This window comes from Gymnoscopelus braueri (genome assembly GCF_963280865.1).
Source record: "Gymnoscopelus braueri genome assembly, chromosome: 8".
Lineage (NCBI taxonomy): Eukaryota > Metazoa > Chordata > Actinopteri > Myctophiformes > Myctophidae > Gymnoscopelus > Gymnoscopelus braueri.
The window spans coordinates 18,489,470-18,561,558 of record NC_137609.1 but is presented as its reverse complement, the minus strand read 5'-3'; the positions used below and the strand labels follow the sequence as shown (position 1 = coordinate 18,561,558).

The window sequence follows — 72,089 nt, the reverse complement described above, 5'->3', positions numbered from 1 at the left end:
GTTAGGATAACGGCTCTCCCTGAGTGTGCGGGCTACGGGGGTGGCTTATTTATCCAGTGTGCATCGGCTAGCTCAATGCACAACAGGTGTGTAATCCAATGAAAGCTCTACTTTCATTGCGACGACACTTGAGTGCCATTAGCAAAAGGACAGGGGTGATTCTGCCCTCAGCTCAACCCCCAAAACAAGCATTTCGGTAAAATGTCCCCTGAGTAACTCAGCTATACAACTCAACTGTATTATACAATTGCCTTGACTATGAAGATATCTTCCAACTACCAGTGCACTGTCTCTATAAAAACGTTTTCACAGTTCAAAACACCCAAGCGGTGGATTCATATACATGGGACAGTGTAGAGTACCAAATGATTTACCATTATAGTCTTTTGGCTGGACCACAACATTAGACAGTGTATCATATTATTAGGGGTTCAAGCCCGTAGTGCTGAAACCCTTTTGTTTTTGTGTGAGGGTTGGCACGGTTTGGCAGAGACATTGGGCAACCTGATAGCTGAATGGTTAGGGCGCATACCACATGGGCACAAAATGCTTTCTTCAGCATGTCCACGGTTCGACTCCCGACTATTTGCTGCGTGTCATTCTCTCCGCCTTTCCGGTCTCTCACTATCACTATTGAAATAAAGCAGTAATGCAAAATAAAAAAACAAACAAAATAAAAATATACTTTTTTTGGGGGGGGGGTGTGGCATGACATTTTCTCTAATGATTGCACAACAAATATGGCTCCAGGGGGCCTGATGAGGGCATTAAAATTAAAGGTCAACTTTTGAACTTTTTACACAGAAATTGCTACAGATGCATCTATCCTTACGCTACAAAGTTGCCTCACAAAATACTTAAGTATGTCTGACTAGATTCGTCACCATTTTGCAACAATGAACATTTTTTGAGAGTCTCACATAAACTGTGCAATGCTACCATATTTGCTGTGGATCATTATTGTACCAAAATTATGAAAACATAAGCTTGGTTATAATCTTATTTGGAGATATTGACCTATGAACTTCAAAGGGTGCGGCTTAGCTCATGTTGGGCAAATCACCACGAAACATACTGGATACAAGTACCTGAAACGTTGTTCAACCGACAACTATTATGTTATTTTTGTGAATGTATTACCTCAGACACACCCTCCGGGCTATGGGATATGTGTCCACAATGCTATGGACTGAGGCTAGCCAATCAGGTGCAAGCTATCCGCCCAGCCTATGGGATCTATACAACACTAAAATGTGCTTGTTGGCTGCAGTCGTGCAACTCCATTACATCGTACAGTAGTTTATAATTTGTGGATGTAAAAAATATCTTTAGTGAATCTGTCAATTACACCAACGTTGATCTTGTGCAGTAGATTTGAGTAGTACTCGGGGTTCTCTCTCTCACACACACACACACACACACACACACAAACAATATATGTTTTCATAGACATGATGACAGCCAGTTAAAAAAAATAAAAATAAAGAAAAAACACGATGAGTTTGTAATAGAATGGCTGTGTTGACACAAGTGCAGCAGCTATTGTGTAAAAGCTGCTGCACTTGTGTCAACACAGCCATTCTATTACAAATTGGGACCTCGAATTTCTGTTGCTCCACCGTCATGGCTTACTGTAGGTTTATCTTCCTTGGTGACCCCACATTTTCCATTGCATCAGTGATGTAACGATGTAGGCAGAAGACGAAGCCTTCCAAACAATTTCTCAGCTTCCTCTTTAGAAATCTTCATCTATATAATGTATCACCCCTGCTCTATATTCAGTGTTCGGGGCAAATAGACCATTACAGTATTTGTCATGGCTGTTAGCAAAGTGCCTGTATGATAGCTCAGTGGAATGGAACATTTCTTGTGTTTTCCTTTTTCTTTTCTTCATTTCAACCCTACCAAAGTCTATAGCAGATGTATAGTTATGTCTTTGGATATTGGAGGACTTCAAACAGCAATAATGACAAGAATAAATGACATATTCATACGTTTTAGCCATGACTTCTGCACAGTTGATGAGAAACTGTATCGCATGCAGCTCTGTGTCCCTACACTGAATTGGTTAAGAAATCTACTAGGATTAATGAGCCACCACAGCAGCTTTTTCGCTTCTTTGTAAACTCTCAAACCATTAAAAAACATTTTGTTCAACCCGACTACACCATTTGTTCCATGTGTTTGAGACTGTGGCTGCCTTCTGTCCTTCAAGGCTGGTACACTGAGCATTCACATACACATTCCTTAGTAATGCTGTCATTGATGAATAGCTTCCAAGCATCCTTTGAAGGGATGGTAAAAGGTAAAGGTCTTGAGGGCCTCTTCATTATGTTATGGATTGCAAGCTTCAGAGTTGTTGTTTGTTCCAATTGCTGGGGTTGTGCAATAAAATGTTTGCACTCCTGAATCTGGCAGGGACAATAAATGTGGCCCTCAAGTTTAGATACTTTTCAGACGGCCAGAGTTTCTGTTGCACTTAATATGAGGAAGGTAGTGCTCCCCCTTGTGTAATGTCTTCGCCAGGCCAGGAGGGTGAAGGTCACGTTTTTGCCCCTGTCCTGTGTGTGTGTGTGTGTGTGTTGAAGTGTCAGGCATAGAAGCCCTGAACGTAAAGATTGATATGAAGTCATTTTGGAGTTGTTTATCCCGTACACATTTCTTTACATGTTATAATAAGTGTGCAGCATAGCTACTTCTACCACAATCAAACTGTACCAGTTTGATCGTGATAAACCGTGATAAATGTATGGGGACTATGGATGGAAATTAACATTCTTGCTAAATGCGGTGTATTTACACAGCATTTCATGTGTGGTGTTAATTAATATGTGCTGTCCCGTCCAAATAATCATTTTTATTATTTTTAAATCCGAATGGTTTATTGATTTGAAGATTATCAAGCTAGAAAGCTTTTACTACTACAACTACTCTGACACAAATTATATTTCATTTATCTGCCCTACACGCACTCACCAATAGTGTCTATCACTTCATTTGAGACACCATCACTTTATTGATGCACTATTATCAATATTTGCATCATTTGCATGATCAATATTTGCTTTAAAAAACAGGGCCATCTGGGTAGATAAATATGCAAAGGGAAAAAATCATTAAGCAGCCTTGCCAAGCGTTGCAGCCATCAAGTTCAGTAAAGTGCAACATCAGTCAAGCTCATGTGTCTATGAAATCCCTTAGATCAATTGCAGCAATAAGAGACAAATCCCAATAGGACTGGCAATGCTGTCTAGCAGAAAGTGAGGCAGTGGCCCAAAATTGATTATTTGACCATCCTGCTTAGCTCTACACGCCAAGGCAAGCCATATGGATTATCATTACATTTGTGGACAATCAGTGTGGAGGGTCTCAGTAACAGTTATTTCTAGGGCACAAGAGATGTGGGCAACTGGCAGTCAATATAAGAAAACACCAGTAACCAACGTAATCTACAATTTCAGGAACCGATCAAATTTGCCTAGCGTATGCTATCATTAAAGACTACAGTTCATACCCGTTAACCACAGAAGGACACTCTTTAGGCTAAGACTGTACCGTTTAGATATAACCCTTCCATATAGTTTAACTCGTCTATCCTCAACTAAACCATTCCTCCTGGGAATTAGTCCGACCTTTAAGAATGTCAGACAAAAACTCAAACTGTAACAAATCATCAGTCTGAGAAGGATTTTAAATGTTAAGCCAATGATGTTATCCTCATAGAGAATAGGGAAATGTTTTGATCCTTACCACCAGCCACGTAACCCCTTTCCATTTGTTAGACGAGGGGAGATAAAAGGAGGCGAGGAGGTAGTGCAGGTTCAATGTGATATAGTCAGCCTTAGAAGTGAAGTGAAAGGTGTCAGAATGAGGCTCGTGAGGAGAGGCCCTCCCAAGAGTCATCGTCTCCGTTCACTGATCCCCTCATTTCATCTCTGACTCCACCAATTTCAGCTTCCCCCCTCACCCCGTCCCCGCAAGTGTGTGAACATTGTAAAGGCTAAGCTCAGCATGCATATTTGATGTGTCTTCGCCAATGTTGCGTTCCTGAACTCACATTCACCCGCCACAAGCAGCAGGCAAATAGTAAAATAGTGTCACATATTAGATTACACCTGTACGGAAAACTGTAAAAAAATAAAAATAAATGAAATGACAGAGTGCAATACTACCTATGGGCATCTCAGAAAAGGCAGTCATGATTTGCATATGCCAGAAAATGGAAGGCATCTAGCCATGGGGGTAACTTTCAACATATCTATTGGGGGGGGGGCTGGTAATTGTATAGAAAACTAACTTTTAGCAAAAAGGAAAGAAAAAAAGAACTGAATTTTCAACAAACAAGTTTTGTTGTGAGTAGTAAGAGAGAGCAGAATTAATATATCAAGGGTCTTCATTCTCCAGCATTTTCTTCCATTTTTATTCACCAGCAGTGTTCCTTGTTTTGCATACAAAAGGCCCTCTGGTCACATTAATCGACTTCCAAATTTCAATGTCAGTTCCCTTTCATAGGGCCTGCCCTGCACAGTGCACACACAGGGATTTGCAATGACTCCAGGAAGAGAATGTGAGATGAGAGGGCGGGGAACACTGGAACTGGGGGGGGGGGGTGCGGGTGGGGGTGAAATCCCATAACACAGAGTTGGATAGAATGGTGCACTCCTGCTTAGGATGTGAGATACACCTGCACGTAAGGTGTTAGATGGAGAAGGATTTGATGGGATTGAGGGGGGCAGGCTATGTGGGTGTTGCAGGGGAAATGCAAGCTTGTTGAATGCTAATGAGGCCTGCATTCCTGTTTGATGAGTTGATGGGTTCTTCAGTCTGCATTCTCTAACTTTCTCCAGTCGTAATTAATAATTTTCATGGTAAAACATGCTTTTGTGTGAGAAAGACAGATGAATGGCCTGACTTTTTCTGACATTTATTTGTCTTGGCATTATAATCGTAATGGACTATCTGAGGCCAGCACTCCAACCCGACCTCCTCATACATACAGCAAGGTCAAAAGGAAAGTTTTAATCCATCATTTTGCCCAGCTGTATTTTGGTCAAAGCTACAACTTCATGTCTAATTAGGTGGTAAATAATATGAATACAAGCACTGACAGTAAGTGTCCAATATGCAAAACGAAGTGTACAAGTGTCAGTTGGAATAAAGTGGTGATGCTGCCTGCGGTGATGCATGTCATGAGTAATAATTCGTCAACAAGAAGTTGCATTGATAAACTGATTGGATGAAACTGTATGAATGTGGTTTTAATGACTTGAAAAGGCTTACTCTTATGTCAGGCAAGATGCTCCAACTAGGTTATGGTTTGTTTAAGGCATTTAAGGTTTTGCAAAGTAGGTTCAGGCCAAGGCAAGCAATGCCTTACTTTGAAATGTATGAAAATATTAACTTGATCTCCTTTTGAGATCTTGTTCACAGGCTTGTTTCTGCAATTATAACAAGTTCAGGTTGAGAAACAACTCAAACATAGAGATACAATAAATAGACCTGAATTTAAATTTACTGTACGTTTCTCATCAAAACTTACCGAACAACTCTTGGCTCGAACAGGAATTTTACATTAGTTTCCAAATATATATATATATTTTTTATCACATTTAGAGAACCAATTATACTGTATTAGCCTTGCATACTGTATTGTCATTACACTGAACAAGGCATCATAAATGTCAACTCTACAAGACAAGCTGTATTTAATAGGTTATCAAAATGTGTCATATCAATCACTGGCTTTTACAGCTAAACGATTTTGACTTTAGTTTAGCAATGAGAAGCAACAGTATGCCTACAAATTATGGGGACAAATAACAACACGTACAGCAACTAAAATAAAGTAAAATTGGTGCCAAAATGTATCATTTGATCACTCCAAAGCTAGTTTGTGCTGAGCAAGATAAAAATAAATAGTGTGGTTAGAGCCAGAGTACTGATAGACAACATAGCAAATTACAAAATGAAGAAAAAAGAAAAGGACAGAAAAGATTCCAGGGTCGAATGAAGAGAAGGAAGATTGGATGGAAATGAACAGCATAGAAACTATTCATTATAGAGCATGAATATGATTAAGCCCTGGGTGAGGAAGTATTTTGAATGAGGTGAATAAAATGGTGGACGGCTGGGTGTCAAATTAAATGTCAAATGCTTTGACAGATACTAGTGTTTGCTTGCCTGCATGGTGTGTGCATGCACCTTTCAACTACAGTAATCTTGTTGTTTGGGATACCTGACACAGCTGATCTCTGCGTTTCAATACAGTATTCATAAAGTCAAGTGATATTGTACCACTCTATACAGACTGTTGCAAAGTGCATAATGGTCCGACTAATGCAGGGACAATACAGATACAGTACTGTACTGAAGGATGAAGGATATAAGTATTGTAGGCTGCAATAATAATCTTGACTAGTGTATTAGAGAGAAATGTGGAGATGTTCCAGTTGAACATTCAGCGTTATGAAGTGTCTATGGCTAATATAGTACCACAAAATGTGAATACAATTTGAAATGCTGTCAATGTTGCCAGCCTGCAGCAGGATATTCTCTGTTCAGTCAGGACTCAGCAGCAGCACTTATCTACCGCCACAAGACAATTGCCAAAGAGGCAAATATCCCGCTGTCAAAGGAAATACATTCATTTAGAAATTTAGAACACATCTTCCCAAAATATAAGTAGCTGAGGCTGTGGTTGAGAGTTTGTGATTTGTCATGACAGTTAAAAGTACTATAGCCTCGGACCAAAACAGAGAAAGACATGACTCAAAAACCAACATACTCTATACATTGGTGACACATAACCTTGGGTATGTAATGTGTGTGCAATGGTTTCAAGAGGTAGGTCTCAGCATCAACAATTGATAGCAGTTAGCTGACATCACTGAGAAACAATTAGCAAAGGCTATCAAAAACTCAGCAGCACCTTTCTGTTGTCTTAAGCCACAATAATCATTGTATCGTTCTAGCAGCTCTTTGTTGTCTTATTGTCTATGGGCTGTCAGAGTGTTTATGCTTATGTCATACTTAAGTTTGCTATTTCTAGTGACAAGAATGCCTGAGGAAGAGATTTTTAAGCTTCAAACACGCTGCCTGTGTAGACTGCATCAGAACCCTATTTATGTTCTATGCCCAAAAGCGTTTTCTATCTATACACTATATAGCATACTGTATATCTATCCTCACACTCATTGTTGATAGACTGTACTATCCATTCACATATTCATTGGCAATAGATTGGCATTTATCTATTTACTGTGAGTTGATAAGACTGTACGTGTGTGTGTGTGTGTGTGTGTGTGTGTGTGTGTGTGTGTGTGTGTATATATCCTTATGTATGTATGTATGTATTTGTATCTATATATTATACACACACACACACACACACACACACACACACACACACACATTTGAAATATTTATTTATGTCCACATAATAAGAAGTACGGGTGTACAAAGGACATAAACACTGCCAGTGCAGTCAGATGAAGGGAAAACAGTTAGTTACAAAGCGCATGTAAAGCAGAGCATTGTTACATACAAAACAAAAGATGGCATACTTGTCGAACACAGCGGACAACAATCATGGGTAAAGGAAGCAACGCCTCCTCCAAATTGAGCGGCTTCCTATAATAGCTGATATTGAGCAGTACCTTGCTAATTGTTTAGCCCTCCTTTTGGAGAGGCCGGCCATTTGCAGGCCCCTCACAACCAACTTGTGCACGTGTCCTAGACTACCAAAGATAAAAAACAAAAGTTTACATCTGTAGCCTAGCTGAGAGATGGTCTGCTCTAGCTGATGATATTTTAGCACTTTGGTTAGGAAGGCTTCCTCTAAGCTGTAATCAAAAGTACAGCCGACCTCGAGAATGAACACCTCCCTATGGTTTTCATTAACAACAATGACATCAGGGGTGTTACCTGAAATGTTAGAGAACACAGAATCATCGTTACACAGGTTAAACATGCTCGGCTTCACATTAGAATGCTTATACAGCGTGATGGAGGACCTGAAAATAGAAGTGATATCTTTAGATATCAAATCCACTATTCTGTCATGCCTACATATGTAAAGTCCCCTGTATACATGGCACCCATTTAAGATGTGGGACATGGTTTCAGCTATTTGTTCATGACCATGATGTATACAGTGAGGAGCATGGTTGCCTGGAAACCAGATGGAGAGGTTAAGTTTGGATGGTAAAACCTGCAACCTCGCTTTCAGAGTAAAGACAACAATGCATTCGTCTAAAGCAAAAAAAAATTGCACAGAGTGCGAGACAGAATGGTCCGCAGCGGGGAGACATGCAGTCTTCCCTTGCAACCTCAGTTCAGTCCAATGCTGCCGCTGCCTTTGCTGTTGTGCCCATAAGAGGCGACCTCGGGCATTAGTCAGTGGGAGTTGGTGTTCTGTTCCACACACAGTCATAGATGCACTGACAGAGATACTGGGGTCAGATATAAAGTCCTCCGAGACAGCCATCGCCTCTGAGTTAGACCCTACCCACTTCAAGGTAACATCAGCACAGATCGTTTAAGTCCGGCCAGTCTGACCACACACCGAAGCCGGGAGAGCGACTGTCTAGCTTTCCACTAGGTTTCCTAGGATCCGAGCCCCCCCCCCACACACACACACACACACACACACACACACACACACACACACACACACACACACACACACACACACACACACACACACACACACACACACACACACACACACACACACACACACACACACACACACACGGGTGACAAATTCAACGAAAAACCTGAATAAATGAGTGGAGAAACATGCAACTGCTTCAATACAATGAAGCAATTAACATCGTATTGTTATACTTTTCTGGGGAAAGTATAACAATACTGGGCAGACCCAGTTGACCTCGATTTTGGATCAAGATGGCAAGAGAAATAGATCTAAGTGACTATGAAAGACAGTTCATTAGGGCAGGGTGGCAGGAGCTTCAGTCACAACAACTACTCAATGGCTAGTGTTTCAACCGGAAACGTAATTAAACTGACATTTGCATTTCGATCTATGGGAAAGACATCAGTAAATAGGGCCAGAAAATGTGGTTGTAAGCACACATTCAATGACCGTGATGCTTGTGCATTAGTGTGCGTAAGGAGAATAAGTATTCCTCATGTGACTGAGAATGTCAATGCAGGACGTGATTATCAGCAAGAACAGTCAGTTCTTAGAGAGGGATATTCAAGTAGTAAACCCCTCATTACAAAGAAGAATGCCAATTGAAGAGTTTAGTGGGGTGAAAACGTAGGCACTGGTCTACAGAGGATGTGGGGGAAAAAATGATATGGTCAGATGAGTCATTCACCATTTTCTCCACAAGTGAACGAGTGAGTGCATGTGTGGCATACACCAAGAGAACAAAACAGGCCTGAATGCTTGACCCCTAGAGTCAGGTTATGCTGTGGGGGGGGCATTTTCCTAGCATAGTTTGGGTCTTTCCTAGCATAGTTTGGGTCGGCTTGTCAGGGAAGAGCCACTTGAAACTTTTACCAAAAATGACACTTTTATCCTGATGGGAGTGTTCTCTTCCACAATGACAATGCCACCATGGGCATGAAGGGTCACTGAAGGGTTTGATCATTATTAAAATGATGTGAATCATAAGCTATGGCCTTCGCAGTCACAAGCTAATTGACAACATTTTCGGAACCAAACGTGTATCTTTTGGAAGAATAGTGTTTCATACCTCAAGTAAAGTTCAAGAGACTTGTGCAATATGCCAAGGTGCATTGAAGTCGTTCTGGCAGCTCGTGGTGGCCTAACTCCTTTTTAAGAAATGTTATGTTGGCTTTTCCTTTAATTTGTCTCCCCTTTGTATATTCATTCATTAAGAGACCCTGTGCAGATATCTAATGCCAGAATCTAAGCTCATTATATAATTGTATTTCTTTTTATTTATCATGGTTAGGTTCTTGACCCTTACCTGTACCTCTCCTGTGTTCCATTCTTACTGTTACTACTCTATAACACCTGCAGGACTCACAGCATCCATAAAGGTTTATCTTATCTTATATTGTAAGCAACAAACCCTAGTTTTGTTCAGATTTAGTATATAAAAATCTATTTCCATTTGCTTGTGAAGCAACGCAACAACTGGCTTGGGGTTCAACTTCGTAATAATCATCAATTAAACATAACAGCAACAGTAATGAAACCCAGTAGAGGTAGGGTCAAGATCTAAAGAATGATAAATAAATAATAAAATAATCAAGGGAGACAAATCAAAATGGCTTGCTGGATTGCATATTTTCTGAAACATCCAGCCCACAAAAAAATTACTGGGGTATTGACTTTTTGATGTTATGGGTTCAGCATGAGTTCTTTTCAGGCTAGTCTTTACAAAACGTTTTCCATAATAAATTACTAAACTAAAAGTATGTGTTTGTGTTGCATTAGTTAGTTGTGTGTTCTTGTGTGCGTGGTGAAATGAATGGATGGAGAGCATGTCGGCACTCTTTGCAGCTAAACCAATAGAAATCACCAGAGAAACAATCAACTAGAACAACAAGGAGGTGCTCAATATCACCCCTGACTTAAAGGTGACCAGAGACTTGTGACTGTACATGTATTCGTGAAGCTATTTACTGCCATCTCTTGGCCTAGGGAAGCAACAGCAAATAAAATAAAATAAAAAGTATATAGATCAAATATAATATCTATGTAGTATGATTTTCTTTACATCATGCACTTAAGGTTTTCATCCCAAACAGTGCATATAGTATATATAGTATAATATACTATTGCATGCCTCAATGCATTCCTAAGCCATAAATGCTTTCCCCCATTAACACAGTACACTTATCTGGTGCACACATAGAGTACTAAGCCCTGCTTAATCATTTTAAGAGTCATGAACTGAGCAATTGACTTAACCACAAATAAGTCCAATGTTATTTTATCCATCCGAACTCACTCTAACACAAAACCGTGTTCTCTGCCAGGTGCCTGCAGGAACAGTCGATGGGGCTGATTAGAAATCCGTCTGATGAGGGTTAAAGATGAGCTTCCAGACCTCCATCATCTGGATACAGCCTGCAGAGGAATCCACTGAACTCCATAAACAAACTCAATCAATTGTAATGATATGTCCCTCTGAGTGAGTGTTTTTTTTCTTCTTCACAGCACACAGCAGGAGAATGCAGTATGGCTGCCTGTTCTCATACACTGTAGTGTGTGTTCATGTGTAAGCTACAATGCAGTGAGGCCATTGTAATTCCAAACAAGGGTGAAGAGTGAAGACAAAAACAAGCTGTTTGATGTTTCATTTGTGTCTACTCCAATACACTACACAAAACTTCAGATTTGATGTAGTTGAGGTGTCAAAATGATTGTAATGAGGTTTTAACAGCCCAACCAGTCTGGCTACTGCATGGAATATAAGCTGTAAAATATGGATGACATGAAGCTTTTGCCAAAGGGGGAAGTGACTGAGTGAGCAGCATTCTGACCTGAAAATCTAACATCACCCCTCAACTGTTTAAGCATACTGTAGCTTTGTATACAGTGATATACAATCATATTTATGTGTTAATGTGGGGAGCAAGATACCTGGCCAAAATGAAACGAACAGAGTATCAAATGCAGAGACAATGTAAGTCGGTGTGTGTGTGTGTGTGTGTGTGTGTGTGTGTGTGTGTGTGTGTGTGTGTGTGTGTGTGTGTGTGTGTGTGTGTGTGTGCATTTATAGGTCGAAACTACACCAGAGTATTGCATTCACAGCAAGATGAAGTGAATGATGTTACATTGCCAAAAGGCGCCTTTTATGTCAGAGAGAGATGGATGTTGTTCTGAAAGTTGGCTGCCGCCTCAATAGAATTTGTTTTGTTCCATTATTAATAAACCGTCTTTACAACAATGTAGGCCATTGCGTTCATATGTTATATATTTATCTCACTCTAGATGTCTTTAAAGGTGCATTTAACTGATGTCAAACATTTGATTTATAATATTTGAGATCACATTGTTATCTTCTGTGAATGATGGATTTCATGTAGAATCTTTGCTTCACCCTACCTATTTGAGACAGTACTCTTGATGTTATGGAAAGGCTTTCCTCCTGGTAAATGGGATATTCTATTCTAATTTAACAGAAGGCAACAGGCAAAACAATAATTGTATTTTATTTTATTTTATTTGACTGGTCAGCTTGGTTAGATTTATTTTTATTTTTTTGCCTTTATGCACCTGTAGTGCAATATAAAGGAAATAAGTAATCTATGATAACTTTGCCAATGTAACATTTTCACAGCAGTCTCATGCACAAAATCATCATTATGCTATGACAATAAAATAGATCTATGTCATCAGTCTTACAACATGTGCCAGCCAAATGACCATTCACAATTCTTGATTTGAACACAAAAAGCTCTCTATTTTCACAAGTTTTTGGATTTTACACTTGGATTAAGAATTGATCATGAGTGACACTTTGGTTCGATGATCTTATTATGTCATAGACGTTTAGGACATTATAACTGATATGAAATGCCCTCAGTAAATATTCAACTTGTATTACATTTCAGTCATTTTATTCCCAGCTCAATGATTACAGGTACAGAGATGGTAATCATAGATGTGCACCCTCTGCTGCCTCATATTGGAACAGCTCTTCTGAAATCTCAGCAAGTGTTGTATGACTATCACTACCGGCTCCAAACTCTAAGACGGAAAAAACGAAATTAGCTTGAAAGTGGCGTGTATGAATTGTAATAGTTACTCTGGATCTGCATGGATCATAAATGCTGACAGGGACAGCTTTGACACGTCTGCTTTTGTGAACCATGTGAGCCAGAAGCTAATCTTAAAGAAGGCTTTATTGCCGGGTAACTTGTCATCTTCTGCTGCCACCCTTTCCCCAGATTTCTCCACATGCACGTGATGTGAGAAGTCATATACTAGGCGAATACTGACAGTAAAAGAGCAATGATGGAATACCCCTGCATTATAGGATTTGCAGACTATTGAGGATATGTTGAACACAGCTGAGAGAGCATTATATGATATCATAAACTATAATGGTTCACAAGTTGTGGGAGACACTTAACAGGAGGCATAAATATTAGGAAACAGATGGACAAACATGGTGAGATTAGGTAAAGATTTGCAACACTGGCATGGTCGTCTCAGATTTGAGAAAAAGGCTCCACTAGCCATGATGATCACTGATCCTGTGCATATTTATGTGAGGAGATGAGGTTGAATGTTCTGTATTATTCAACTTTTGTTGTGATGCCTCCAACAGTACCATTTATTTATCAGGCACTGAAAACCGTATCATCTATAATATAGTTTCCCCTCTTTTATAAGTTCAAAACGCACTCAACCTCATGTGCTTCATTCATCTTCAGTTCTCTATCATAGCTAGGTGCTAAATATATGCCTTATAATTGCCACTAAAGCATAGCATTACTGTAGCAGTGGTGGAACAAAGTACCTGAAAGTCACACTTTCAGGAAAATTAAGTGAAATCCAGCCATTATAATACCACTTATGTAACTATAAAGTAGGCTATCTGATATTACCTGTAGGCTAAGTATCAAAACTCATTATCTGACATTAAATGTATTAAGTTAAAGTGAATGATGATAATGAAAATAAAAGCAAATCAGCGAGAGATTTTAAGATTTTGGTGACCATTTGCCTCACATTTAAGGTGAATTTGAGAATACTGAAATGTCATGCCCTCATGGCAGAAAAAGCATATAAGAATTCCTCCTCATTTCAATTCATTTAAACCCATTAAAACCGGGAAAACATCTGTCATTTTAGATTTTTGCGTTGGCTATTCAAAAACAACAGATGTACAAGTTCACAGCACGTCACTTCGTGCCACGCTGCGAGCTTGTACATCTGCTATCTTTGAACCTTTTTGAAAGATCTTAAGTGTGAGAACTACTGATTTAGACGGCATGTGTAGAATCGGCCTCAGGTCTTAATGGGTTAATATGCTACAGTATCTCTTAGATATGGCCATAGGGGATGATTGTTGTGGGCGGGGAGAGCTGCTGCTGCTGCAATCTTCCTTGGTAGCATTAACACTGAGCCTGTATGGAGCTACTTTTGCACGTTATCTTGTTCCGTTTCTATATACATTTTCTTCGTAATACTATTTAGTGGAAGTAATATTTTTCTTCTTATAACAAAAGGACCGGATAAGGGATAGACACATGCAGTACTACCATATTGACTTTAAGCACTGCACTCTTTCTTATTTCTGTTTGCTAAGTGTATACTTGGGTACCTTAACCCCCTTTTGTGAGGACTCAGCCGTTTGTGCATTATCTTGTCTTTACTTGGACCCCTATATTGGAACAGACTCAGATTAATTGTACTTATTGTATTCGAAGACTGCAAGGACTCTGTGAATAATTTAATGTGATGTCCATAATGACCTATTGATGTGTTGGTTATGTATTTTGGATTATGACTGCGCTTTTTGTGTACAAATTGGTTGGAAGTTGTTGATCTCTACATGGACAGGGGAAGTTGTCTAACGCCGAAATGCGTCCGTTGTTACTTGTTCTGCAGCTTACTACCATGCCTTAAAAGGACTGTTCCGTGAGTGCTGGTATTCTCTTACTGAGATCTATTGCAATAGCAATAACACTGACCAGGCTGAACATGCTTAGGCTACAGCATAAATAATTTGCACACTACATTTTGTATTTTCTTTGCAACGGGATTTATTCATTGAATTAGATCTAATGAGTAACGTACTTTGAAGAGGCAAGGGGAAATGTATTGGAGTAAAAAGTAATTACCTTTTAAAATTGTATTGGTGTAAAAATGACAGTAGAAGCGAATAAACACACTCATGTAAAGTACAGATCATCAGAAAAAGTAGCCTACTTGAACTTGTATCTTCTCACACATTAGAAAATAGCATACTCTCAATGAAAACCTCCATCTGTCAATTAGATCCTATACCTACTAAAATGTTAAAGGAAGTGCTCAGCACCGGCTTTACACCTGAACACCTGAACCACCTAGGCACATATATATTAATTCCAATAATGTCTTTATATGGAAATATCTGCGCCATCAGTGCGCTGGAGATGAGACCAACTAAAAGCTGGTTTTAGTGCAGAGTGCGATGTCTGATTGCGCGAAACCACACCTCATTTTAGACCAACAATTATTAGACCATGGGCACTAAATAGGAACAAGATCATTTGATATTTAGACAATGTGGGTGCTGGGTCTAAAAATCAGTTGGAAAATAGCAATATTTGCACTGCACCCAGCGCTGCTTTGCGGAAGATAGGGCCCAAGTACTTTAATCAGGATATAGTGGAGGGTGGACCTGGGCTTTTCCAATGTAATAGAATGCATCTATACCACACGCTATGAGTGAGGCAAAGGCCACAATATCTGAATCCTTCTTAGTGAGACTAGCTGGTATACGGGGCATCCTAAAAATGGCCACCAAGGGACAGGGTTCTAGTGTAATATCAAGGGCAAGAAGCAGGCAGAACCCAGCCAACTTAGGACAAGATAAAAACATATGGGTATAGTTTGTGGGTTAAAGTCACACCTGTCACAGGTATTATTCATCCCTGTAAAAAAGACTGCTACCGGTATGTCATGTTATGACATTGAGTGCTTGAATAAAACATACGAAAGTTTGCACTCAAAACTCTGTTGCACTATTTCAACAGTGATGTGACACTGAAAATGCAGTGATAGCATTTGTCAAGCTACCAAACTACATAGTGAAAAGAAATCTCTTAACTACTTGAAAGCTACAGCAAATCATTCTGAAAGTAGTGAAAGCGAGGTCACAGTAATAACTTGGGTATTTCCAGAAGGAAATAATAAAATGGAGGAAGCTGATCAATCCACACTACACATCTGCCATCAAGCCTTAGATTTGTATCTTACAACTCACATTCACATACAGAAGTCGGCAATTTAGCATTCTTGTCAACCAGGGGTGACCGTGCCTTTGCTGCTGCTGTGGCCCCAGGCTCTCTAGAACAGCCTACCCCTTCTCATTAGAAGTGCTCAGGCTATTGGGGTTTTTAAATCTCTCCTCAAGACTCATTTATTTTCTCTAGCCTTCTCGATTCTCCTCAGCACAGAGCAGAAGTAACTAAAACACACAGGGTATGTAGCAACACAATATCTTAAATACACTTCTCATTTATACTAGCACATACACAATAGGGCAAACCTCCAAAGTGAATTACTTCTGGAGCAATATATAGTAGGCCAGGCATGGATTACTGTTGCTGCTGGGTTATGGAATTTTGTGGATTGTATGATAAACTGTACAGGGTACTGAGGGTAGCGAATCACGGAAGGCTTGAGACAGGATATTGTCATATTGTCATTGGAGATGTTGCCCCCTCTAGTGGTTAAAGCTACAATCTGGGAAATATTTTAATGAATATAATGTTATGTGAACCAATCTCTATTATTTCTATTGCATATTATTTGTAAATTGCATATAACCCCCTTGGCTTGTACACAAGAGTAAAATGTGACTGGCTGCTCAACACTGTATCAACAATAACAAATAAATAAAAAAGTACAGTACACATAATATGTGATACTCTCTTCTTGGACTTGTTTGTATACTCTGCAGCAGTTATGTGGAACGGGATATCTGCAAACTGTCAAACTGCTAATCTGTCGATTAGCTCCATTGTTAACTTCAAGTCCCCCCTAAAGAGCTGGCTGAAAATCCTTGAACTCTTCCTGTAAGTATTCTAATTCAATATAACTAGCATGTCTGTGTGGTTGGAGGTGGACTGGAGGTGGTTGGAGGTGGACTTCCAACTATTCCAGAGAAATTTCAACATTGGTGTCAGGCCACTGACTGGTTGACAATGTCAAATGAATGTGAAGCAGATGGCGCACCGGATTGGACACTATGTATGATCTCAAAGATGAGGGAAATATGCCCCAAAGTTATTACTTTGGATTCTGGATCCCATGAAAACAAATTTCACAATGAAATTAAAGCTGAAATTGACAACAACAAAAAAACATCCTTAGAGTACTAGAAGTTTGGCTGAAACTGATAATTATGTTTTTTCATCCTTTTAGTACAGCGGTACTAAGAGGTTTGGCTACTATGCGCCGAACCTCAAGAAAACCAAGCCATTCTGGTGCATAAATGATCTTCCAGTAACCAGGTATAGGAGCCGCAATCACTTTCTGGCAGGAGGAAAACTGCTTTATAAGGCATAATGGCCTTTTACAGGTATAACCACTGGTATATTGGTGTGATTGGGCTATAATGTTTGAAATACAACCCTCAAGAATGAAATCGTGTCATTTTGAGGCAGAAACAAGCTTTCAGTTAACAGGTGGGAGCTGCAATCACTGTATGGCAAGAGTAATAATACATATTGCTCATATTGCATTTTAGAGGTATGTCCACTGTCCAAGTCATTTTGAGGAAGAAACAAGCTTTCGGTTTGCAGGTAGGAGCTACAATAACCTTTTGGCAGGATAAATACTGCTATATGGCATATATGGCCTTTTACAGGTATGCCCTCTAATAAATTGATTTTATTAGGCTATAATGTTTGAAATATAACCCCAGGAATGAAACCAGGCCATTTTTAATAGATCAATTGCCTAAGATGTAATCCTGGGTGCTACTCTCCCTCTGCCAGCCTGGGGAGAGCCCCAATCTGAGCTCATGCTTCCTTCAATGCATGAGGAGTGAGCAGGCCGCTTCTTATCACCTGACAGGGGGGGGGGGGGGTTCCCCGGTAGGACGTAGCGCGTGGAAGGAACACGTTATTACAACCAGTTCCTTTCTCCTCCATCAGGCGCCCCTGCTGACCAGGGGGAGGCAGTATAGAGACCAGGATTACTGCATGTTTGTTGTGGGACTACAGGGAGAACATGCAAACTCCACACAGAAAGGCCCTTTCGCCAACCCCACCTAGGGTATGGGCACTGATGACGCGGAGGAGAGAACATGCCCCAGCGCCTTATGTGGCCTTTTAAAGGTATATGTCCACTGGCGTATTTGTCTGATTGGGCTATACTATTTGAAATACAACCATCAAGAATGTAATGAAATCATTTTGAGGCAGAAACAAGCTTTCGGTTACTAAGTAGGAGCATCACTTTTTGTCAGGAGGAAAACTGCTTTGTATGGCATAAATGGCCTTTTACAGATATAACCACTGGTACATTGGTCTGACTGGGCTATACTGTTTAAAACATAACCTCCCAAGAATCAAACCAAGCCATTCTGACCTAGAAAACGCCTTCCAGTGACCAGGCAGGAGCTCCAATCCCTGTGTACTGCTTTTTATGTCATACATGGCCTTTTACATGGTAGCCTATGTCAACTGGTGAATTCGTCTCATGGGCTGGCTCCACAGTACCTCTGAGGCCTCCTCCATAAATGTACTCTGTCACATAACCTGTGGTCCACAGACTTGGACCTTCTCTCTATTCCCCAAACAAACAAGCGAACCTAGATGGACAGAGCCTTCAGTGTGGCAGCCCCCACCCTGTGGAACTCTCTCCTAATGGAGATTCCCCATGCTCCAACACTGGACTCTTTTAAGGCTGCCTTGAAAAGACACCTATTCTCTCAGGCTTATGGCAAATAGTTGTTTGTTGTTTTTGTGTGCTTGTTTGTTGGTTGTTCATAGTTTTTGCCAGACCCAAGGGGTCGGGCTTACATGAGGCTTTGTATCTGTTTTCTCCATACATGGTATGTCACTTTGTCCCCCGGCCCCAGCCAAAAAAGTCTGTCCCCCTTTCGTCCATACATGGGCATAGACACAGGCTGACACGTCATGTGAAGTCCGGTGACGTAGTGCTCTGATCTTATAAAGTACTTACTCTGGGTCTGGCAGAACCAGGTCTCCTGGTCTTGTTGATGTAAAGCGTCCTTGGGTTCATATTCAAGCTATTTTTATTATGATCATTGTTATTAATAAATTGATCCGATTAGGCTATAATGTTTGAAATATAACCCCCAAGAATTAAATCAGGATTGGCTTCTAAAGTTTGCAGGAGTGGCCCGTTTTGAACAAAATGCCTCAAATCATGCATTTTTTTTGCTACTACTCCTACCGATTTTGTCCAAACCTCAGCAAATTGGTACACATTATCTCTGTAGTCATGTGATCAAGATGTATCTGCCAGATTGTTCGGATTCTATTCCGATTGACTACGATTGGCTTTCAAAGTTTGCTGGAAGGGCCCGTTTTGCACGACATGCTACAAGCACTGCTGGACCAATCGGCGGGAAACTTTGCATGCACACTCCTAGTAGGCGTGGCACACAGCTCCTGTTTCACTAAGAAATACGGCAAGATATGGAAGTAACATACTGTCAAAATACAATTTCAGCTAACTTTTAAGGACCACTGTCAGTCCAAGATCATTGAAATTTCACCCACTGAACATATCGTACCTGTACCGTCTACTATTCACCCACTGGATGCACCTGTACCAGTCTACTATTCACCCACTGAACACACCTGTACCAGTCTACTATTCACCCACTGGATGCACCTGTACCAGTCTACTATTCACCCACTGGAAGTACCACCTGTACCATCTACTATTCACCCACTGAACACACCTATACCAGTCTACTATTCACCCACTGAACACACCTGTACCAGTCTACTATTCACCCACTGAACACACCGATGCAACGAGTTAAACTTCACTCTTTGCTTAGTACAGAATGACAGAGCTATTGTGAATTGGGTGGTTCACACTAATCTTTTATTTATTTGCATTTATTTTTTGATGTATTCATAATGTCCCCCCCCCCCCCTAGATAATGATTAATATTGATGTTCAGTTAATTTCTTTTAGATGAAACCATTCTACATCACTCATTGTCAACCTGACTCAGCAGTGTTGTTCTCATTGCAAAAGCCCTGACAGAAGCGCTATGTGAAATCCCATTATAGACCGGCTATTGGCAAAGGGATTAATTTAACGGCTAAAAATAACAAAAGGAAAAGCATGGACACGATACACCCAGGGCTACAGGGTGATTATTATTCCTTTGTTTTAGACAATTTAACGACCACAAAACAAAACCTCCCTTTAATATTCCCTGTCAAGCAGGCCAAGTGTGTATATATGTGACATATGTTGCCAGCAAGTGACAATCAGTGGAGCACATGACAAACTAATCTTATGAGGGAGATGAAACGGGGAGGAACAAATATGATGTGATTAGCTAGCCCCCAACACACACACACTTTCAGAGCACCTGGCGGCTCTGCCCAGAATTCCATTCTCTGTATTTTCACCATTAATTCCAGATTAGACAAATGGCCGAGTTGGGTTCCCCCCTCTACCCCCATGAGGAAATGAACACCCATTTGTATCCTGCTGCAAAGTTGTGGAGAAATGATTAAATGAAATGAAATCATTGTGTCGCCTGTGCGCGTGTGTGTATACACATGCATATATGTGTATATGTATGTGTGCCAGCGTATGTTTGGTCGGTACTGGGGCTTAATAGGTGAAAGGTCTAGCTGTTTCCAGACTTGAGAGGTCGACCTCTATGTCAGCCGGATCTGCAGATAATCAGATCACTGTAGAGAAGCCTTGACTAAGGGGATTTAACTGTAGCACATCAAGGATATCTTATGCCCCGACTTTTTTTTCTTCTTAAACTGATGCCTAATTGGCCGGTCTTTGTTTTCAATTTGTGCATTTGTCTTGCATCTTGTATGGTTGATTAATACCAGACCTGACCACTCTGGTATTACGAAAAATGAACACATGCTCTTGCTTGTGTAAAGTGGCATTGAGTTACAGTGGTATTCATGCTTCTTCCACAAGAGGGCCCTTTACCTTCACAGTGACAGTCCCAAGTCTCTAGCACTCAAGTTCCATTTCAAGTCATCCAATCGCTTGTCCAAACTCTTTATTGTGCCATAACTTCTAGAAAAAAAATCATGCATCATTACAAACATTTCCCCCTGCAAGATGATGCCAAGTACTAAAGTGAATTGTGGTAGAAACCTGCACAATACTTAGAATACACAATAGCGGTACAAGTCACAGATAGTCAAGTGCAAATCATGGATTCCAAATACTAAAGCCTGGTAAATCTATGTTGCATGCAACTAGAATTCATAGCATTTTTAATATATTGTTATTATGATGAATGAATTATGATTATTATTTATTTTATGTTTGTGTGGGGTGGGGGGGGGGGGGCGGGGACTTTGTTATTGTCTACAAGTCTTGATGTACTAATTTGGTCCTTTCAATCAGCTCAAAAAATATTCAGCGGAACAATAACAGAGTAACTGACATTACAAATTGCCCAGCCTGAAGACTGTGCAGTGCATAATTCAGAGAGATTGTACAGTGAAAATACACTAGAGGGCACTCTTGCTGAAGCTTTGAGCTCAGTTGATAGAGTTCAGCTCCTCAGCATGGTTCACATGGTCATTTTATGCTGTGGAACATGGTAACTTTGTGCCAAACTACGTAATGCATGGCTTCAATTGAAGTGTGCACATTCTAAATCTAATGAGTTATCCTACTGCAGTGGTTCTCAAACTTCTTAATTTCAAGGACCCCTAGTTTGGTATGCATTAGGCCATGGACCCCCATAACTCTGAGAGTGTGGTTCCATATTGCTTTAGGCGTTGAAAACTAAATGAAGGCCTGAAGGGCCACAGATTTTCGGTCCTAACATGACAAATTATGGACTAATTCTGATGGCGGTAGCTAACAATTATCCTAATGACAGCAATTGGACAGAAGTGTGTGTTTACAAAGGCATACACACAAAGATACTGTACCTTCTGTGTTGACAAATTACCTAGGTATTCTTTGAATAAAGCTGGTTCCAGAACACTTGGGATTCACAGTATTTTCTATGCTTCATTGTGTGTCTGTCATAGGATCACGCTACTCAAGTATTTAAAGGTAGGGTAGGGATATCTCCTGGTTAAAACAAAAAGTGTTTCTGTTAAAATGTTTAAACATGCGCTTGGGTGGCGCAGTGGTGCCTGCCCACCACCACTGAGGTTGTGGGTTCGAATCCACCGCGGTGCATCCGGCTTTATCGAGCGTCTATACGAACACAATTGGCGGTGAGCCGGGCGGGGAGGGTGATACCACTGCATGTATTCCTACAGGCTTCCACCTGTCAGCAGGGAGTGTTGGGCAGGAGGAGTAGGAGGAAGGTTCTTCTACGTCCTCCCGGTGAGGGCTCCTCACTGGCAGTAGAGTCAGTAGGATACAACAGCAGTGACAACACACAAATGTGCGTGGGGAGTAATCAATTGGAATAAAGGGAAAAGGGGTTAAAAAAAAAAGAAGAAAAGAAAAAAGGTCTAATCATTATATTCTGATTGTTTCATCACAGTGTTCGTTCAGTCACAGGAGTCTCTGCGTCTCTCCAGCTCGTTAGTAAGCAGAAAATGCATTTTCAGGTCGGGATACCAATTTTAGGATACAGATTAAACAAGTGAAATTGGAAGTGATTACACAAAGAAATGAGCACACAAAATTGGAACTGGAACACAACACAAATGTATTTTCCTTTTATTAAAGAGGTAGAGAGACGGGTAGACTCCTGTTACTGAACAGACATTCTATATTAATGAGTGCTCTCATAATATGGAGCTATCTAACACTTATTTTAACAAAATATATCACTTACCCTACCTTTAATAGACATACTGTAGCTACCACTATTATTGGACACAACTTCCTAAGGGTCAAACATGCTACTTACAGTAGTTGTGAGAACTTACTATTACTACAAATTGTGGACTGAATAGGAAATGGCAAAGCATTGCTGTCAGACGTTGAATTGTATTCAGGTGAGCAAAAACAGTTCAAACTAACATACAATTATTATTATTCCCAAAATTGTTTAAATGTTGTGAACAATGTTTATCAAATTCTGTGCAATGGAAACGGGTGAAATCTTCCTCAGAGATACCAAAACCCCAAACATCCCTCTGGCATGACTACACACAGTCCTTAAAACCCTTTTGGGCTAAACAACCAGATACCTTATTTTAATTTGTGTCCACAATGTAGTTTGACAGATTAATCAAAGCCACCAACCATCAAATCCACATGAATAGTTTGAATATTTTAGATCATGTTAAAATATATCTCTACAGGAAAGACTTGTCATGTTAAAATGTTGGTAGCCTTCATAAATTATTCTTGCATTGTGGCTACGAGTGAGCGACTGCCTTCCTTCACACATTATTACCAGTTGCTGGAAAAAACAACAACTCTTCAATCTAATTGTAGTCATTTGCATCTTAGTTGGGGGATTGCTGCAGAAAACAGATGGAGATGAAACAAACATGAGAAAATGAAACGGCTAATGAATAAATCAAAATTAGCATAAGCGTGGCCATTTTGTACACCCTAATGGGTCAATAATTTTCCATTTATCAGCGTATTATGGAAATTAAAACTGTAAAATACACTTTAAAATTGTTAAATAGGCAATGTATTGCAAATGAGGCTTGGGATATCTTAGAATACTATGAAATAAGAACATTAAAGAACAGTATACATGTGCTACAAATGCTCATCAGTTAATCAGAAATATCAACTGTGGTCATGTTTACCATACTTATCTCAGGGGGAAAGACCGGTCGAGCTGATACAGTCATGTAGGGGAGTCTGATGCTATTAAAAATGTTGGTAATATTGTTATTTTATATGGACGACTGTCTGAGATGACAGAGACCAGGAGACCATTATGTATTTGACATTTTCAGCTACTGAATAGTTGGCATTCATGTAATTAATTGGGCCATGGAGGAGGCTGTCCAATGGACTCCTCGATGACAGCACTTAACTGGCTAAGACTGTTGAGAAAAGCCGGAATTGGGGTTGGAATAAGAGCAGAAACAAGTAAGAAGCAAGGCAGTTTGTCTTAATGCTGTTCATCTCCCACCTTGCAAGCTTTAGCTTTCTCTGCTTGATGCATGTCATAGTATTAAAATATCTGTATCCAACAGGACCCATATGGACCAGTACTGTAGACTGCACTGCATGCAGCCACAGTGAGCAACCCAACCCTTAATCCCTGGCTTTTCTGCGAGACACACAACTCGGCCCTTGTTTAGAGAGTGAATGTGTTATTTGCCGGGGATGCTATAGTGCCAGACTGGCCAGGTCGCATTGCCAGCCACTGCAGTGTTGTCCATGATGGACAGCTGTGGGTTCATCCCCACGTGAGCGTCTGCTGCCTGTATTGACTCCCCACCAACACATAATTCCATTAATCAGTCCAATTTCCCTGTGGGCAGTGGTTTATTTCCGTCATCAAATGCCTGATGAAATCTTTAGATGCCGCATATTAGGAAACAATCCCCACAAATAGCTGATAGTGTTAACCAGTCACAAGCTGTGCCGAGGCAGCGCCAGGCTCTAATTTGAAAGGGAGTGAGGTGATAATGCCATGTGTCATCCTTTTGTGGGCGTGCATTAATGCTGCCAGCCAAGATAGCAATTGACAGCAAATCAACTTCTTCCAGCGGGAAGGGAACAATAGAGGGAGGAGGCAGGAGATGGGGAGGGTGGGAAGCCAAAGAACATTGACTGGCAAACTGTGGGGCCTCAGCGGCCTTTAATCCATTACTCCTCCTGATGGGGAAGCTTTAATGCATCTCAGCCGTAGATGGCATGTGCATTTATGTCCCAGTCTCTCTCTCTCTCTCATCCCATTTACTCGCTCTCTGGTGAAAAAAAAAGCAGCTACCAAGAAAATCTGTCCCTCTCTCTCTCTCTCTCTCTCTCTCTCTCTCTCTCTCTCTCTCTCCCCCCCCCCCTCTCTCTCTCTCTCAAAATGACATTGTTTACCTCGATTAGTTTGGGAATCAATGACAATAATAGATGATCGTATTGGTGACTGGGGAACACACAGGTTCTCCTACTTAGTCAGGATAAAATTGTTAAAATTACATTTTATTTCAAGGTTCAAGGTGTTTTGTCACATGATGCACATGCATGTTACAAAACACACAATGTAGATCAAATACAAATAAGTCAGAAAACTAACTAAGAATATAATAGGTCAAATACAGTAGGTAACATTACTATGGAAATCTATATATAGATTTCTGTATCTGTGTCACTTTTATGCCCATATATGGAGCTCTGTGTGAGGCATGCCCAAATATGGAGTCAAGGCCAGTCTATGACGTCAGTACTATGACGTCATATAATATTGATGACATTCGGTGCTCCGATTTGCGGATTATCTGTATTTTTTTGGAGATCCTCTGATCCAAGAGACTTTCCACTCGGCACATCACTCCACGTGTCAGAACAGTCTCCATATATGGTAACCTCTGTGAGCTTATGATATCACAGAGCCATCATCAGTGACACACTAGCATGGTTTATATATAATGTCCACACGTCAGAATATAGTCTCCATCTATGGGCGTGTTACATTTGTGACATAAGATATGCAAATACGGGAAACTTTAATCGCTTGTATTAAAAATGCACTTGGAGGTGGAGATGTGGCCGATTATGTATAAGTTTGACCTGGATCTGCCCATGATTCCCACCAAGCTTTACAAAACTCTGCCCGTTTCGTTCTAGATGTTGACTTTGACTTTGTCTGCTCATTTCTTCTTTGCTCATTTCCAATTTAACTAGTTTATCCTGTATGAATTCTCTCTCTTGATTGGATAACCTTTGTATCCCAACCTGAAAATGCATTATATGCTTACTAAAGACCTGGAGAGACAGGGAGACCCCTGTTCCTGAACAAACATTCTATAGCAATGATTGCCGTCAGAATATACAGCTATTTACTGCACTAAACAGTTTTCATATTTTCAATATCTCTCATCATCAATCAAGAGAAATTGTTTAGAAAAGTCTCAACATGACTGGATTGGACAAACCAAATAATATTGATAAGTAGAACAAACAGTGTTGGCCTGAAAGACTGTTCCCATTGACATAATGCAGTGGTTCCCAAACAGTGGGTAGGGACACATTTTTGGGTCGCGGACCCATGCATGGGTCACGAGTACTTCTGCCACTTTTTGCAGTTCTGGCTTAACCGTGCAGTCGCTTTTTACGAAACTCGGCAATATGGTAGAGGGCTATGCCAAACGGCTAAGACACGAAACTCACAACTATTAGCCAAAGGGTGGCGCTATAACAATGAATAAACTTCGAACAGGTTTAACTCATGCCCTGTTTGAGCTATCGCCATGAAACTTTAACACACATTATGCGTCTACTCATGATGAACAACTCTGACTTTTCACCTTGACCTTTAGATCTCCCACCATTTTGAATGATATGAAAATAGTTCAAATCTATAGATCTCCTGAGATTTTTTAGCAATCTGCACGAAACCTTTTACACATGAACTTTGGTCCAATATCTAAAATCCCAGTATAAGAGAAGTTTGTAATCTTTTATGAGCCAATGAATATTGCAGTTTTATGACACTTATTCATCTGCCCCTAACACATACATGCAGACTCACAATTCTTTGAAACTTCACAGTAATGTAGAGGATCATTCCAAATATCACTGAAACCAATCTTACTCCAATTGGCCGAAGGGGGCGCTATAGCAATTTTCTGAAAATGCTAACTTTAAACAGGCATAAGTCATGCCTTGTTTGGCCGACAGCCATGAAACTTGCTTACAAATGTGCGTTGACTCATGAGGAACACATCTATCACTTTGACCAGTAAGCTCCGCCCTTCGATTTTCCGCAAACATTTCAGGCCGCAAAGCATTAAAATGTACGGTAGGTGTCACAAATGTAACATGCCCATTATGAAGACTATTCTGGTGCACTGACAATTAAACCTTGCTGGTGTCACTGAAGATGTTATCGTCACAGAGGTTAACATAGCCTCACACGGAACTCCATATAAGGGCATAAAAGTGGCAGGGATAGACAGATACAGAAATCTTCATATTGGGATTAAAAAAAAGGGACACACGTGTTGCGTGATCCCCAAGAGTACTAAAATGCATTGGGACAGATGGCAGACAAGATGTTCATGAGCTTGATGTTCCAACACTCAAGGATTACGTTTCTATTCCAGGTCTTTCATATATAAATATATACAATTAAATCATTTTAAATGCATCTCTGTCAAATCCTTTATACAAACAAATTAGCATTTGTATGGAAAGTTGGTTAATTGAATGAGTACAAGGTCATTTTGAAATGTTGTACTTTGAACTGAACAAAGTGTCAAAGTACAGTATAGGCTAAATGTAGGACTAAACTTAAGAATACAATTCTGAGAAATACCACACGTAATAATACCATAGAATGAGGATACGGTTTAGTGACGGTCGAGCACCATATGTGTATGGTAGTGTACAGTATGTATGTCTATTGTTCCAATAAACAATGCACTGGTATGTACTTTATGTAAACAAGAAGCAAACACACCTGTTCTTTGAGAGGAGATTCAATCAATGACAAATGTGAGAATAAATTCACTGAGAACTTGGCAAATATACCTTAATATCTATATTAATTCCTAGGCGGCTTCTTATCACAAAGGCTCACAATTCATACACGCATCTCTGGCATTTCCAATACACACTTGTGTCTTATTTCCCTACAAGAGCTGTCTTTATAATAGCCAATTGTTTCTCCATCACAACAAATAACCTTGGCCAAAAAGGAATCTATGACTAACCCTATGCACATCTCTTCACACCGCCACATTGAGTGCTTCCACAGTATACCACCATCGATGGGGAGGTTTCTGAGATGAAAAATGAAAGTAATATGCACAGGTCCTGCCCTTAATTTGTACGTACATACTTCTACATTTATACAAAAAGGAGGTGGGGGCTGTTGTTTGGGCTTTGCTATGTTTCTTTGGCTCCTCAGGATTGAGAGCGGCAACAGCTGTTCATTTGATGCTGCCTGCACCTTTGTTGACCCCCATTTCCGTCTGTGCGGTTGCAGAGACAGTGGAGAAATTAGTTGTATTACCCACTCCCTACTGCGGCAGGTCTAGCTGTGATTCTGCCCAGATTCTGTCCATTACAGTGGCCCCTCTGTCTTATTAGCCCCAACACACTCACTAACATGCCAAATCACTGCTTTGTGTGGCCGCTGCAAGCCTCCACTCTCAGACACACAGACAGTAAAGCAAGACAGACTTGAAAGCAGATAGGCAGCGGTGTGAAGGACTGATGTTATACGGAAGACAAAATCAACTTGTTTTGAGAACCTTTTTTTTAAAACATTTTGCAACAATTGTTTAGAAGTACACACACTTGTATTTGTCTGAGCACTGGATGCATGTTTTTATATTCTTCTTTTTTTTAACAAAAAACACAATTTACAAATGCAACAATATACAGGAAACATCCAAACACTATGATAACTTGATGGCAAGTATACCTTTACCTACTCCTCACATTGATAAAAAAAAGTCTGTCTGTTATTATTGTAGTTTTCATCCAATTATATACCACTGAATATAACCTCATCTCCCATCAACTACAAGCAATATCTGTAGCTGTCATGTCAGTCTACATACAAAATACGAGTTTTTCCTAACTAACTTACACCTTTCAAGTTCTCTAGTAGGCCTACTCAAGATCTTCAAGACTGTAGGCACAGATAGCCTACCACACAAGGTGTTAACATGAGCCACCTTGTCATCTGAGTAGGCTACTAGTCGCATAAAGTTTATCTGGTTGCATGGCAAGCCCAGTCATATTTCATGGCATGGAACCGAGAGTGAACATTACAGCTAAAAATCACAAAAATACCCAACATCACAATGTTTATTGGCTTTTGTGACTGTGGCAAAAAAACACAAAACAAAAATACAAGATGTAAGGTTTTGGTCTTATGGTCCATTTCTTTATTTATAATTTAACTCCTATCCATTTATTACTGACTTTACACATGGAGACATTTTAACTGTCTAAAACTGACATATATATTTTTTTATATTCACTCCAAACACAATGGCAGTCTAAGTCATATCGATTGTTTGATGAATTAAAAGTACCTGATGCTGGGCGTCTCTAATCCGCAAGGTCTTTTAGGAGTCACCTGGTCTGACAAATGGGCCCTTTTAAAGGAGTATAATGTGTTCCTAAATTATTTTATTGATAGGAAGGGGGGCAGCCTCTCCAGGTACCCATAAAAACAGACTCGTCATGCTGTGAAAGGGTCAATTTGGCCTCCATTTTCCATTTCTTCGTTATGTGCATTCAGAGTCATGCTGAGTGGCTCAATGTGGGGTGGGGTGGTGTCGATGAGGGGTTTCTGCACTTTCCTCACATTTACTGTATTCTCTGGCTCTGTGTGGCAAACTACTAAATTGCCATGTCGTGGGCTGTGATTTTGGCATGGATCATGGAATGATTAGCTGTTGAATGATTATACTTTTCATGTGAAATGATGAAATTATTCATTTGATCATAATCTTTTAATGATAATGATAGTGTTTTCACATTTTCATTTCAATCATTTAAAAAACCTTTTGTATCCATTTATGCATTTTAAATTGGTTTTAGTCCTTGCATTTTAACTGGATATTGTGTTCATTCAGTTGTACTGTGTTATAGTTGTATTTGTCTGTTTGTATTGTTTGCGTTTATTGTTGTAACAGTGATCATGCTGCCCAGGTCACTCTTGAAAAACAGATTTCAATCTCATTGAGACTTATACCAAATATAAAAAAGTATATGGTGATTTTTAATCCTCTATGATATTTAATAAACAATACACAGTATTAATTACCTTTCACATTAAGATATCTTTTTTGGCTTCTGTCCATCTCAGAAAAGTCTGTAGACAGGTTAATTGCTTTAGCAATTATTTTTTTCAAACCTGGAAAATTGAGACAATATAAGCTGTTAATTAATCTTTAAAATTATGTCCAAACAACATCTGCCCAGCATAGAAAATCTAATTAATGGCCTCTCCCAGGTCAACGCTGCATTCCTTAGTTTTATGTCCTACTCGAGAATCAAACACTACACTAGGGTCTAACTTTCAAATGACTTTAGAATGAATTATACTGGGCTTCATAGTAGAAGTGTGACCTATTCATAAATAAAAATTCCGGACTGCAGCTTTAATTTAAGTCCCAAAGCTTTTCACCCTCACCACGTCTGTCAAACAAATCCACTCAAGAGCCTCATGCAGAGGCCAAATACAATGCTGTACCTAGCAGAATGACATTTTGTCTTTCATAAGCCTTACGATTTGTGCCCTGAAAAATAATGATTAATGCTGAATGGAAGGAAAGGTGGTGTAACGCTTTTCAAATCAGCCAGAGTCTGTAAAAGGTAGGCTGCTAATTACATTGCTGTTAGCATGACCTCTGCTTAAGTGCATGAAAGCCTCTTGCAAATGACAGGTTAAATTGCATTTTCCAGTAACATTTTAAAGGTTTGTGTGGGCACTCTGCCTAATAAAACCATTTGTAAATGACTCCTCTTTTAGACTCCATTAGGACCTGGGTGAGGTACATTTTGTCATAGGATTCAGAGTCAATAGGCATGTAATCAGGATGTTCTGAGAATGCAGCAACCACTGAAGGGGATAATTAAAGAGATTGCCTTATGAACTGGTTAATTACTGACTGTTGGCCCCCTCAATTGTCCCCCAAGTGCTACATTTGCCATTATGCCCTGATTGACACAGGTGGAACACTACGAGGAGGGGGGGGGGGGGGGGGATCAAGACGCAACAATTGTATGATAAGCAGGGTATTTACAAATGGAAAAAAAGTTGATAATTAATGTACTCAATGATTAAGACCTATTAAGAGGGGAAGTCAATGCAGTGGCAGGAACAATCTCATATCATAAACACCACAGATGTATCTTTGAGAAAGACCAACAATCTAGTTCCTGCCTCAGGGAGCCATTAATTCCTTTTACCATTACAGTGTACATAAGATGCACAACTTTCCATATAAATACATGCTTTATAGACAATGCTCTATTTATGCATATTTGTATTGTATTTCTTTCTACCATTTTGTTTCGTGAACAGGTTTGTTGTGAATACGCCAAGTTCAAACAGGTGTCAAAAACTACCTTTTTGAACATCTACTAAAATATCCGAATTGGTTTTCCCTCTTTCATCCTCACCATTGGAGGATTACGAGCTGCTAAAGTGAAAAGTGAGAAATCAGGGTCCGTAGTTGTTGGAACAACCTCTATGTCTATGCACACCCTGAAGGTCAATTAATTACAACTGGGAATAAAAAAAACAAAGCCACTGTGTCTGCACTACTTTGCCCATTTTGTTTCCTTGTTTGATCATGTGCTTAATACCCGTGAAGATTGGTAGACGGGGCACAGAGTATTATCAGAGGGTTAAAGCAAGCAGGAGTCTGGGAGGGGAACCACTCCCAGACGTGCACCTCTTGCTGATGCAGGGGAGTGGTGGGCGATAGGCGTGGGGTGGTGTTAACAACCACATGAGTCCTTGTACCTCCTTATTGTGAAAGTATAGATGTAGGGGGGGTGACTAAACAAGCAGGCCTGGGCATGGCTAAAAAGCGAGGAACCACCTTACCATCTTTGCACTCAACAGGGGTGGAACTCAAAAACAGCCCCCTGCCAACACTCCCCTCCCCCCATCACCCCGCCCATACATTCACCACCCCACTCCCAAAACACTAGCGCGCGCACACACACACACACACACACACACACACACACACACACACACACACACACACACACACACACACACACACACACACACACACACACACACACACACACACACACACACACACACACACACACACACACACACACACACACACACACACACACACACACACACACACACACACACACACACACACACACACACACACACACACACAGAGAGAGAGTGTGTGTCCACTGACCCATTATGACCTGTCCATTCTGGAGGCAACAAAGCTGGGAGTGAAAGAGGCGTGAGATCACACACATTTAAATCAGCTGGGTGAGTGCTCTTATTCACTTGATATCCACTGGGGTGAAAAGTGACAATGTGCTGCTTGTTCGACCGCCTCCATCTTAGTCCGACATACGTTCATGAAGGGGCTGCCACAGGGGTGATTAGAATAATTATTGTTATGTGTGTTGTTGTAGGGACTGTAAGTATGTTGTAAGTATTGTTTTATAATTGGTCCAATAAAGCTGTGTTAGCAATGGATACCAAAAGTTTAAATTAAACAGGGAAATATATTAAACTAGAAAAAATGCTCCTCGGAGCCCAAGTCTCCGACAGGTCAGGTAGGTTATTGTGGCCTCCTGGTGGCGCTATAATAGGCCAATGTGAAAAGGGTGCCATTTCTTCTTAGGCCTTTCAATCGGACACTGCATTCATGATTTGAGGCATTTTGTCCCAATAATGTGTTTTGCTAAATCAGACCTACTGGTGGAGCTATAACAGGCCAATGTGAAAAGGGGGGCATTTCTTCCTCGGCCTAGTGGGAATCTGCGTGCAAAATGTCACGGAAATTGCACGCTGCGTTCATGTTTTGAGGCATTTTGTTCAAAATTGACAAATCCTGCAAACTTTGGAAGCCACTGTTAGCCAATTAGGATGGAATATGAAATATCGGACAGATCCATCAGAATCACATGACTATGGAGATACTGTGTACTAATTTGCATGATTTTTGGACAGAATCTGAAGGAAGAATATCCAAAAATGTATTTTGCATATGTCGGCCTCCTGGTGGCGCTGTAAAAAGCAAATGTGAAAAATGCAGGGCAGATGTTTTTCCTTGGCCTCTAGGGAGTGTGCGTGCATAGTTTCACGCAGATCGGTGCAGTTATAGTTAAAAACGCAAATTGGCCTGTTATAGCGCCACCATGAGGCTGATTTGAAAATGTTCAAGTGGCATTTCTTCCTCAGCCTAGTGGGAATATGTGAGTGCAATTTTACAGAAATCGCAAGCTGCGTTCATGAATGATTTGAGGCATTTTGTTCAAAACGGACCAATCTTGCAAACTTTGCGAGCCAACCTTAGCCAAGCAGAATGGAATATGGAAAATTTGACAAATCTGTGTTGATCACATGACTATAGAGTTACTGTGTACCGATTTGTGTGATGTTTGGATAAAATCTGTAGGAGTGATATAAAAAAAATGGGTTTTGCACAAATCGGCCTCTTGGTGGCGCTATGACAGGCCCATGTGAAAAATGTGGGGCAGAGGTTCTGAATTGGCATCCAGGGAGTGTGCGTGCACAGTTTCACAGCGACCAGGCCAACGGTACCGGAGATTAGTTGCTAACGGACGGACAGAGCACAGGACACACGGACACGCGGACGGACACGCGGACGGACGGACAGGGGGCAAAACATACTCTCTCGCCAGGCCTTTCGGCCTGGCGGAGACTATAAAACTGGGACTGTACTGAGGGAGATCCTAAAAGTATTTATTCCGCTTTAGGCCGTGTGGTGACCCACCAAAAAGTGCCTAGAAAATGAATTTCGTTCCCACGACTTGGATCTACTTTTTCAATGCATTTTTGCATAGACAATACCCTTGTGGACTTTGGGTTAAAATTTCTCCGCACAAAATCCTGCAGTATTTTTTCACAAGCCAGAAATGTGTATAAAAGTGAATAACCAAAAAACGAAAATCTTGTGCTGCTGTTTTTGCTTGTAAAATGTGTTTTTGGCAACACAAAATCTTTCTCAAATGTCATAAATACATGTACCTAACACCTGAAACAAGTGTTGGTGCCTTAGTGTACTCATATTTGAATTTTGATCATGAAATGTAGAAAGAAAACGCTTCTACTGAAGTGATCGGCGCCCAGCACAATGAAACATACACATAGTACATTTAGATAAAAGCTTATATTTCATACATAGAAAATGTCACAACCTACTGTGTACTGAAAGGTAGGGGAAAAAAGCAGCACTCCTTGGCCCAAAATGGCTGAAAATCAGCCCCCTAGATTGGAATAATGCCAAAAATGGACTAGACTAAAATAAATAAAGCTCCAAATTATTACAACATATGGTATACAATATTTATTAAAATACCAAAGTGTGTCACAGCATGTGTCATTTGTACATCAACCCTCCCACCCACCCACAAGATCAGGCCTTCTGTGTCACTCACAGGTATGAACAGAGAAATGTTGGTTGACAGTGCAACGGCAGCAAAATAGTATACAAATATGACAAAATATTAAAGTGCAGACTGCATCTCCTCTGGATGACCACTGATCACACCATTAATGGATTTGGGGCACCAACTTGACTCAATGCGTATGTCTTGCAGCATCACCAAACCTTTTTCCTAAAAATACCTAGGAAGGACATGTATGTATGTTCAGAGATGTTGCACTTGGTAGGGCAGTGAAAAACCAGCTGGGGGAAATCAGGGGTCAACCTCCGCTTCAATTTATCCTGCCTGCATCATAAAATGTTAGGGAAAGATGAGCACAAGTGTATAAGTAAAGATGTATTCACAATGATAGCCAATTTAGTTTAAATATACTCTTTTGTGAGGGAATACATCTATAATATACTTTTCAGCATAAAGGTTTTTGTTTTGTTTCCCAGAACTGTCAAAGACACCCATGGTATTTGAGTTACCTGTAGTTTGAAGCATCAAGGTCCTCATGCTTCTTCACTGTGTTTACGAACATCCTTTGTAGCTGGTTTATTTTCAGCACCTCTTGGTCAACTATAAGCCATGGCGGATGACTCTCTCACAGAAGATCTTGTAGCGGTCAGCGAAGGGTGGTTCATTTCCACACACACACACACACACACACACACACACACACACACACACACACACACACACACACACACACACACACACACACACACACACACACACACACACACACACACACACACACACACACACACACACACACACACACACACACACACACACACACATTTTAACCATTTATTTATGTCCACATAAAGGAGAAACATACAGGGACACAAATATTATAGGTGCAGTAAGGTTACATTCACATAATCCTGGAATATGTTTTCATGATACAATAGGCATGTCACTCAGTACTCTATGGGTATAAGTAACACCGTCTCCGCCAATTACAACAGAGACAGCACAATACTTTGCCAACCTTTTTGCCTTCTTTTTGGGCATCCCAAGTTGTTGAAACCCTCTAACAGCCAGTATGTGGGTATGTCCTATAGGCTGCCAAATATAAAAACAAATAGTCTGCACCTAATAGCCCAGCTCTGAGATGGTATGTAGGAGTGGTTGGTATTTAATGATCTTGGTCATAAAGGCTTCCTCTAGGCTAAAGTCAAAGGTGCAGGCTATCTAATACAGACACTTCCCTGGACTCTTTATCAATCACAACATCTGGTGTATTAGCTGTTAACGATGTAAAGATGTCTGAGTTATCACAGAGATGGAACATGGATGAAATGACACGGGAATGTTTAAAATACAGTAATAGCACCCATACAATCATAAAATGACAAATCAATATTTGACAGTCCAATATTGACACGCATGTTTTGTTTACAATCTCTTACTTGGCCATATTGCCAATTAGCTTATGGGCTTTATCAACACTGGTGAGATGCAGTGGTGGACAGCAAGAAAGGACAATTACTTGAGTACTGTAGGTTTTTTTAGTACCTGTACTTTCAGTGGTGTAAAGTAACTAAGTACATTTACTAAAGTAGGCTACTGTACTCAAAGTAGAATTTTGAGTTAGTTTTACTTTCACAACGTGATGTGTTTTGAGCTTATAGATATGCTATTTTCAATTGATTTTTTTCATGTGATAACATAAAAAATGATTTCAGTCTCATGTTAAAATGTGTCTCCCCCCAAATAAATCTATTGAAAATAGCAGATCTACAAGCTCACAACGCGTTGTGATGCGTTCTGAGCTTGTAGATCTGCTATTTTCAATAGATGTTTTTATCTGATAACACAATAAATTATTTCAGTCTCTCATGTTAAAATGCGAGTACCCCCCCCCCCCCCCCCTCACCTGCTGACGTTTCTGTTTGAGAGAGTTGATCCTTCTGCCGTTTTCCTCTCACATTAATCACATTAATGTCTTTTTGTCAATAACACGCTGGTAGAATGTTGCGTGAAACCCAGCGTCCTCAGGAGGCTTGTAAGAACCCATATCCACACAATGTTGACGTTTATAAGTAACGTTGACACACATTCTGTAGTAGCCCTGAAACATTCAACCATGTGTTTGCACTTTCTCCATTAACGGCCCGTACATCTACATAAACGTTCATATTTCAGATTTAAAATGCTTACCTATGGCCATGGATGTTACAATTATGTACGGGCCCAGAGAAGTACCTATATCTTCCGTATTGTTCAATAAAAAGCATGTTAATCCGATCGGTGGCCATTTTCACCATATCCTTTCAACCACGCGACCCTATCGGATGGGAGGTGTATTGCACTCTGATACATTATAAATCAATGACAAAATGGCCACTGATCGGTTAAGAATACTCTTTATTGAACAATACGGAATATACGGGTACTTCTGCGGGACCCTACAGAATTGTGACATTAGTGGCCATGCGGTAAGCACTTTATATTTGAAATCTGAACGTTTATGTAGATGTACGGGCCGTAAATGGAAAAGTGCAAACACCTGGTTGAAGTTCGGTCGGGACAGACGACCGTCGTGTATCCATGGCTAGTTGTAGTTATATCCCATCTTGTCCGTGTAAATTCCTGAACCTCTTCTTTCTGGACAGACATAAGATTCATATAGCATCGGTTCGAGTCCTTTTGACGTGCTTTTGAAGGATATTTTCTTCGTTTTGAGTTCTTTTCGTCGGACGTTAGCGTTGCCATGGCTGTTGTTGCAGGAAATGGTGAGAGTAACGAGGCGACCCCATTGGCTGTAACGGGAATCACGTGCCAAAAACCGCACCACCCCTTTGAAAGTATTACTACGCTGCTAAGAAAATAGTACCGACTTTTAAACACTGATTAAAAACAAAATGCGCCAAAACAGATGGCGAAACCTTTGTTTCTTACTTACTACCAATAGATCTTTTTTAAGAAGCAGAGATTATTTAGATCCACTTGATGGGAACGAAACTGAACGAAAAGAGCCTAGACAATAGGGCCTACTTTGTTGACAACATGTTGATATCATTTTGTGAGGATTTCTTATATGAATAAATTAGAATAATATTCTAAATAATATTTAGAATAAATTGCAAGCCGTTCCGTAGTGCTCAGCTTAACTATTCCTGCTTTTACCACTTCCGTATCTTGTCACATGAGTAACAACAGAAGGGGCTGCAAATAGCCAAGGTGTTCCTTGTTAAGAACGTTACTTACATAGCATTCCTATTTTTCAAATCACAGCTAGTCCAGCGAAACTAATAAAACTAACTTTCTTTCCTTCAAATCACGCCTTTAATTAGTGAGGTGCCCGGTTCTTGGGTTTACCAGTTTCATCTTTACCAGTTATCCAACTCAATTGCATTGCAAATCCTACAAGAGGGTTCTGCTCAGGGGGCAGTGTGTTGTTGAGTGCAGATGTTTGGTCTCAGAGACGGGGTTCCACGCTGCTGTGTGGAACCCTACTGGAGCCAGGGAGCAGGCCTAAGCCCCTCTTCCCTCACTCCATTCCCTGCGGATTAAATGGCTTTCATTCACCTCTTTTTTCCCCCTCGCTTGATGCCACTGAGAAAGGCTTTTTACTTCTTCTCATGGCCCCAGCAGATGAGACGGCCGTTTCCTGTTTTCTTCTTGCTCACTTAGGAGGAGCAAATGACCAGCAAGAACTCAATTACCAACATGCCCTCCTCAGCAGGGGGTTCATGCCGTCACTTTGTTTGTCCTGTATCAGAGATCAAGCCACCGATGCAAAATGACAGCGAGCGAGAGCAAGCGAAGGAGGCATCTGCCCCCATACAGATTTGCTTAATTGGGTTTGACTCCCGCAATTACAGGGTAATAATGGCCTTTTCAGCACGGCTTCACGAAAGTGACAGCCAACAGCCAGTTGCACTACACAACCACGTGCTGTCACACGGCTTAAAGCTGAGAAGAGAAACAGAAAAAGAGAGGACAGAGAGTTAGGGGAGGGTGGTAGAAGGGGGAATTGCCAATGGACTTTGGTTAAGCAGTGGTTATTGAGTCTTTGATAGGACTCCAGGAGGCCAGAGAAGCAACAATGACAGAATTAATGGCTAACGCACGATGAGAATGTCAGATCAGTGGGGGGCTGGTATGGCCTTTGAGCTGCCTTCTGACGCCTATGTGATTGTGCTCTCCGGAACACTATGAAAAGGCTTGACCTGTTTGTCGGGTTATCTGGCGTGAATGCATTTTTCCAGGGCATTGTGCTTATCATAGCACAATAACAACACCATGGAGATGTCACTTGTTATAAGAGAGCAATGCGTCAAAGTCACAGTCAAGTGGCCGTTCACAATGTTTCACAATGTCAATATATCTGTTAGATAATGGCTTATTTTTTAAATCACAGACATCATTACTTTATTAGGACCATGAGTGCTGCTAATGAGGCTTCTGTAGCCTATATGCCTACACAGAGCAAAGATCCAACTAAACACTAGTTTAGTTTAGTTTAGTTCACTATCACTAATCCATCTATTTTCTACATTTTCCTATCCTGTGTGTTGTTGAGTTCTATTCAGTCAACACTGTGCAACAGGGATGGGTTCCCACTGCAGTTTTTCAATGGAATTGTATCCTCATGGTTTTGGATAAATTATTAAAATAATCTCAGAGGTAGCAAACATCAGCTGTAATTTCTGTCACAAAACAAAATGTGAAACTAAACTAGGCTTACAGTATACTAACCACAGACCTCATTTTTGCATATGGAAATCTGTCTAGGGAACTCATTATAGACGGACTTCAAGACTTCTCTAAAGACCTACCTATGTCAATACTAACAAAGAAAGATACCAATGAATGAACCAATAAGCGCCTGATGCCATCAAGAGAGAGATTTATTTTAATGCAGACTATTCTCAAATTGGGGTTGGAAGATACAGCACCTTGTTACAGGACAAACATCTAGATGTCATATGAAAACAAATGTTTTTTTTACCTTCAATACTTGTAACAAAGTAAATCTATTTATATGGTATTTTCCCTCAGGATCAATAAAGGTCCATCTATCTATCCCCATCCATCCATCCTCCGTCCATCTGTCTATCCATCCATCCATCCATCCGTCCGTCTGCCTGCCTGCCTGCCTGTCCGTCCATCCCATCTGGGTCAAAATATGTGAGAACCTATCACTACTGCTACTGTAGTACCTATTGCGAATTTCTTAGGACAAAATGTTTGACAAGGATCTTGAGAAAACTAAAGCACAATTTTCTTTTTGTTCTTTTCTTTTAGGTTAAATGCCCTCAAAAAAGTTTGGGCTTTAAGCATTTTCAATTTGGACAGAAAACAGCAACAAATAGTGTGTAATCTGAGTAAAGATTCACATCACGGCAGTCTTTGTCCGTAGGAATAGGAAAAAATATAGACTGACAGAAGAAAGTTTCCAGTGTGGGCCAACTTCTTGGATTGGATTTCAAATCACCTGCCTGTCCATCACTATTAGCTGCAATGATGTGCCCATTTCAACACTTCAGAATCAAGTCTCAGTAAATAGCTCTGGGAAGGAGAGCCACATGGCACAAGATGGCTTGTCTCTGATATAATTTGTGGCTGCAAATTACAAACAGAGGCAGGAATAATGTGTAAAGTCAAGCTTGGCGAGGGAGAAAATGGAAAAATGTAGGGCTGTGTGCCACCCTAATGGATATCCTTGTAGCTGAGAGAAAATGGGACTCAATAATGTGTCCTTAATGTCTGATAGTGCTGTTGCAGGGAACATATCAGAAGAAATGTCCCCTGCCATTTCTGCACGCAATCACTTAATGGGACAGGCAAATCTCAACAAAATGGATGTACTGATCTATTTCTGGGCTCAACAGATGGAATGAATCTGTGGAGGGAGAGTGGAAAAAAAGGAAGGAGGCAAAGAAAAGAAGGCTCCATACATGAGGGAGAAAAACAAGCCTTTTACAATTCATTCACCAGTGCAGGCAGCCGTGTGTTTTTTGTGTTTGTGTGCGCCGTAAGTGCAGACAGTGACAGGAATTTCAATTATTTAATTAGGGAGAGAAAATGAAAAGACTTAAGTGTTGTGATTTCTGCAGTCTTTCATAGATCAATCTAATGTGCGCTCACATTGGAAATCAACCAAGATGGAAGAGGGGCAAGTGAAGTAGCGTCTTCCTAAATCACGCAATTAAAATGGCAAATTAGTTTCTTGATATATTCATTTAAGTGGTTAAGTGGAAGGGTTTCTCTCCCCGTCCACGCCGCTGTCTCATGGGTGTGTGTGGAGAGGCAGCACCATCCACATGCTCTTATGATTAGAGCTGCCGCTTATATGCTGAGAAAATGCTGAAAGCACTTGCTGCACAAATTAGCCATTTGAAGGCTTCAAAATTCAATTCCAAGGAGTTGATTTAAGCATTTAGGCAAAGCGTGGCTGGAACTTAAAACATTCAGAAGCATTTTGCACACTGTAGTCAATAACTTTCAGAGCCCATTAGTGTTTTTCGTTGAGCTGCGGTCTAGTGCCCTGCACAGCAGGAAAATACCATGCTTTTCACTGGTTGGCTCATTCAGTGGTTGCTTTGTCTTTAGTTTTGTATTTTTCCCAAGTCATACATCATTGTACTGTATCTGTCTCTTGTAATAATTTGGGGATTTAGTCCATTTAATGAAATATATGGATGATTAGTCAGACATATTTTTCTTCCTTTCCAAATATACTATAGCTTTAAACATGTGCTTATTTGTATTTGTCTACACCAAATGCAAATTGTGGTATACCGTGTGCAATAACTGAACTCAAAGTTTACAGACTGGACTCTACATTAGGCTGGAGAGAGACCCAAGACAACACACAGCAGAGGCTGCACAATTTGAAAGTCTTGAGGACTTGAGACACCTGGGGACTCAAGGTTTAGTGAATTCACCATAACGATGGTTAACACACCACCATACATTATTTTGTTTGTAATTACTCTTACAGTATGTTGTTATTAATCTCTTTGTTGATAAACCCTACATACTTAATTTTACGTCAATAGCAAAAATAGATCTACAACACAACACAATTGTGAGCTTGTAGATCTGCTATCTTTGCAAAATGTTCATCCGTTTTTGCCTGATGTTTGTCTATTTTTGTCTGACATGCCCTGAATATGGATGCAAGGGTTCATGTGGTTAACCTTCCCAGTACTGTGTGTGAGCTCCTCACCCTCCCAAGCACATACAGTACATGAAGACCTTCCATAACTAAATTAATTTCTCAAAAGCTGGATGGATTCAAGGAAATGTGGATTTTCTCTGGCAACACAGAGGCATACATTGTCCACTTTCATGGTGCAGCGGAGGATCTCAAATGCCCTTCTGGCAGGCACACTCCAAATGGAAGAAAATAGGCTGTGGTCTATAAAAATGAAGTTAGATGTAAGTACAGCACTCAAATCTCTGGGAGGGGGAAAAAATCCCTTTACTGGGACATTTTGTTGTTGTCAATTGGTCTAGCAACTGGCTGTAATGCAGGTAATGGCGCTACTCTTCTCCTTTCATCTTCAGGGGTTGTGTGTCAAGGCGAAGGGAAGCCAGGCTGGAGATGGGAACAAGGCATAACAAGCTGCCATACAGCCAGGGTAGGGTCAAAACAAAGCCAAAAACTGACATCATATCTGTCCACAGTATAGGGCGCTGTACTGGTATTAGATGCTTTTTCAACATGTTTTTTTTTTTTTTTTGGGCAAGCCTCACCGTCGTGCGATGGAGTGCAAGTTTAGCTTCAGAGTGCTAATGCTCATACAATGGTGCCGCTTGCTGAAAATAGGCGATCTACTTGTAGATTGGCTATTGTCTGTGCACAACACTGCCATACGAAGAAGTATAAATCAGGCTTAATACTACCGCATAAGGATTATGCTGTGTATATACAACTAACAACATAGAAAGTGTTCACTGTTGGCCCATGATGAGGTTCTTTCTTTGATGGTAATAATGTCACCCAGGACTTGGATCACCGTTTCCCAAACATACGGTCACAACCCATTTTGGGTCACGGACCCGTTTTTATGGGTTGTGAGTAAAAAAATAAAATAAAATGTTAACCTTGCCTACAAAACATTATTCAAAGTTTGTCAAACAAAGTCAGAAAATGTCAAACATTTTCAAAGAAATTGAAAATAGAACCTACAAGCATCTACAACTGGATTAGGCAGGGAGCCATAATTGTATAAATGACTTGAAGTCGGGGGCCACAAGACTGTGTTCGTTGTTTGTGGCTGTTTTGTTTCTTTGTACCATGAAAAGGTCTTTAATTATACTTTTACTTTTGATACTTAAATAGCCTACCACCAGATACCTTTCTATAAGTACATAATAATGATGTGAGCTACTTGAACACATTGATCCAAGAAATTCTCTTATGGGTGACTAACTTTTATTGGAGTCAAAATATACATAAGCGATAATTATGGCTTTGTAAACCACTGTTTATTTCTCCATGTTTAATGCAGAATTTGGCAGAAATCATGAAGCAGTTGCAGCTATTTGTAACATGGCTGCTTAATTGACAGATACCCTTGCACAAAAAAGTGCTTTTCGAGACAGGGTTTATTACGCGAGGCTCGCGAGGAGGAGGAGGAGGAGAAGGAGGACGCGGTGCCGCGAGGCGGGGCTTTGATGTGAGGCGGCGTGATGAGGAGGAGGAGGAGACGGCGCCGCAAGGCGGGGCTTTGATGCGACGCGGACCTGACTTTTGTTGTTCCCCCCCACATAGCAACCAGGAAGCAACGCTAGGGGAACGCTGAACACGCGTGCGCGCGCGCGTGCGTGTGTGTGTGTCAGGGAGAAACTAAAACAAATGTTAAAAGCCAGAACACAATAAAAGCATCTTAACAGTCATGCTTTCAATAAACCAAATTGAAAGCATGAGCGCGCGTGCGTGCGTGTGTGTGTGTGTGGTCGCGGCAATATATGTTTGTGCACTTTAGTTGGGAAGCCTGGCTCATGGCTTGCATTCATGGCTCCCTCTAGTGTTGGGTCTACAGAATTGCTGGGTGGGTGGTAAAAACGAGCGCGCCTTCTCCAATTTCCCTGGTTCTCCAATTTCCCTGTAACATATATATTACTTTAGATCTTAGCCAATCAAGATGGAATATGAATATTATTTTGAATGTCTCACGTTTAAAATTTACATTGATTACTGTATCTATTTTACTGTTTGTTCTGTTGTGCTGTGTCTTGTTTAATTGTTTTGTTTTGTTTTTTTTGTTTTTTTAAAAATCTGTAAAAAATTTGTAAAAAAAAAAGATGGAATATGAAAAATCAAACAGATCCGTCTTGATCACATGACTATAGAGATCATGTGTAACGATTTGCGTGAAATTGTGATAAAATATGAAGGCTTAATATCCAATAATGTGTTTTACATAAGTCGGCCCCCTGGTGGCGCTATAAAGGCAGATGTGAAAAATGCAGGGCAAAGGTTTTTCCTTGGCCTCTCGGGAGTGAGCATAGAAAGTTTTACACAGATCGGTGCAGTTATAGGTAAAAACTGTTATAGCAACACCAAGTGGCATTTCTTCCTCGGCCTAGTGGGAATGTGCGTGCAAAATTTCACGGAAATTGCATGCTGTGTTCATGTCGAGGCATTTTGTTCAAAACGGAGTACTCCTGCAAATGTTGGAAGACAATTTTAGCCAATCAGAATGGAATATGAAAAATCTTAATGACTATAGAGATACTGTGTACCGACTTTGGGGATTTTGAGGCAAAATCTGTAGGAGTACTGTCAAAAAGTACTGTTTTTGCACAACTCGGCCTCCTGGTGGCGCTATAAAAGGCCCATGTGAGAGGTTCTGCTCTGGCATTTAGGGAGTGTGCGTGCACAGTTTCGCTGCGATCAAGCCAACGGTGCCGGAGATTAGCTGTACACAGACAGGATGACGCACAAAGACGGACGGAAGGACGGACGGACAGGGTGCAAAACATAATCTCTGCTTTTCGGCCTGGCGGAAGGCAGGCCTTTTTTTAATTCAACCAGTTACAAATGTCTTAACGGTTTCCGGTTAAACGGTAAACTATGAACATTTTGTTAATTTTTGTTGTCAGTCTTGTGGCCCGCAACTTCAAGTAATGTTATAACTGTAGCCCCCTGCCTAATCTAGTTACTGTACCCCAGACGTGCCAATGGATGTGCGTGCAACATTTCACGGAAATTGCATGCTGTGTTCATGTCGACGCATTTTGTTCAAGACGAAGTACTCCTGCAAATGTTGGAAGACAATCTTAGCCAATCAGAATGGAATCATTAATGAGCTTTGGTTAACGGTTATGAAAAACATTACAAATTCTGTACAACCAACCATCCAATCCACTCTGGGCCGGCAGTTACTGTACATATTACTGATCTACAAGCTCACAACGCGTCACACGCCCACACGTGAGCTTGTAGACAAGCGATTTTCATTATTTTTAAAATAGGGCTTAAATTGTTAATTAATTATGTATTTTTGTACGTTCGGGTCCTGGGAAGACACACATTTCTCTTTTGGGTCTCAAGCTGAAAATATTTGGGAACCACTGTCCTAGAAGACAATAATTGTCATAGCCTAAAAAGGCACCACCTACATCATTCAACAGTATGTAGATTCATGACTGTGAATTGGCCAGCTAAATTCTATGAGAATCAAATCATTTTGACTATGGTGGTATGACAGTCACTATGAGTGGTGTGCAGTGGTGGACAGTAACAAAGTACATTTACTTTAATGCTGAACTGAAGTTTTTTTTGTAAATATACTTTAAGTATTTGTTATTATACAAGATTAGCATCTACTTTGAAATCTTAAGTATTTTTAAAAGCAAGTAGTACTTTAACTCAAGTACAAATTGACTGAGTAACTTTCACTTGTATTTGAGTAACATTTGACCTTTAGTCTCTATACTTTGACTCAAGTACTGGAGCTGAGTACTACACCACTGCTGGTGTGAAGCAATAATTCTAAAACAGCCTGTTACTACTAGGCCTAATTGTATACAAGAATATTATTGATGAAACATCATGTGTTATCTCCATGTCAACACCTCAGTGACATTTGGATAAGTGCAGTTCCTGTAGTCAACCTTTTAGTGTGGAAACAAAACAAAACAAAAACTGGGGAAGTGCATTTTTGTCAAATCAAATGGAATAAACAAGATGCTGATTTAAAAAAATCTTCTATACTTTACAAATATTAGACAGGCTAAAGCACTGACTTGTGAAGTAACTGTAAGTGAGAGACAGTGTCAATAGAACAAACTAAACAGCAAAACATATCAAGTAGATCTGATATCAGGTACGCATTTAAGCTCGAGTATATGCTGCTTACAGAGTGGATAGTTTATTGAAAGCAAAGCACTCATATGGGGACCTTTATTTTACATCTTAAGTTCTACATTATATATGGCTTTTATCTAATACTGTACTTTTAGACATTGTTTTGGAATGATTATATATATATATATATATAATAAAAAAAACAATCCTGATAGAGTAGCAGTGGCTAGAGTCAAATTTAATGCCTCACTTGCTCTCTATTAAAGCGAGTTCAGCCCTCCACTTTCAATCAAAACCATGCAGTCATCAGTATTACTTCAACTTGCCAAGCTTTGGCCATTTCTGTTTTTTCAGCAGATTCCCAAATGACAAAACTGGCCGACGCTGATTGGACAGCCATCTACTGGGCCTTTTGTCTCTGCTTTCTGTTTGTTGTAGCCCCGGTTCCCCTATTCAACCGCTCAAACGCTAGTACTATTAGCTTGCTGGAAATCTGCCTGTCTTGGCATTATAGGATCTTGTTCTGTTTTGTCAGGCAACCCTGTCTTCATAAACGTCTTTATTAAAGGAGTTGAACAAGGTAAGTTGAAATTAAATTTTGTGCAATAATGTAAAAAAAAAAGCGTGAGGGTGACATTTGTATTAATTTCTTAAAAAAAATATGTAGGCTTCTATTCCTCTGTTGTGATCAGGAAAACATGACCCAGTTCTAAGTACTCCATGGGCAAAGTTGACTTTAACCAGTGTTTCATGGAAAATAGGGGGTTTATGCTCAGTTTTCAACATTTGTATAGCAAAAAAAGTGAACATAATTCCCTAAATGTAAAGACTGTTTAACAGCTGGATATAACTAGGCACCACAAATCTGTGACACAACTCCTTTAAAAAACACTTAAGCCCTACATACTTTGTTTGCTAGATGAATAGCAAAAATAGCATTTTAACTACAAGTTCACATAGCTTGCAGATCTGCTCTTTTCATTGGGTGAAAATGGTTAACATCTCTTGTACTGAGCTAAGACGCATTTTAAGTGTAGAGATACTGTACAGGTGTATTATTGGTGGTGTACAGTATTTATTAGACTTCTTATGAAAAACAAAAGTTACAAATTGGTTGAGCTCTAGGGAGACCTACAAAGTAGGGTACTAACTGAATCATATTGAACACTTCCTGAAGGTGAAAATGTATGCCAATTACACACATGGGGGGGTTGCATGGGCTGTGTGAAAGTATACTGAAAAGGGAGGTTTTTCTGGCCAGTGACAAAGAATAAATGACAAGAATGCTGTAATCAACACCAAAACTAATCTCTATACACTTACTGTAATGTGGCATATGGAAAATGTATTTGTTTCTCTTAAATCTTATCTAGAATGTGTGTTAATTTAAATCTGTAAGGGTTAAATTGACATTTAGGGTTTCCTTTGCACTGTAAATATACCTCTCCTTCACATTACATTATTAATTATTACGTTTATGTATTACAATTACCTTATTCGGAAATGGTACAGATTTTGGTAACTGAACAAAAGGTTTCTCTTTCAATGTAAGGTGAAAATCTATTCCCTACATATTGTGTCTCAGACAAACAGTTCACACTCTCACATTTAATCCACTCTTTCCTTTGGGCAAAATAGTCTAGAGGCAGGAATGTCAAACTAATTCTAAGGAAAATACAGTATATGCCATTCAGTCATGTTTATTTCAATGTTAGCAGCTAGCAAATAGGGTTGAGACTTCCTTCACATGAAAATGCAATCCCTAGAACTATTATTTGACAATGACAAAAAAAAGCCATATAAAGCCTTTGAACTGAAACTGAATGGAAAATGTGTAATACCATTAGGCAGCCACCTATAAAAACCCATAAAGCGGCTTTGAACTGTGGTTTATATGGAGAAACATAAGACATTTGTAGTAAATCTTTTATATTGAAGAGGCATAAGAATGAATGTGATCTCCCAGCAATACTGAGCTCTTAAATTAATATTCTGTTCTCTCAGCCTCATCCATATCTACCATCTATATCCTCCTTTAGAAATACTGAGCTAGAAGGCTCTTCATTTAAAAACAGGGAGGGGTCAGAAGATGCTGCATCCAGGTGGACTCATGTGCAATAGATGTATCAAGTATCAAAGCTGTTCTACGGCCACTGGTTGAGCATTTGGAATTGTAAGGGGTTTTTTTTCCTTCTAAAGTGTCCACGGAAAGGCCACTCTCTGAGTGATCTCACGGAGAACAAAGTATGCCGCCCGCACCCGAGCGACCCCACAGCTCAATCTAGTGGCAATAATATGTTCATTACAACGCAATTACTGACACTTAGACCTTCTCTCCCTGAAGTGTGTGGGATGAGTGAGGGGGGGCGGCACTGACCTCTGGTTTTAAGTGACCCTGTGTTCTTGTATTTGTATGTGCGTGTTTTTGTTTTCTTTGTGCACATGCCTCCAGGTGCAGGATGTACAGCTTTATGGGCGGAGGGCTGTTCTGTGCAGGCGTGGGGAACATCCTCCTGATCGTTTCCACGGCAACCGATTACTGGATGCAGTACCGACAGTCCAGCAACTACATGCACCAGGGCCTGTGGCGTTACTGCATGCCGGGGAAATGCTTCCCGCACAATGACAGCATTGGTAAAGTCTAGAATGCACCATGTGCCTGCACACAGTAAACCCCTGTGTGGAAATTGATCCATTTGCCACTACGAGAGTGTACAAATGCAACCAAATGGACCCATACAGTTCCATTTGGTTACATTTGTACACTCAGAGTTAAATTAACATAGGATTTTACTGTGCACGATGCAGACTTGGTTTCCATTGCCACTTCTAAACCAATACTTGCATTTTCCATTCTTTATCAAAATGGTCTATTTACATGGGAGTTCAACGGGGTCACGATGACACAGATTATTCCCCCTGTGGTTACTTCTATTGACCTTTGACCCTGTCCCCAGCCCACCTAGATGCTACGCGCGCCCTCATGATCCTCTCCCTGCTGGCATGTTTCATTGGCATCATCATCGGCATCATGGCCTTCATCCACTACTCGTCCTTCGACAGATTTGACAAAACCTTTGCTGCAGGCATATTGTTTTTCATCTCATGTAAGTTGGACTCCATTCTGTTTTCGCTTGGTTGCTGTGGTGTGTCCTCTAAATGTTTCATTATCAGTCAATATGAAGGGGGAAAAAAAAAAATAACTTTGGGTTTTTTTTTTGTTTACACTGGCATTTTGTTAATGGAAATGTTGCATTATATTTCTACCGTCTAATCGCAGCCATCCAATCGCATCATGACAAAATTATTTGATTCCACAATGAAGCAGGGATGTCTGGTACCTTCACAAAAGGACTGAATCCATGAAAGAAGAATGGTTTCATTATGCTCTTGTTTGAAGCCGACATCAGCTTCTGGTTGTCTTTATTATGAGACTAATAGAAAAACTGGACACACTGCATTTCTCCTGCTGGAAATTCAACAAAGCTGCTATTTGATAATCAACTACTATATACTGACTAGGTGGTTTCTATGATAATAAATATTGTCCCGTGTATAGAGCATGTAAAGTAGGCTAATATGACACTTTGTTGGGGTCTTTTCACCATTTACTTCCATACTACTTCCTGTAACCAAGACATAGCCTTGCCTAGATAAGAAACAACCCTTTAGTAATTCCCTTGATAATAACGTTAACCACATAACCCTATATATTTGACCAGAGTCCCCCAGGGATCTATAGGCCAAATATCCTCACCAAAAAGAATATTTGCCCCAGAATAGAGATGCCAATAACAAAATGGAGCAGCTACAGTTTTATTTAATTAAACAATTATTTGAATCTTACATTTATAAACTGATGCAGTGCATTATGGGAACCCCTAGGCCACCGAGTCTACACCATATGAAAGCTCAAAAATAAGGACTACAAGTGTCAGTGGAACAGATTCTATGCACCCCAGCATTTGGGGATTTTCTTAAAATGTTAGACGTTCTAGTAAGAGCACTTATTAGACATAGCCTTTGGGACAGTCTTACATAAAATAGCTTAGAAATATATTGTGACAAATCACTGCCTGAAAAGTATGAATGGTGAACGGAAATAAAATAATGAGTTTTGTACTTTTCAAATTGAAAGCATGTAAATGGCTGTAAATGGCCCGTCCATGTTTAATATAGTGACTGACCAGTCATTAACACTTGTCCAGTAAAAAGGTTATACCAAAATTAAAATATTTCTGTAACTAGTACACTGTAGCAGCTGAATGAGGTGGTCCTTCTGCACATGAAAACTATGTCTCTGAACCCCATTAATAATCAATGGCTGTACTACAACAAACACAAACATATGATGTAGCATCACAAACTTATGATGCTACTGTACTAAGTAACCTTTTGTCATTCCTCAGGCTTTTTAGTGTTTCTAGCCATGGCTGTGTACACGGGTGTGACAATTAATTACTATGGGAAGCGCTATGGAAACTGGAGGTTTTCCTGGTCGTATATCATTGGCTGGGTGTCAGTGGTGCTCACCTTCTTTTCAGGTAAACATTTACAGGCCTTTACAGGCCATCTCCTAATCAATATTATAGTATTAATGGTAGGTAATGCTGGTGATGATCAGTGTTTTCCTTCACCGTCGTTGTTTTCAACACACTAAACAACATACCCAGCATATTGCAACATGTCTGTTCAGTTTGAGATGTTATCAGATATTACATTCGCTATGCAAATTCATATTGGGGATTTCAACCTGCCTCTTTTCCTGTTAAATGGATGATGGTGTAGGTTAAAGCTGACCAGATCTACATGGCACAGCCCTTGGCCACCAGCAACTTGTGTTTGATTACCTTTAAATGTCTTCAGGCCTTCAGTTGGAGCTGATTTCTCTGATTATGTGTTCTTTATACTGCATCTGAAAATTGAGTCATAATTAATCACTTGTGGAAGACATACTGACGTTCATTCCACTACAAACATTAGGCCTATACACTCAGTCAAGCCTCATCATGAATAATATTTCATTAGACAGTTATATTCAGTTGGAAATGTCAAATGTGAGTCTGTGTGATGTGTAGGCTACAACTAGGCTAACATAACAACAAACATGATGGTAAATACTTGACTGAATATGGATTACCTTACACATTGCCAGCTGCAATATGTATGCATAGTACTTTACTGTTCGTGCTGTATCAAAATATATCAGAGGATGTGTGTGTTCTATTCAGTTTGGTGGCCGCCATTTTAAACTTGAAAAACAGGCGGTGCTTAGAAACCAGGAAATGATCCTCCCATGCTGACAGTAGACTGGTGACGCAAGGTTATGCTGACAGTGGTAGACAAAGTACTCCCATTTTTTACTTATGTAAAAGTATCAATGCAGAAATACTCAAGTTACAAGTAAAAGTCCAGAATTCAAAATGTACTTAGGGACCAGTCGAAATTTACATAAGGGGGGGCATGGAGGAAAATAGGGGAGGGTCATGCCTTTCTAATTTAGGTCCAAGGGAGGGTCAGCTAATTTTACTTTGAATCCAAGGGAGGGTCATGCAATTTTGAATTGATAAAATAGTCCGTTTTTTATATACCTTTTTAGTACAGCAGAACAGTGGTCAATGACCCCTCTCCATTTCAAAGGATACAAAGAATTCAAATCAAGTAACACCATGTCTATTTAGAATCAATGACGGTCGTTAACAAGCCATCAACGCACAGCGAGTGTGAACGACCCAGTCAAATCTATTCAGCGTCTTAACGATGGTGGTTGAACAATTAAGCAAAACTTCAACAGGCGTTATTGGAGAGATGCATTATAAATAGGCCTACTATAACTGGATATTCATAATCATTTGAAGTAATTCTGTGCATGTGATTAATGTGGATCTATATGGACAGTTGTGTATAGATGCCTATAGCTCCACAAGTAAAACCAGAAGCATCAGGCCATAATTGATAGCCTAATTTGTTTTATGTAGGCAACAGTGTAGTTGTAGTCACTGTAGTTGATAATTAAAAGGGCAGAGTGACAAAAGTTTTAAACTACTGGTTACCAAATATTCAACTTTCTTCAATCTGACCAGGATTCAATGGGTTTCCCACATGTAAGATGAGAACACTATCCATTCTGCTACCACTACTACAGATACACTGTGCATTTAGCAAGACTGACTACACTACAGCAATGTTCTAATCAATGTGGAAAGCAAAACATTGGACATATCAGTTTTAAATGTCATGTTGTAGTTGATGGGGAGGGTTAGGGGTGTCAAGAATTTCACAATACGATACATGATGTTGGGCATGATATCGATATGATATATTATTAATGTTCTTTTCTCATGTATCATCAACATTGGCCATCATCTTATAAATAACGTTATAAAGCAAGTTAGAAACAATTACAAAGTGCTTTGTACACACAAATAAATACATTTGTGCAAGCTTAATGGAGAAGTGAAGTTCTCACTAACTATAAACCCATTGTTTCAGAGGACAGATAGACACTAATATAACAAATATAATATAATATAAGACTGCATAACTATAAATTCCACAAACCTCATATTTTTGTCATCTGGACTCTGGACCAACCAAGTGCAGCCTAGTTATTTCGAACAGCTAAAAAAAATCTATAATACCAGATACAGTATAATACAATCTTAGATTAGATGTAGGCCTATTTGAGAGTGCAGATGCATGTCACATTAACGAGCGTCAACGAGCATCAGCTGACACACAACACCTCCCCTCTGCAGTGCTTTAAACTGAAAGTGACTGACTGGAGTCTGTTTCATTTCTCTCCAAAATACCTTGAATATGATGGAGGACATGATTAATAATTACTATGATTATGATAAGCTTTACATTTCATATCATACAGTAAAAACTCCTAACTTTCACCGGCAAAAAAAAAGAAAGTGTTTTTTTTGTATTAAAAAAACAATTAAAAAAATATTACGATACAGTATGACATCATGACAATACCTATCATCACATTTTAATACCACGATAGGCTATATCGTGACACAATATATCGTGACACTTCTAGGCGGGGAGGGTTACTCTTTTTTTTGTAATCACTTGGGGAGGGTCATTGATTTTTTTTTTTTGTCAAAGGGAGGGTCATGGCATTTTAGATCAGGGCACATACATTTCCTCCATGCCCCCCCTTATGTAAATTTCGACTGGTCCCTTAAAGTAGCAAAAGTAGAAAGTAGCCTACTCATTATGCATAATGTCCGCAGCTCACAATGCGTCATGCTGTGTGAGCTTGTAGGTGTAAATGTATATAGGTCTTAATGTAGCCTATGTTTTGTAATAATAATCCAAATCTGCAAAGTAACTAAAGTTTTCAAATAATTGTAGTGGAGTACAAGTACAATAGCCTCTGAGATGTAGTGGAGTAGAAGTAAAAGTGTTGAAAATTGGAAACACTCCAGTAAAGTAAAAAAAATACCTCAAAATTGTACTTAAGTACAGTACTTGAGTACATGTAGCCTACTTAGTTACTTTACACCAATGCCAGGAAGTGATCCTCCCATGCTGAATTGTGTGAGCTCATCTCAAATAAATAAATACATAAAAGGCAGACATAAGTTTCCTGCTTGCAATATCAATAACAATGTACCTTTTCACGGCAACCAAACATATCAGTAGGGTAAACAGGTGTTACCAATATACTAATAAGGCTCTGTAACAGCTAGTGGTTCCAGTGAGCCATCATGAGTGGAACCGCAACCTTAATTAGTAGTAGGCCTACTATTGGTAACACCTGTGCTGAGGTGAACATTCCCAATCCCAACTGAATTGTGTTCTTTATTTTTTTTATTTTTTTTGCAGCAAAAAAAGAAAGAAAAAATAATATATATATATATATATATATATATATATATATATATATATATACACACACACACACACACACACACACACACACACACACACACACACACACACACTAGGCTACAATGACCTGATGACGTGATAGTCAATCAATATGATTTATAATGTTAGGCCTACTGGTTAATGGTTAAATGGATTAGTGAATAGTGAAGATAAAACTTGTCTTTTCATTCTAGGTATATTCTATATGTGTGCCTATCGGATGCATGAATGCCCCAGAAGCTCTAATTCTCATTAGAAGACCTGAAGCATGGATTATTGGACCTGCATCAGAGCTGTGTGCTGCTGAATATGTCCACCAACATGGACCCAAAGTTTACCTCCCTAATACAAATGTTTAATTGATAACAATAAAAAGATTCTGCAATTGGAAATTCGGGGGAATATGCCTCTTTTTTTCGTTGTGTGGCATAGTTATGTTTATTCAAATATGCATGTGTCATGTTTTGTTTAATGTTGCTTTTTAAGTAGGCCTATATAGCCTGATACTCATTCATATATTTACTACATCCATTTTATAAAGTAGCAGTACAAGCTAAACTATATGAACTATTCAAAAATATTCATGCATAAACAATGAAAAATTAGCTCTAGCCTATATATAGGCCTTTGTATCAAAGCAGGCATATTAATGGTTCAGTTAGTCAATCACATTGCTGCAGCTAAAGATATTTATTATATCTACATAACTATAAGGACTTGCATAAGGTCATATTTTTGTGTCACACGGCCCCCAGACATAGACAGTCAGGGAGACAGAGAAATGTTCCCCCCAAACCAATTCTAATATCCCAAGTTGTATTTGATCATTTTGCCTATAAACATTAATTTAGCACGATATGGAATAATAACCAATAAAGGGATTGGTAGGGGCCGAATGCCTACCTGCAGGCGAACGGTGCATTGCCAGACTGTATAGGCCTACCTGCGTGTATGTACGCCATTCATATAACTTCCAGAATATTATTTTGTAATATTTACATTAGCCGTTAGTAAAATCGATGGTCTGACCAAATCCTGGAATACAACCATCTTTAATGTCATTATTTTCGATTGTTATTAACGGCTATACGGGATTTCGTTTAAACTGAAAAACATTTGACTCAGAATCGTATCAACCTACTACTATCAAACTTCACATTCAAATATTCACATCACGTGTGAGAAAATCGCACAGTGACTTTGGTCCCTTGACTCCCTTTCCTTGCACCTGACCAAATACAACCAAATACAACAACAGGGGGAGGGTTGCTTTATTTTATTTTATTGTATTTAAGTATTAGTCTTTGCTTCGTGTTGTCTTTTTCTGTTTTATGCTTTGAACTTGTGACCTTTTGTGCTGTCTTTTTTTCATTGCTTCGTTTTGAAAAATCAATACAAATATTTGAAACAAACAGATCTAATATAGCCTATATCACTAGCATGGGTGCTTGAAACCTATAAGCCAAGTATTACCAGATGCAGTTGCAAGCCTCTTATCGAAATGTGCCACTTACGGCTGACGCACTGCCTGCACCAGCTCAAACATGTACTTGATGAAATGGCTACTAAAAGCCGCTTAACTGCACCTCAGGAGCGGATCCTATTGACTCTCCACGTAAAGACGATTTCATCACCATTTGTTCATTTGCTTTCTAATTTCCCTGTAAAGCAGGCAGCTTGTTATCCTGATGTGCTCTAGTCTAGAGAAGAGAGACTGACGCACTGGGTCGCCGCGCTCCGCTTTGGTCCACCGACGTCCATTGTTAAAGAAACTATAGCTACAGCACTTTTAGGGGTTTGTTGTTGTATTATAGTCAGTTCATGCATTCATAGACTGCTCGCCTATAGTTAGACTCATAGCATAATTACCTGACTCATATTTTGAAGGTTTTCAGGAAAGAAGAAATGAAAAGAAGAAAAGAAAAAAAAGGAAAAAAACACATTCATTTTGCCAAGAGAAACCAGCACTCAGAGCAGAACAGTCTTGACCTGCTGATTCATCCTGCCTTATTGCCTATGTTCTCAGCCTATGAAGAATGCTTTGTAATACATTCAAAATGATTTCTGCCTAAGTCAAAAAGTTAGCCTCATATCATAGCATAATTGCCCTACCTCCGTCATTTTTGGAACGTAACAAGCATTCTGATAGGCAGACGACATAGACAATAAGGCACAATGAAGCAGCAGTGTTAGGAGAGTAGGCAGAAATGTCAATTTGCCCCAAAAATGGCAATATATAGGCAATGCTATGAGGCTACGCTATTACAAGGGATGTTCACGTCTTCACTTGTTGTAAAGCGGCCACAGTGATTATTAGCCAAGTCAAATCTGGACTGTAGGGTGAGGGTCATTTGTCTGATTAACACTCCTCACATATTCTCTTACACTTTCCTCTCACAAAAGTCGTTTTTATTTCCGAGCATTAAAAACGCGGGCAAATTTACATTTTGAGACAGATTCATGCAGCATGGGCTATGCGCAGACAGAATGTATTTGGTGGACAGTGGCGTGCATAATTGATTGATTACGGTAATTAATTTGTTCTGCCTGATCAAATGGAAATCCTGTCCTCGAGCCGAAAGGATTGCAACTTCCGCTCTAACATCTCACTTAATTGCCTAATAGCATTGCAGCAGGAATTCATGCCTACATTAAGACACTTTCACATTAACCACCATGATTGGAAATGTGATGACAACACGATATCAACAAATTACAGCCTATATATTCCGTCGCCTAATGACACAGGAGCAGTACTTGTACTCTCCCAGATTTTAATACCAACAATTACAGCCAATTTAGGTGGGATTATTACAGGCTCATAGCACGTCCTCTCGTGGGAGCTGTGAAACAGGCTGGACACTTCTATAAAACGTCAAATGAAAGGAAAAGTATTGAAGAAGATAGCCTACATTTCTAGGGAATTTGAAACCGTTAAATGGAATTGGAGAACTACTGAAACTGATGGGTTCTCTCTCCTTGGATTGGATTAAATTGCCCTGAAAATGTATGTTCTGTTAATTAAAGAGCTGGAGAGACGGGCAGACCCCTGTTCAATATATAACATTGATTATTATATCAAAATATAGAACTTTAAGTTTAACTTCTCAACAACAAAAAAAAGTGTTGTTTTATAACTTACAGGTTATACCTTTGACTGATCAATCAATAGCAAACAGTTTTGCTTTGCTTGGACTATGGCCTAAAATTAACATGATTATAGCCTAAAAACAAACTTTGATTCTGATGTGGCTTTCAATGGGAACGGAGCGGAGAGCCATACAAACCGCTCTGTTCCCATTGAAAACCATTGCAAAACAGGCAGAATCAAAGTTAGGCGTGACAGAATAAAGACACAACCTCCACGCACCTGTAAACTCAAATAGCCTATAAGCAGGGGTCTTCAACAGGGGGTCCGGGGCCCCTAGCGGTTCCTCAGAGTTACTACAGGGGGTCCGCCAAATCTTTGTGTGATAGGATTTCTTTTTTTACATTAACCACTTGAACCCTATAGCATCCCAATTCTGAGGGGAACATTAACTGAAAATAGCAGATCTTCTACAAGCTCACAACGCCTCATGCTGTGAGGCGTTGTGAGCTTGTATCGGCTATTTTCGGCAAAGAGGTTTGGTGTATAGGGGGGGAAAGGAGCAAATCAAGTAGGCCTACTGTATTGACGATTTAAGTGATTAAATATCTGAAATGAACAAAAAAAAAAGGAATTTACACAACACTGATGATAGTCAATGAAGCTATATATCTATGAATTCTATGAAAAAGTTTAATCTGCAACACAATTGTATGCAATGTAGTGCAGGGGGCCCGGGTCCCCGCTTAATTTCTCTCAGCTAAGGGGCCCTTGGCCTGAAAATAGGCTTACACAAAGTACATATGCCGAAGGGATGAAATCCCCCCCAAAAGAAAAAGAATAAAGCAAGTTAGTGAACTACAGTTGTGAGGTTTCAGCACCACGGCCAGCGACCTTCCCCTCTCCTATTAACCCAGTGGTTCCCAAACCTTTTAATATCGAGACCTAAAAGACAAATTTGATGTCTGCCCGCAGGACCCAAGCTAGTGAAAATAGCAGATCTACAAGCTCACACAACAAACGTTGTGAACTTGTAGATCTGCTATTTTCGCTACTTCTTGAACTTTTTTTTATTATTTTTATTTTTGGAAATTAAACTTTTTTTTTTAAATCTTTTGAAATAATATATATATATATATATTTATAATTTAAATGTAGGAAACGGGAAGAAGGAGATACTTACTCGCGACCCATACAAATTGGTCCGCGACCCACAAATGGGTCCCGACCCACTGTTTGAGAAACAGTGTATTAACCCATACACAGATCACTCTATACTGCCCGCCCCGCCAGCCACCCCATTGGCTGATTACAAATCAATTTCACAATCTGATATTCGCTTTGAATAAATAGTAATCTGCCTCCCACTGACTCTAATACAACACACTCCCACTCACTGTTTACACGGGCTACAGTCTAAAGCGGTCGCTGCTTTGGGAAGACAGACAGTGAACTGACAGCGTACACGCACGCGGCATCATCAACAGACAGGCTTAACAGATGCACGTTTGAAGTCGGTTTAAAAACATAACTTGATAAATCATTATTATTATTATAATAATGAGTCTTTACACGTCTCCGGCGCCACAGGTGCAAACGCAGAGGTCAACGTCGTTCTTCATCGAGGACATCTTGTTGCACAAACCCAAGCCTTTGCGAGAGGTTTTCCACTCGCCGTTCACCACGTCCCTTCATGCGTCCAGAATGCCCAGCATCCTGGAATATGGATATCATCCACTGATGCCAGCTCCCATACTGGCACCCCATCCACACCATCTGCACAAACCAGAGCACCATCAGTATTTCTTCTCATCTGGTAAGTACACTGCAGTGTTCATTTTGACTGCAAAATTTTGATTTAGTTTAGTCATAGTCTTTTGAATAAAATTCGAATTAGTTTTAGTCATCTGAAAAGTTTCAGTTGATTTTGTCACAAAAATGTATTGTGGCAGGCCTTGATGGCGTTCGTAATGGCTGTTTTACACTTGGTTGCATGCTGAAAATAGCCAATCTACAAGCTCACAACGCACCGCAGCGAGAGGCATCGTGAGCTTGTAGATCTGCTATTTTCATAGCGCAACACCCGAGTGCAACCAAACATACTTTCTACTCCACCAGTCAACATTTTAGCATCATTGCTTAGTTTTTATTTCCTTTTCGTCAGTGAAAAAAAGGTAGTCGATGAACATTTTTCGTCACAGTTTTAGTCGACAAAATTAACACTGCACTGCAGCATGTGCATGTTGATTGTCATTACAGTTTATATTTTGCAGCATAAAAGTTGTCTGTTAGACATAACCCTAACCAGTTATCAGTGACTACTGACTAGAGCCTATAATCTCCAAAAATGTGAGAAAGAAAGTTGACCGAATTATTCGACTGGAATTTCCAGTATGCGCAACTGAACGTCTCTGAAATATAGGTTATGTAAGCCAAATAAGATATTTCCCCCCCAAGATATTATATTACTGAATTAAAGCCAATCAAGTTCAAATTACTTTCAACGTGAATCACAATAAAGAAAAGTTAAAAAAGAAGAGGGGGGAAAAGATGTTGTAAACTGATATATATTCCAATTTCAATTCAATTCAAAGGAGCTTTATTGGCGTGAGAAAACATACATCTACATTGCCAAAGCAAGTGTCAAAATATAATACAAACAGTTTAAGAAAATGGGGAAAGTATATACAGTTTGAGTGGGTACAGCATTGTGTTAAACAGAGCTATGTCACATTGTGTCGTTATACATGTTATATATACAGGGTATGAAGTTTTTTTTTAAACAAATAGCAGCAATCTTTTGCAGTCACTTTGAGCAGCATTTTTTTCCCTCAAAACTATTTAAATAGTATACTATTATTACATATAATATTATATATTCCATGTGACAGGGATGCAAATGCCGGCATTATTTCAGCATCACCCAGAGTTACCAGGCAAGCACTGCAGGCGCAGGAAGGCACGGACGGTCTTCTCTGACTCCCAGTTGTCTGGCCTGGAGAAGAGGTTTGAAGTACAGCGATACCTTTCTACACCAGAGAGAGTGGAGCTGGCAACGGCTTTAAGTCTGTCTGAAACACAGGTAACAAACAAACGGACTAAATGCGATCAATCTGAGGCAGTGGTTTTCAACCTTTTTCATATCAAGGTCCATTATTTATTCGGCATTTGAGGCACGGGCCACCGTTCAATGAGATTTAGCCTCTCAGACCTAAGAATTAGAATATTTTGTTGTCGTTGGATAAGATTTTGTCCACAATTCCATCCATGCTGTATTGATCTGGTAGGCTACCATAGGAGAGATAAGAGGCAAAGTTTGATCAAAATAACAATCCTTCTATACATTCTCTAATTGTTTAGACTTCCTGTAAATTGAAAATGAACTCTTGACGGGTCAATTTGGTTTCATTTTACGCTCTCCAGAGTTAAAGATCTATAAGGGTCCATTTGGTTACCAACTCTCCATCATTTAGCTGGGGACCACCTGGAACCCCCCCCCCTTGGGGGGTGGTTGAGAACCACTGATCTAAGGCTATAAACCATAGCCTAATTATTGAAAAACAAGTGGATTATTATTATTTTTTTATTATTTTTTTTCAAAAAATAGACAAGTGGATTAAATTATTCTATTTCTTTTAAAAACACACAGGTGAAAACGTGGTTTCAAAACAGACGGATGAAGCATAAAAAACAACTGAGAAAAGCGCAGGACGTGCGGAAAGATCCGAGTGAACTGGACAGGTCAGACAACTCGAGTGAGAGTGAGATTAATGACAAAAACAATGATGAGATGAAAAACGGAATGGACCCTGACTTATACATGGAACACGAGGACGATGTCGACATTGAAGATGACATTTGCTCCCCAGAACATTTATTATAGTAGGTAATGCAAGCTGTTTTTTTTTAAATAAACGGAATTACCCATGTCTAAATGTAGATATTGGCCTTCTGGAATTTCCCCAGATACAAAATCATATTACAACAACAAAAAAGAATAAATGCAAATGTATTATTATGTCAATATTTATTGAAGCATGCAACATACTGATTTTTTGGGTTTTTCCTTAATACTCTGACTTAGTTGTAAATCTGTTGTGTTGTCATGTCTGACGAAAGATAATAATATATCCAACACTACTACTATTATAAGTATTCGCTTTATAGGTTATATGTTCTTCACTGATTGTTAAACAAAAATATCAAATTGTTTATTTTGATAACATGTAAGAAAAACTGTTAAAATTTGTAATTTGAAAAACCCATTGTAAAGCTATTTGTTTTGGTATCATCATTATACCCCATTCCTTTTGCACTTTCTTTCAGTCGAAACTTTGCATTTATAGTTTCAGAGTTGATAGGTTATTTATTTACAATTATAGAACCATTGCATACTTGTTTATGGTCAGTAGGCTAATTCTGATTTGTGTTAGCTATAGTGAATCACTTTTGTATTAAACCACACACGAGTTCCATGTGCACTTTGTCATCGAGAAAGTGTTATTATTTTTTTTATCAGGTTAAACTAATTTTATTTCGGCACTACTCAATTTAATCAATTGTTCAATTACATGATATATATTATTAAAAACAACATTCTTGTTTTCTATAAGGCTATATTCTCGATTTCTTCGTCATAGCTCCTGAAAGAAATGATCACATAAAACTATATAGGCTATAATAATAGTCATAATGGATATATGTCTGATATGGTGTTTACCATGGGGACCCAAACTAGTGAAAATAGCAGATCTTACTACAAGCTCACAACATGTGCTACGTTGCGAGCTTGCAGATCTGCTATTTTCACTTCTTTGTAAACATTTGTTTTCTAATTTAAGTAATTTCTTTGATTATTTTTTATTTTATTCATGAAATTCTTTTCAAAAGCATAATATTTGCCTCTGAGATGTAGTGGAGTAGAAGTAAAAGTACTGAACTTGGAAATACTCCAGTCAAGTAAAAAATAAAAAAAAAGTACTGTACTTGAGTAAATGTAATTACTTTACACCACTGATATAATCTGTGTTGGCTGCGCTGGGTTGGGTTTATACTTAATTGGGCGCCGGTGTCGCGCGGCGCAACTAAGTAAAAAGCCAAAGGAGAATCTGTGAATAACTATAAATATTCGACTCCTTAGACTTTCCTGTAATATCTAAATACTTAAGGCATTTGTGATTTGTCCATAGGCTATATTTGGATATTGTTCAGTATTCAATCGAATACAAAGATGAGGGTCGTTTTGGTTTATTATGTTTTTGATCAGACCCGGTAACTTTTGATAACGAGCACAGCTGAGACATTTACGCTCTATCGAAGAGACATTTGATGAAGAATTAAAGAAAATATTTTGCATCAGCTTCTTGTTTGCAGAAAATACTTGAAGAGGAACCTTTAATCCAATGCTGAAAATAGTATAGCCTACTTTATGAGTTTTTGCTAAATTGGCTTGACGATAATAATATTACTAATAATACTAATAATACTAATAATGATAATTTCCATTTCATTAAGTCACAATTTAGCAAATCTTGTGAGATATTGCAAGCTGCTTTTGCTCTTAAAATATGTACCTTATTGCCTAAAAAAAACAGACAAGTGCTGTCAGAATCGAATTCAGTATAACCACGTATTTAATTTCAGATGAATGTTAAGAAACATTTTACTAAAAAAGGTTACTAAGGAAGTTTGAGAAAGTATCAGTGGACATGAGGCAACATTTAATTTACTAAGTTGACAATTAAATGAAAAAGTGAATGCATATAGCTTCCAAAGTTATATTTTAGTGAATGTTTGGAAGCAACATTCCATACAAGATAAATGAGGGTTTCAGTTCTGAGAAAGTGTTGGTATTTGGACTGTTAATCACAAAGAGAACTTTTTCAGGACAATGTATTTTAGTTTCTATTATTTCTATTTATATTATTATTACGTTTAAAATATTAACAATGTATTATAGATATTCTTTTAACGTAGCAGTGATATCAGTTTCATGTGAGTTTCTGGTTTGAGGATTCATTTAACAATCAAACTCCTTGCCTGGTTGCACACTATTTATGACATTGTACAGTAAGTTACCATGACCCACACAATATGAAGAAACAATTTAACGCTCAAAATGATAGCCATGAGTTGAATTTGACCCTCTTGTCCACAAAGCAATATCTCCAACAATGTATCTACAGGGCAGAAGCAAATCATTCCCTCTGTTAATTTCTTTCACCATTTTAATGCAGCCCATGTGACGTCTTACTGTGCAGACAACCTATTTTAGTGATGACTAATCCCCAAGGTACATAATACAACACAAGGGCAAGCAAAAATAGGCACTCACAAACACACGCACAGACTGCACACGCACAGACTGCACACGCACACGCGCACACACACACACACACACACACACACACACACACACACACACACACACACACACACACACACACACACACACACACACACACACACACACACACACACACACAGCGAGCACATGTGCATGGGCACACACATGCACTTACACACACACCTACTAGCCATCATGGTACATTGAATCAATGTGTTGTGTAACATGAGATGTATACGTGCATTATTTTTTTAATGCATCAACTCTTTCCTTCTCCTAAGAGGATAAGGTGTGTTGAATAGCAGCAATTCATGTCATTTCACGACATAATTCTGATTTGTGTGTGTGTGTGTGTGTGTGTGTGTGTGTGTGTGTGTGTGGGGGGGGGGGGGGGTACAGAGAATAGGCCATGCAGAAGGTGATCAATTAAAAGATTAAGCGTTTTGCAACACATGGACGCGTCTGCATTTGGGCCTAATAGCAGGGCCATCAGCTCATTTTCAGGCAGTCTGCCGCCTGTGCTGAAAGCCTGCTTCTCACATCAAAGCATGTGTATCTGCCTTAGCTTTCCAATGGGCAGAAAGGGATGCTAATTTAGGCCCCTTTATGTACAGCAGTGAAAGACTCCTTCAATTAACTAGATTTCAATGGCGGAAAAAAACAGGTAGGGCAAAAAAAAAAAAAGATGCAAAGAGATAGGCAACGTTTCTCATTAAATCAAATAAGGCTCCATCATTTATTTCTCTCTACGCATCTGAGGACTTATCACCAAAAACACAGGGCTTCAAAGAGCCCATGATGGGTTAAATAGAGACTATAATCTAATTACAATATTGCACAGAGGTAAATAGTGCTTTGATAATGATCTGAGGGTTCTATTAGTGAAATGGGCTGCTTCGGAGCATTTTGATTTGGGGGGGGGGGGGTTACACTTTAGAACATGGCTAAAGTGCACCCAGGACTGAATCAGGTGAGTAAGAGCCAGTATAACACCTCAAGAAATAAAATATACAAAAGCAAGATTCTTGACGCACTTTTATTTTCCTGACAGTTTATGTTCACCCAAAGGTAATTTATGCTTTGGATTTCTTTTTATGACATATTTCACTGCAGTTTTTCGCACATGAAATCAAGGCATGCTTAAGGGACACAATCATACTTTTGATGTGCATTTCAGTTCCTTGTTGATAGTGATGATAGGCTGTATAGAAAGTACAACATTTATGATTCAGTCCATAGACATATCATGTGTTTTGGTCCTGTGTTTCTACAATTCCCATGATGCATTTTGCAGGCATGCATGCGGCCTGGCATGCCCATAGGGATGGCCACTATTACATCAACCTGATTCCTATTTTCTTAAGTCAGTATCGCTATTTTGTCATAATCCCAGAGAACAAGGAGGAAAATGACCATAGAAGGTAATGGCTAAAAACCAGGAAGTAAGGGGGTTGTAGTCTTCACATTCAAGAGTTTACTCCAGTGACATCAATGGTGTGAACTTTTCTGCACAACTTTCATGTTTTCATGTGTTCATGTTGCTCTCTTGGCCATGTCACTCTCTCAAATAGAAAAGGGCGCTCTGTGGAGCGCATATCTCCGCCGGGCTGGGTTGCCTAGCCAGGACTGTGTAAGTCGTGGGTTGCAGCTGTCAGGATGCAAGGAAGACTGGAAATAGCATTTTTATGATAATGGTACAACATTCCACATTTGAGCCGAACACCTATGAGCAGAAGTGAAAGCGCTTTTAGATGTGCGCTATAGAACCCCCTCAACATGCGATTCCAATTTGGGGTTGATTGGATGTTGCGTTCATGATATATGCCGGTTTTTGTATGAAATCGGCCCCTTCCACAACTGTTTGAAGAGAATTACAGACATACATGGAATCTAATATGTAAAATCAAAACCCTGCTTGACTGTCATTGACACATGACTCAAAAGATCATTTGTACCTTTTTTGGTGGTGGGGGGGATGTTTCTTCGTTTTGTTTTCTTGAGATGAAACATTGCCCTGACATTTTGGCTCAATTCAACTCACACAGTCTCAGACAGGTCTCACAGGTCCACAGTGTGACGTGTAATGATCATATAAAGACAGACAAAAATAATGCACTGCACTAGCACCTTTAGATCCCATTTACTGTAGTGTAACGGAATCCAGACACGTGTTGAGTCAATGCAACAGCAGATTGAAGCTTTAGTGTTTCCATTATTTGGACAGGAAGATAAGGCACTGAATACAGAACAAGATAGTACTGTCACTGCACTGTTAGTGCAGTGGGCCCAATGCATAATTACACTTTTTACGCACCTGCGCTATTACAGACCATAGGACCAGAATGGAAACAAGCCTTATTTGTGTTATTCTTTTAGCATTGCTTGCGTAATTGTACTTGCTGTACTGTTTGCTATTTGGTAATAAAGCATTCAATACATTAAATAAACCTGTGATAAATAGTATTCGTAACAACGTTGTCTTTTTGTTTGTTTGTTTTTCTCTCTCTATTTTGGTACTGGAGTGGACTGGATATTGACACGGGAAATACAATGGACAGTAGAAAGTTTCCAGTAGAAAAGATATTGGAATCGTTATAAAATGCATGAGATTGATTTATACACAATGTTTTTTAAATAGCTTGCTTCAAAACACCAAAATCTTAATGAAGTGCAATTTAGTGCACCTTTCTGAAGCGTGCAACGGCCAGTTTTTCTTCTTCATGGCGTTTTCTCAGGAGTTCCAGTGTGGTCAGCTGGGACAGATCCAAGCCCCCTAGGTAGGGAGCATTCTGAGTGGAGCCTTTGGATGGCGGTTGCTGTTTGGGTTTTGGGTTGAGTTGGGGTGATATTGGGGGCTTGGCTATATTTCTTGCATATTCCAAGGCCTGGAAGAGAGAGAGAGATGGAAATGAGAGAGAGAGTGAGAGAAATTCACATTGATGAAGAAAGAAAGATGTTCTCTCTAACTTAATTCTAATCTCATAGATTTCATTATATCCCAGTTTCACCCTCTTGCCACACAGAGACACACACCTTCCTCCTGGGAACATTCTTCCCACTGCCTTCCAGCTCCTTGGCCGGCAGAAAGGGAATCCTACTTATCTTTTTGTTCTGCTCCCGGATCACATTTGAATACAGCTTCTGCCGTCTCATTTTCTCAGCATGATGGTGGTGAGAGAGAGAGAGAGAGAGAGAGAGAGAGAGAGAGAGAGAGAGAGAGAGAGAGAGAGAGAGAGAGAGAGACAGATTACAAAAGAGGGGTTTAATTAACTGAGCCATTTCTCCCTTAAGGCCCTTCTATTTGTATATACCCTCACCAGAGCCTCTCCACCCAGGCCAACAAAACATATACAACAAACCATTCAGCAGGCCTATCAACATTTACACACCATCATTTACTAATAGACTCGGCTGCAGAGGCTCACATGACTCAATCTAGTGCAAATTGGCCAAACATGCCCACGTTTTACAACTGGGGATTAACAAAACATACATCAAAGCACAAAGAGCACTTAACTTCTTATGGGTTACTCTCATTTGCTTTGTGAACCAAATTTTATCTTTGGAGAGAGATGGAAGGCTACAAATGAGGGAGTGGCACAAAACGAAGAAAGCCTTTGGACATGACACTAGTGGACATCATGATTTGACGGAGACATGGTTGTCAAAACAACAATCACGTTGGTTTCTACATAAATAATAATGAACTATAATAACTCATAATAATTATTTTTGCAAACATGAAAGTGGCTAAAACATGTATTTATATAATGAAATCTTGCCATTCCTATGCTGTACCCTACATTTACATTGACTGCTTACTAGAAAAGCATCATATGGTGAAAACACAAAACAGTATAACTTGAAATAGCTGGGGAACAGCTCCAGGAGAAAGATGTGCACTGTATCTCTCTGAAGCACAGAGCCAATGAAAGAACAAGTAGCCATTGTTCTCCCTTCCAGTCAACGCATTGAGCTTACTGTTTTGAGCTTATTCACCACTTAGTGAGGGAAAATATGTTTTTAAGAGGGAGATTATCCTAGACACTCTTAGTCTGAGGGAAAAGTAGAAGTACTCACTGTCTTTTCAATGGCTCCACGATCAGGTCCAAGCCCACGTAGATTGATATCCTGTTTTAGGTATTTGTAATCTTTCAGGGTGTAAGGCTGGCAGAAGTAGACAGCAGACAACCATGATTAGAATCTGTTTATTGGCCAACTATGTTCACATACAAGGAATTTGACTATAGATAAAAACACACACACACACACACACACACACACACACACACACACACACACACACACACACACACACACACACACACACACACACACACACACACACACACACACACACACACACACACACACACACACACACACACACACACACACACACACACACACACACACACACACACACACACCAGCATCTAACTTGAGCTATATAATCTCAAGCAACTGTTTTAATGTTTTGGATAAACTCCTGAATCCAATTTTTATCATTTCAGATAAGTTATGTCTTATGTTCATCTCAAATGAGTACGTTTTTGACAAATAGTCTTTTTATAAATTAAATATTTACATTAGCAAGAAAAATGCAAAGCATTGTACAGATGCAAAAAAAGGAACTGACAAAACAGATGTACAATGTCCGATCATTCCCATTTCTATAATGCATTATTAAAGGTCAAAATAAATACGAGTTTGCAACTCCGCACACTGTAAAAGTAAACTGCTCCCAGTCAATAGTTTATTAATGTTTGCATCAGGTCTTTTTCAGAATGAAGACGACCTGTTTGTCGAAACAATATGGATCAGCACAGAGGTCAGCAGAGACACAGTGCTCAATGACAAAACATTGGGGACCAAAAACATGAAATAAAATAAAAAACACATGGCCAGCATGTGAATATGGTCAATGAAATAAAGACCTTTTGATGAGGACATACAAGTACGTGCGCATGCGTGCGTGCACGCGTGCATCATGCAGCAGCAATCCACAAGCTGCCCCACACAAAAGGGCATTAATCATTCCAGATTGGACTAGCTGCTCTTGGGAAAGGTGGGATCAGGACAGAGAGAGGAGGGAAGGGGGTAGATCTCTTGAGATTTAGCCATTGGTCATGGACACAACGGGGAAGCTTCTTTTCAAGCACTCTCCCTCCTTTCCCAAGCCCTAAGTCATACTTGAATGCATTCATGCGTTGGAACCGTGGCTGTGCTGCTTCACAAATTGAGCTTGTAATCTTGTCAGACATTCACCATGCTAACATGACGCCAGGAGACCACAGAGGGCATGATGCGGTGAATACAGTTTGACTAAAGCACACTCGTTCACTTTTAAAACGTGCACAAATGCTGGTATACACGTGCACATACAGACACAACCACACACACAAAATGGTAAGCTTGTTAAGGCTAATCCTCCTCCTGCACCACCATCCAACGTACAGTGGTGCATTACTGCTGCTACATCCTCCTCACATGAAACCCTTCATGACCATAGTACTGGCTACCATCCACAGTATGTCTAAAAATCTTGAACAATCTGATTGGTCCGAAATTAAACATGACACCAGGGTGGGCGAAGATTGTCTTTTGTTTTAACAACATAAAGATTTGACTATACCGAGTGTCTGTGACCATCTTGTAAGAACTTTCTCTACCTCTATCAGTATGTTTACATGCACTTTAGTGACCCGGCTATTCCCTGTTTTTGTAAATGTATCACTGTCTTGCTTCCTTTCACTTCTCTGTGTCTGATTTCTACTTGGTTGCGCATCGTGATGCGACGTGTTGTGAGCTTGTAGATTGGCAATTTCTTGTGCGCGACACAATGTGCAACCACGTATAAATCAGGCATGACTCTTCAGTAAGGCTCACCTGCATGCTAAGCTCACCCTGATGGAACAAAAAAACAACAACAACAAGAACAGGCAAATCATTAAATGTAAATGGGCATCTTTAGCAGCCATGCACCTCACAGACAGCCTATTGTCTCCCTCCTAATCACCTCATCCTCTAACGCAGCTTCAAATGGCTTTCATGGATCACATCGTCATCATCTCATAGCAATTAAGTGCATCTCACTGGGTGAAGACAATTAACCTGATGTTTTGTGCCTTAGCCACCAGACCCCCCTCCCCCCAACCCCTTTTAGATTAAACCGTTCTTGCATAGGAGCCGCTAAGGAGATTATTGGTGACTTTAAAAGGGACATTTATTTGTGTAACATCATGTTCCATTTCCAGTCAGTGTTTGGTCAGTCTTATTAAAAACCGAGAAATACAGAAACAAAACTCCTTACCTAATTTTATAAACCACTACTGCCGTTTCTAATTCAATGTTAATATTACAATTCACAGATTACGGGAGGCTTTTTCTTTTGTTTCGGACAATAGGTAATGACACACACACGTACACGCACACACACACACACACACACACACACACACACACACACACACACACACACACACACACACACACACACACACACACACACACACACACACACTAACCAACCTTGTAAGTGGCTCTCTCTACCAGCTGCCTCTGTTTCTCCATCTGTGCCAGGTAGCCATCAGAGCAGCTTCTGGGAATAGGGTTCTTCCTCTGGGTTTCTTCACTCTGCCCACAGTGCCCAGAGCTTAGCTCAGGCTCTCCTCCTGACAGCGGCTTTCCTATAGGGGGCAGCACTGTGTAGGACCCTGAACATTGGGATTGGCTCGATGGCCTGACAATGTCATCCAGAAAAGGGCTAACGTAAACCTCACTTGGACTCCAATTCTGATTATTCTCCATGTGTAATGGTGGCCGTTGTGGTGCAGGCAACCTACGGTAGGACACACACACGCGCACGCACACGCACACACACACACACACACACACACACACACACACACACACACACACACACACACACGGTGGATTCACAACTAAATAAAGTACAATAAATACATTGCTGTAGGGAAAATGAGTTTGTGTCTCATCTTCCACATCAAAAGTTTTCACCTTTGACATCTTCCGTGGTGATTCTCCTGAGGCCAGCGGAGAAGGTCTCCGTTCAGGCCTTGCCTGCGGCTACGACACCCTGGGTCTGAGGTTGGTGAGGACAAGCCACGCCGTGGCACCATGTCCCCTTGTCCCTGGCCGACATGAGGAGAAAGCGTTGGGACACGGGTGTCCCTGGTAAAGGGTGAGTTGATGTGGCTGTCGTCAGCCGCAGGGGTCCAATGCAGGCCGTGGGGTGAGGCTAAAGTGATGACGGCGTCTCTGCCTCTCTGGTGCAGGAAAGGGAGAAGTTCGGATGAGGTGCTAAGGTTGATGTTGAGGTTGATGGTGGGAAGAGCTGGCTGACGCTCTACAGGACTGGCCTGTGCTACCAGGGTAGGTTCAGGCTGTGACTCGGATGGCATACTGGTTATATGCTGTCTCCTGGAGAGCTGCGTGTGCGTGTCACTGAGCAAAATGACAGGCTGTGACAGAGAGGAGGTCTGGGCCTCAGCGGCACGGGGGCTCACATGGCCTCCTGGCCTGGCTCCAGCCGCCAGGGCGGGAGGTATGTTCTGTGACGAGGGCTTGTGGCTTCCTTTCAGCTTGTCCTTCTTCCGTTTTGTGAACTGAATGACCTGGGGTTAAGAGTAGGATTAAGTGCAGATGGGGACATAATGTTCTGGGGGAAAATAGGTGCTGTACTGAGCAGCTCCCAACACCATGTAGCCACATTTTGATCTGTGGTACAGTATGAACTCATCTATTGTGTCCATTTGCCATGCATGAAGCCTATAGTGACATGGAAGTGTTATGTCATATGTTATGCCATGTCATATGCAGGTTCTACTATTGTCTATTACGGATGAAAACGCTGATTTGGATAATGCTTTTCTAACTCTGGAACTTAATTGCTTTTTTACAGTACTAGAGGTTCCCTCACACATACCAGCGTTTCACCCATAATAGGCCTAGACAATTTTTGTCATATATGCCCATATATGGGCATGCTGATATTCCCCTATATGGAGATCTCTGTATCTATCAGTCCTTGTCCCTTTTATGCCCATATATGGAGATCCCTGATGTCGTCAGTATGTGCCTATATATAGGCATGCCCCTTTTTGTGCCCGTATATGGAGTGGAGTGATTTGTTTGCACCATGCTGACACATTGAGGTTAGACAACGCACTCCATATTTATGGCTGTGACATCAGAGTGGATCTCTGATGTCACAGCCATAAATATGGTGTGTGTTGTCCCGCTGGCCGGCCAGTCCTCCCTTAACCACTTAAACCCCCTATGGGTAGTCCCTCAGGGCTATGGTGGGGAAAGCTTTCGCTATTTTCAGCGAAAGCTTTTCCGACAATACGGATGCTGGGGTTTAAGTGGTTAACAATATAGGATAAACTAATCCAAATCATAATACAAATGGTTTCTTTAAAAAATGTTATATATTCATTTGGATAAAATAAATAATTATACTGCTTATTGCTTAATATTCTAACTGCAGACTCTCTCTTTTCCCGGTGTTTCGCCCAGCAGTTTCTGTGAGGTTATGGTTAGGGTTAAGGTTAGCCATAGTTTTTGTGAGGTTAGGTTTGGAGTTAAGGTTAAGTTTAGGCATAGTTTCATTTCAAGTGAGGTCTAAAATGTTGCCATATTATAAGCAAAGGAGAGGGAGGATGTGTAGGGGGATATCTTATGTGTTTCTAACAAAGTATAGAAATTTAAGCCAGTCTACATTATCTATGAAGGTGGTGCGCAAAATGAAATGTCAAATCTAAATCTGCCTTTTTACAAAGAAAAAGACAAAAAAAAGACTGGCAAGCAGTGTCGTTGAGAGGCACGATTCTTTCCCTGGTTTAAGTAGCGCTGGCGCTCTTCTTTGCATGATCTGGCCAAATTATTCTGCAGAGTAGGTGGGCCTCCGCCTCATGCATCTAATGCTGCTGATTTAGCAAACGCCAGCTTTGCCCATTCCAGGGGGAAAATATTTATACTCCTGCCTGGCAGCGTTAAGGTGGCTGCTCAAGTGCTCAAAATAATAATGCTCCTCTATTCCCCCCTTTCAAAGGCGTCTCCGGCAGGCACCACCGTGACATCTCTATTAGAGATCATGTTTGCGTTCTGGGGAGGAAATGAAAATCCTGTGTGATAGTGCAGCTACTGTGTGGATATTTTCATCTGGAGTGGTGAGCCCTTGCTGACAGTTAAGCAATACGGCTGCCACACAGGCACACAATCACAGGGATTGGCAGACATATGAATGAAGGTCAATCAAGTGAAAAGGAGCGGGGGGTTCTACCTTCAATTGTTGTGTTTTTTGGAGCCATCTCAGCTCTGGGTCTGAACTGTCCTCCAGGCTCCACTCCAGACCCTCAGTCGG

The 72,089-nt window shown here is 40.1% G+C and overlaps 2 protein-coding genes across 2 annotated transcripts; both read left to right on the top strand.

The window, feature by feature from the left end:
- Positions 1-47,839: 47,839 nt before the first annotated feature.
- lim2.1 (lens intrinsic membrane protein 2.1) lies at positions 47,840-53,523 on the top strand (the record flags this gene model as incomplete). The annotated part of the gene is made up of 4 exons (XM_080436291.1): positions 47,840-48,014; positions 48,338-48,487; positions 49,790-49,924; positions 53,462-53,523. 4 exons carry the CDS (start codon positions 47,840-47,842, stop codon positions 53,521-53,523), a joined length of 522 nt encoding a protein of 173 aa, XP_080292417.1.
- Positions 53,524-57,915: 4,392 nt separating this feature from the next.
- bsx (brain-specific homeobox) lies at positions 57,916-60,238 on the top strand (the record flags this gene model as incomplete). Its single annotated transcript, XM_080435273.1, has 3 exons — positions 57,916-58,171; positions 59,247-59,437; positions 60,005-60,238. 3 exons carry the CDS (start codon positions 57,916-57,918, stop codon positions 60,236-60,238), a joined length of 681 nt encoding a protein of 226 aa, XP_080291399.1.
- Positions 60,239-72,089: the final 11,851 nt, after the last annotated feature.